General features: G+C 41.4%; 1 protein-coding gene across 1 annotated transcript; it reads left to right on the forward strand.

Annotated features, from left to right (window-relative positions):
- Positions 1 to 38,945: 38,945 nt before the first annotated feature.
- Positions 38,946 to 60,340, forward strand: cdk18 (cyclin dependent kinase 18). Its single transcript, XM_083971645.1, has 15 exons — positions 38,946 to 39,067; positions 48,251 to 48,387; positions 49,862 to 49,993; positions 50,325 to 50,381; positions 51,490 to 51,604; positions 52,995 to 53,089; positions 53,194 to 53,256; positions 54,897 to 55,020; positions 55,432 to 55,552; positions 58,185 to 58,282; positions 58,386 to 58,491; positions 58,674 to 58,716; positions 58,815 to 58,905; positions 59,020 to 59,097; positions 59,848 to 60,340. The coding sequence occupies exons 1-15, from the start codon at positions 38,950 to 38,952 to the stop codon at positions 59,880 to 59,882; spliced, it is 1,413 nt and encodes a 470-aa protein (XP_083827771.1). The 5' UTR covers positions 38,946 to 38,949; the 3' UTR covers positions 59,883 to 60,340.
- The last annotated feature ends 608 nt before the right edge of the window (positions 60,341 to 60,948 follow it).

Raw genomic sequence — 60,948 nt, forward strand, 5'->3', positions numbered from 1 at the left:
TGGGAGAAATGTTGTCGGTAGTTGATAGAATAAAACAAAACAAAAATTTATTTAATTTTACTCAAACACATGCCTAGAACCAGAGAAACTGATCATTTTGGGAGTGGTCTCTTATTTTTTTTCCAGATCTATATATATAAATCTATGTTGTATCATAAATATATGTCTGACATTTATAATAAACCAAACGGCTTGAAAATCGGTTGAATTTTCAGTGAGTTATGGCGATTTTAATCGTTGATAGACCTCTGCCTCTGTTGACGAATGTGTAACACTTGGTTAAAAGGAAGAACCAGTTATTAATGTGAAGTAAATAAAATGAAAACTTAGATGTGGGCCAGTGCTCAGAAGATTAGATTCACTCTGTGGAGAAATGGGTGTGAGTAGAAAAGAAAACAAACAAGAGGTCACTGTTATATGTTTAAAAAAAGTAAATAATCAAATTTATTTAAATGTGAATCGATTCTCTTCTTCTTTTCTTTCTTTTTCTTTTTCTTTCTCTTATCTCTTTCTTTCAGAATCATATAACAACAACAATAACACATAAGACAAAATCGAAATACACAAACAATTTCCTCTTTTCCCTTACAAATCCACCTGGCAGGTAAGTATAATTTGATGTCTAATTCTTAGTTTAGTGCTAATTTAGTTATTATTTTAATTATCTAATTTATTTCTAATTCTGTATTTTGAATCCTATTTTATTGCGTATCTTACTGACAGGTGGTTTCCTTAACTTATCCCTCTCTCAATCAAAACAATAAACAAAGATAAATAAAAATAGTTACAACAGTAACAGTAGGCTATTCATTAGCCTAAAAAAAATAATAATATCACAAATAAAATAAAAAAAATCAACTTCTCTGACAGTCCAGGTTCAGTGGGGTTTGGCTCGCCACTTCAGTTCAGACTGTTGTCCGACCATCTGAACTGAAGAATCAGGAAGTGGAAGTTGTTGATAAAGAAGGGGGTGATGAGGAGGATGAGGGTAACGATAAGGGGGTTGATGATGAGGGGGATGAAGATGAGGGGGGATGATGATGAGGAGGAGGATGATGATGATGATAGGGATGGTGATCAGGGGGGGTGATGATCAGGCTCACACACACACACAAGCTCCTGGCCTTGAAAGCACAAGCCAGGAAAATAATCAAAATAAATCAAAAACATTCGCTCAATTATGTTCATATTATTATCATACACTATCTTTTCTTTCACCATCTTATTTATTAAACACCAAAATACACCAAAAACCACCATACAAAAAGGCCAGTAACTGCCACCCATCCTAACTGTTGCTTTAGAATGTTCAACCTCTGTTTCTATGGCGGCAGGTACTGCTGCTACTGGGTTTTTTCCAAGAGTACCTGCATGCAGGGACAAGAGCGCCGCCATTAGCTCAGCTGATCCATACCGGAAGTCACGACCGGAAGTTGCTCTTCTTCGTGTGTATCATTTCTCAGATTAAAAAAAACAACTCAAATGGTCCATGATAAAATATTTTTTTTCCAGCGGATATCTTAGTTACAACATGATTGAGCTAACTAAATATTTTTTTGCATGGATCGTTTATTAAGTTATTGAGTTATTAAAAAACGCTCCTAACGGCTAGCGCCGCTCCTGCTGACAGCAGACCAGGAGAGAGAGAGAAAAAAGAAATTAAATGTCTTTGGTGGGTGCTTTGGTTGGGTAGAGGCTAGACAGGCCAGAGAGAGAGGGGGGGTTCTTAGAATAACATAGAAATAAATTAATATACACGAAGAAAAGCAACTTCCGGTCGTGACTTCCGGTATGGATGAGCTGAGCTATGGCGGCGCCCTTGTCCCTGCACACGGGTCCCTCTCGTTTTTTCAGTTAGCTAAAAAGTTTTAACAGTTGGTCTACTTTCTGACGAATTAACATTTCCACTCACCAAGTACTTCTTTGAATTTTAGCAGCAGGATGAATACTGCTCCAGGATTGGTGTTGTTCTTCTCTTTTTTTTCTTTCCCTGTATCGATTATTATTTCCTTGATCTTGTCTCTGTCTCTGTGTCTCTAGTTGTCCAGTTGTCAAGTGCAGCTAGAGTGAGAATTCCGGGTCTCACACAGGCTTTTTATAGAGGGACAGTTGTTATGGTTACCATGCTTAAATGAATTATTATTTATTCATTATTAAATTATTTATTAATTTAAATCATGTAGCTTAAATATCAATCCAGTAGTAGCCTAAATAAAATTATTATTTATTTATTTAATCGGTCTAGTAACCGGGGGTTACAAATGCACTAAGTACGGGTCCCCCCTACCCAAGATAGTGGCCACGTTGATGCATCGTTCAAATGGACAGCAGCTTCAGAGGCAGCATACGTGTATCTATGCTATCTGACCATCTGTCTTTGAAGAGAGAATTGGAATTTGCTCACTGTGATGACATCACAATATGACATCACATCATCATAATCTGAGGAAGCTGTTCAGAACTCAGAACTATACACTGTACACACTGAGACAAACATATTTTTCAGTCAGAAAGTTTTTCAAACAGGGTTGAAAATGGATTCCCAACGTTTAATTCCATATGGACTGAAGAGTCTGACAGAATGTCTAGAAAGAGCATCAGTCTTGTCACAACCAGATGATACACCACAGTTTTTGTCTGAGTATATGACAGAAATGGTACATTTCAGAGACCCTAACCCTGAAGATGATGTCAAAGAGCTCTGCTTTCAAAATGAGGAGCAGTGGGGTAAGTTTGTGTTATTATTATTTACTCAACCAAATATATAAAAAGATGGATGGATGGATGGATGGATGGATGGATGGATGGATGGATAGATGGATAGATGGATAGATGGATAGATGGATAGATGGATAGATGGATAGATAGATAAGATAGATAGATAAATAGATACCGTAGATGACCAAATAGTCGCCCGTGTGCAAATACGCGCCTGTGCTCTAATAGCCGCCGGGGTCCGAGCCCATTTGGCATAATAAACGCCGGTTCAAGTAAACGCCCGGGCGATTAAGTGTTTACCATAGCCTTGCACAGGAAAAAAAGTTTTTTTTAACAGCGTATCACCGGCTCTCACCTCTGTCAGTCAGCCGCCCCTCCTCTCGCTCTCTCTCTCGCATGCAGGCGGACACACACACACACACACACACACAAACACAGGTCGCGCTGGACTGCTAATAGACAAAGACAAATAGTAAATGCGCTAATGTACAGTGTTGAAATTACCGCGATCGACCCCCCCTCCTGCTATCGTTCATAAATGGCTGCTCTGATCAGCTCCCTGTGTCGCCGTAACACAGACAAACTGTCTTTATATTTATTGTCTGATGTCAATAAAGATGTGTCTGGAGTAGTTTTGTTCCAGTGGTCCTACTTGTTCTTTGCATGATGGTCTGGTGCTGCTCATTGCAAAAATAAATTGTAGCCTGTTGCAAATACGCGCCTGGTTCTTATAAACGCTTGGGGTCAAAGTCGATTTAGCATATTAAACGCCCGGGCTAATAAATGGTCATCTACGGTAAATAGATAGATAGATAGACTTGTGTATGGATAGATGTACTTGTGTATGTGTGTATGGATAGATGTACTGTGTGTGTATGAAGGCATATAAGTCAGCTTGAGCATATTTGAGCTTGAGTACAATGTACTTATGTTTTTCTTTTCTTTTCCAGAGAAACGGTTCTTCAGATATATAAAAAGATCAAAGACTGCAGAAGAACAACAATCTTCAATCCCAGTTCAATCCTCAGTGAGAGTTCCTAGGCAGAAGGAGAGTAAAGGAACCACTGACATCTCCAAAAAACATCAGTCAACACCATCCACGTCCAAAGGCATTTCGACACTAAAATCCAAAACAGCCAGAAAATCACCAGCACCTCCTGTCCATCCTGCGCCAACAGTCGAACAGAAGCCCATAGTCCCATCTGTTCCACAGAAGACCACTCTCACTGTACCCAAGCCAAATAGCAGTACTGAACTGGAACAACCCACCCCTCAGCTTACAAAAGCTAAGCTAGAGGGGCAGAGGAGTACCAGGATAATTACTACAGCAGCAACCACAGAACCGGTTAGATCATCTAGGGCCACAGAGCCAACAACAACCAAGGAGCAACCTAAATCATCTAAGACCACAGACCCAGAAATTACTACAAAACAGTCTGAATCAATCAAAGCCATGGTAACAATGGCAGCTAGGGAGCAGCCTAAATCATCTATGGCCACAGACCCAGCAGCAACCACAAAACCGGTTAGATCATCTCGGGCCACAGAGCCAGCTACAACCAAGGAGCAGCCTAAATCATCTAAGACCACAGACCTAGAAATGACTACAAAACAGTCTGAATCACCCAAGGCTGTGGTAACAATGGCAGCTAGGGAGCAGTCTAAATCATCTACAGCCACAGACCCAGCAGCAACCACAAAACCAGTTAGATCATCTCGGGCCACAGAGCCAGCAACAACCAAGGAGCAGCCTAAATCATCTAAGGCCACAGACCCAGAAATTACTACAAAACAGTCAGAATCACCCAAGGCAGTGGTAACAATGGCAGCTAAGGAGCAGTCTAAATCATCTACAGCCACAGACCCAGCAGCAACCACAAAACCAGTTAGATCATCTAGGGCCACAGAGTCAGCAACAACCAAGGAGCAGCCTAAATCATCTAAGACCACAGAACCAGAAATGACTACAAAACAGTCTGAATCACCCAAGGCCGTGGTAACAGTGGCAGCTAGGGAGCAGTCTAAATCATCTACAGCCACAGACCCAGCAGCAACCACAAAACCAGTTAGATCATCTAGGGCCACAGAGTCAGCAACAACCAAGGAACAGCCTAAATCATCTAAGACCACAGAACCAGAAATAACTACAAAACTGTCTGAATCACCCAAGGCCGTGGTAACAGTGGCAGCTAGGGAGCAGCCTGAATCATCTACAGCCACTAACCCAGCAGCAACCACAAAACCGATTAGATCATCTAGGGCCACACAGCCAGCAACAACTAAGGAGCAGCCTAAATCATCTAAGACCACAGACCCAGAAATTACTACAAAACAGTCAGAATCACCCATGGCTGTGGTAACAATGGCAGCTCGGGAGCAGTCTAAATCATCTACAGCCACAGACCCAGCATCAACCACAAAACCGTTTCAATCCTCTAGGGCCACAGAGCCAGCAACAACCAAGGAGCAGCCTAAATCATCTAAGACCACAGACCCAGAAATTACTACAAAACAGTCAGAATCACCCATGGCTGTGGTAACAATGGCAGCTCGGGAGCAGTCTAAATCATCTACAGCCACAGACCCAGCAGCAACCACAAAACCGGTTCAATCCTCTAGGGCCACAGAGCCAGCAACAACCAAGGAGCAGCCTAAATCATCTAAGGCCACAGACCAAGAAACAACCACAAAACAGCCTTCACCAGATAAGGCCACAGGGCGAGCAACAACCAAGGAACAGCCAAAATCACTGAAGACCACAGACCCAGAAATGACTACAAAACAGTCTGAATCACCCAAGGCTGTGGTAACAATGGCAGCTAGAGAGCAGCCTAAATCATCTAAGGCCACAGACCCAGCGGCAACCACAAAACCGGACAGATCATCTAGGGCCACAGAGCTACCAACAACCAAGGAGCAGCCTAAATCGTCTAGGGCCACAGACCCAGAGAAGACCACAAAACGGCCTTCAACAGATAAGGCCACAGGACCAGCAACAACCAAGGAACAGCCAAAATCACTGAAGACTACAGACCCAGAAATGACTACGAAACAGTCTAAAACACCCAAGGCTATGGTAACAGTGGCAGCTAGGGAGCAGCCTAAATCATCAGTGACTACAGACCCAGCAGCAACCACAAAACCGGTTCAATCCTCTAGGGCCACAGAGCCAGCAACAACCAAGGAGCAGCCTAAATCATCAAAGGCCACAGACCAAGAAACAACCACAAAACAGCCTTCACCAGATAAGGCCACAGGGCGAGCAACAACCAAGGAACAGCCAAAATCACTGAAGACCACAGACCCAGAAATTACTACAAAACAGTCTGAATCACCCAAGGCCGTGGTTACAATGGCAGCTAGAGAGCAGCCTAAATCATCTAAGGCCACAGACCCAGCAGCAACCACAAAACCAGACAGATCATCTAGGGCCACAGAGCTACCAACAACCAAGGAGCAGCCTAAATCGTCTAGGGCCACAGACCCAGAGAAGACCACAAAACGGCCTTCAACAGATAAGGCCACAGGACCAGCAACAACCAAGGAACAGCCAAAATCACTGAAGACTACAGACCCAGAAATGACTACGAAACAGTCTAAATCACCCAAGGCTATGGTAACAGTGGCAGCTAGGGAGCAGCCTAAATCATCAGTGACTACAGACCCAGCAGCAACCACAAAACCAGTTAAATCATCTACGGCCACAGTGCCAGCAACAACCAAGGAGCAGCCTAAATCATCTAAGGCCACAGATCCAGAGAAGACCACAAAACGACCTTCAACAGACAAGGCCACAGGACCAGCAACAACCAATGAACAGCCAAAATCACTGAAGACCACAGACCCAGAAATGACTACAAAACAGTCTGAATCACCCAGGGCTGTGGTAACAATGGCAGGTAGGGAACAGCCTAAATCATCTACAGCTACAGCCCCAGCAGCAACCACAAAACCAGTTAAATCATTTACGGCCACAGAGCCAGCAACAACCAAGGGGCAGCCTAAATCATCTAAGGCCAAAGACCCAGAGAAGACCACAAAATGGCCTTCAACAGACAAGGCCACAGGACCAGCAACAACCAAGGAACATCCAAAATCACTGAAGACCACAGACCCAGAAATTACTACAAAACAGTCTGAATCACCCAAAGCTGTGGTAACAATGGCAGGTAGGGAACAGTCTAAATCATCTACGGCTACAGCCCCAGCAGTAACCACAAAACCAGTTAAATCATTTACGGCCACAGAGCCAGCAACAACCAAGGAGCAGCCTAAATCATCTAAGGCCACAGATCCAGAGAAGACCACAAAACGACCTTCAACAGACAAGGCCACAGGACCAGCAACAACCAAGGAACAGCCAAAATCACTGAAGACCATGGACCCAGAAATTACTACAAAACAGTCTAAATCACTTAAGGCTGTGGTAACAGTGGCAGCTAGGGAGCAGCCTAAATCATCTATGGCCACAGACCCAGCAGCAACCACAAAACCGGTTGGATTATCTAGGGCCACAGAGCCAGCAACAACCAAGGAGCAGCCTAAATCACCTAAGACCACAGAACCAGGAATGACCAAAAGTCGGCCTTCACCAGATAGGGCCACAGGACCAGCAACAACCAAGGAACAGCCAAAATCACTTAAGACCACAGACCCAGAAATAACTACAAAACAGTCTAAATCATCCAAGGCCGTGGTAACAGTGACAACCAGGGAGTTGCCTAAATCATCTACGGCCACAGACCCAGCAGCAACCACAAAACCGGTTAGATCATCTAGGGCCATAGAGCCAGCAACAACCAAGGAGCAGCCTAAATCATCTACGGCCACAGACCCAGCAGCAACCACAAAACCGGTTAGATCATCTAGGGCCACAGAGCCAACAACAACCAAGGAGCAGCCTAAATCACCTAAGACCACAGACCCAGGAATGACCAAAAAACGGCCTTCAACAGCTAAGGCCACTGTGTCCGAAACGGTCAGGGAGCAGCTTAAAACACCTAAGGCTACAGGACTGGTGACTACCAGGGAGCTGCCTAAATCGTGTAAGGCCACAGACCCAGCAGCACCCACAAAACAGGTTAGATCATCCAGGGCCACAGAGCCAGCAACAACTGAGGAGCAGCCAAAATCACCTAAGACCACAGATGCAGGAATGACCAAAAAACGGCCTTCAACAGCTAAGGCCACTGTGTCCGAAACGGTCAGGGAGCAGCCTAAATCACTTAAGGCCACAGGACTGGTGACAACCAGGGAGTTGCCCAAATCATCTACGGCCACAGAGCCAGCAGCACCCACAAAACTGGTTAGATCATCTAGGGCCACAGAGCCAGCAACAACTGAGGAGCAGCCAAAATCACCTAAGACCACAGATGCAGGAATGACCAAAAAACGGCCTTCAACAGCTAAGGCCACTGTGTCCGAAACGGTCAGGGAGCAGCCTAAATCACTTAAGGCCACAGGACTAGTGACAACCAGGGAGTTGCCCAAATCATCTACGGCCACAGAGCCAGCAGCACCCACAAAACCAGTTAGATCATCTAGGGCCACAGAGCCAGCAACAACCAAGGAGCAACCAAAATCACCTAAGACCACAGATGCAGGAATGACCAAAAAACGGCCTTCAACAGCTAAGGCCACTGTGTCCGAAACGGTCAGGGAGCAGCCTAAATCACTTAAGGCCACAGGACTGGTGACAACCAGGGAGTTGCCTAAATCATCTACAGCCACAGAGCCAGCAGCAACCAAGGAGCAGCCAAAATCACTTAAGACCACAGATGCAGGAATGACCAAAAAACGGTCTTCAACAGCAAAAGCCACTGTTCCAGAAACAGTCAGGGAGCAGCCAAAATCACCTATGGCCAAGGGACTGGTGACAACCAGGGAGTTGCCTAAATCATCTACGGCCACAGACCCAGCAGCAACCACAAAACAGGTTAGATCACCCAGGGCCCCAGGACCAGTAACAACCAAGGAGCAGCCTAAATCACCCAAGACCACAGACCCAGGAATGACCAAAGAACGGCCTTCAACACCTAAGGCCACTGTGTCCGAAATGGTCAGGGAGCAGCCTAAATCAAATATGGCCACGGGACTGCTGACAACCAGGGAGCTGCCTAAATCCTCTACGGCCACAGACCCAGTGACAACCACTAAACAGGTTAGATCACCTAGGGCCACAGGACCAGCAACAACCAGGGAGCAGCCTAAATCACCCAAAGCCACACACCCAGAAATGACCACAAAACGGCCTTCACTGGATAAGGTCACAGGACCAGCAGCAACCAAGGAACAGCCAAAATCACTTAAGACCACAGACCCAGGAATGACCACAAAACAGCCTATATCACCTATGGCCACAGGACCAGCAACAACCAGGGAGCTGCCTAAATCATGTAAGGCCACAGACCCAGCAGCAACCACAAAACAGGTTAGATCCCCTAGGGCCACAGGACCAGCAACAACCAGGGAGCCACCTAAATCACCTAAGGCAACAGACCCGGAAACGACCACAAAACGGCCTTCATTGGACAAGGCCACAGGGCCAGCAGCAACCAAGGAACAGTCAAAATCACTGAAGACCACAGACCCAGAAATGACCACAAAACGGCCTTCAACAGCTAAGGCCACTGTGCCAGAAACGGTTAGGGAGCAGCCTAAATCACCTAAGGGCACAGACCTAGCAACAACCACAAAACAGCCTAGACCACCTAAAGCGACAGGACCAGTGACAACCAGGGAGCAGCCTAAATCACCTGTGGCTGCAGACCCAGAAATGACCACAAAACAGCCTAGACCACCTAATGCCACAGGACCGGTGACAACCAGGGAGCAGCCTAAATCACCTAAAACCATAGACCCAGCAAAGTCCACAAAACAGCCTAGACCACCTAAGGCCACAGGACTGGTGACAACCAGGGAGCAGCCTAAATCACCTGTGGCTGCAGACCCAGCAATGACCACAAAACAGCCTAGGCCACCTAAGGCCACAGGACTGCTGACAACCAGGGAGTGGCCTAAATCATCTCAGGCCACAGACCCCACAACGACCACAAAACAGCCTAGTTCACTTAAGGCCACAGAACCAGCGACAATCAAGGAGAGGCCTAAATCACCTGTGGCTGCAGACCCAGCAATGACCACAAAACAGCCTAGAACACCTAAGGCTACAGGACTGGTGACAATCAGGGAGCAGCCTAAATCACCTGAGGCCACAGAACCAGCAACAACCACAAAACAGCCTACATTACCTATGGCCACCACAGGACCAGCGATGACCACAAAACTAGTGAAGACCAAACAATGGGTCTCTGTAAACAAGGTAGCAGAGAGGCCTAGGATTCTGTGGATTGACAGGGAACGGGTGAATCCTGTGGTAAAAAGGACAGAAGGGGGTGTTGTACGTTGTTGTGTAACAGGAGGTAAAAACAACTTGGGTTATGACGTTACACATACTAGATACATTTGCCCACATTTAGCACACACTGTTGACATCATTAAGTATAACCGTTTACAAAATCTCCCTGAGATGTAATCATAATGCATCACGCTGCCCCCCAGGCACCCATAAGGAGCCTGGTCTCTTTCTCTTTTCTCTCTCTCTATCCCTCTTTCTCTCTCTATCTCTCTCGAGAAGTAAAAATAAAATAAATAAATAAAAACATAAGTTGCTGAGTTGCATACATCAACCATGGAATTTTCACCTGCAAAAATGATCACATATTGAGATAGTGTCTGATCTTTTACTCAGGTTTGGTATTGTAATAGTATAGGTCACAGATCTGGAAATATTTATTGAAATTAGTTAATTTGTATCCATTTGTCAGTCTCCCTTGTGAATTGGCCAGCTTGATTTCATCATAAGTAGTTTATTATATTATTGCTACTGTATGTTACAGTGTTCAATTCCACAAAAATAAATAGAAAACATATATACCCTGACCCAACACAAATCTACAAGAAAAAAAAAAGTATATGTGGGGACAGACAGAACTACTGTAAAACAGGAGCAATTAAAAAAAATAAAACTTAAAATTCATTATTTTAGACCTAATATATTTGGAAACTATAGCCCCAGATTGAATTTAACAGTCAGTCTGAGTAGTTTGCATTATGTATGGAACTGTTAGTGGTTATTGCACATGATTGTAATTGTACATGGTGGAAGACAACTGCCCAGGGATCAATTAATTGACAGATTGATTGTTTCTTAGAGGGATGAGTTAAACAGGTGGATGGACAATGGCAGGAATGACCTCCTGTAGCACGATGTGGTGTAACTTGGGAAAACCCTAACCCTAACCCTGAAAATGAATGATGTCATCAAGCTTTTCTTATTCTGCAAACATATAGTGAAATGATGGCCGGAGAGTTGGGATTTCTCATCTCGAGCGACAGAGCGAAAAATTGCTCCGACGCCCGGCTGCTGGCGCTCGGAGCCCCAGCGTTTTTTCGCCTGGGCGATTAAACGCTCAATCGCTCGTTTGCATTGACTTAACATGTAAACTCGCCGCCCGCAAGAAAAACAAAAGGTCCGGTGTGAATGCAGCTTTATGTCCAAAAGTTTCATTCCATTACTGTGGCTCATCCCTCCCTCAGAAGCTGTGGCAACATACTTCTGAACTTCCTATCTTGCCTGACACAACCCTGCACAAGTAATGGAAGGATAGCCAGCTCAATCGTTTCATCTTATTTACCGTATATAATGCCTGACAATGCAAACTACAATTACAAAATGGCTTTGCCTCTTTCCCACATGAATCTGCAGGGAATAATCACTACATGCAGAATAGAGTGGCAATATGTTTATTACACAGTAAATTTGAGTCATGCAATTTCCCCAATATTGGGATCTCAGTTACCTGCTGTATCTCTACAAAATGGCCTCGGGTCATGTCTCATTTTGAAAGAACCACTAATTAGTTGGATCTGCTGAGGAAACTGATTCCGCTGAGACTCAGTAGTTTCAACACTCTGTAGACATCATTTCCCCTGTTTTCACAGTTTCCATGTTACACTGATGGTTTTATTTCATCAGTATAGCCTTTCACAGGTACCGTAGTTTTAAAATCGAGGTATTCAAATTTTTTTGTTTTTGATATAGGCTACTATATGCTTGACTTGCCGTTGTAGGCTACCACATTGTGACTGCTTACAGTGAACATGAGATATCTTACTAAGAAGAATATCCATGCAGTGTATACTGGTAACTATCAGGAGCCATCATGCATACTACAACTCGTATAAACCAAAAAATAGATCTGTGTTTATAACCACAATGAATTGAGGAATGTGTTCCTATCTGTTTCGATTTTTCTGGACAACCACACATCTGATTGAATACGAACTTTGTGGGTTCAGTGCCAATGACTTAAAAAAGTGTCAATTGAAGCATCAGTGAATGGTTCGCTCTGCTATCAATGCTTTTTTCAATACTTTTTTTTTATGTATGGCTTGTTGAGAAGAAAACTGCCAAATTATACTACCAAGACACAACAGCTAGAAATATAGCATTTGTGTGAAGAGATGTTGTATTGTTCCATGCTGCACTAGCCACTGCTGCTGTGGGGTTCTAATGGGAGAGGCTGTTTTGATGTGCACATGCCAAATAATTTGGCCTGTGTATTGTGCTCTTAAAGTTAATACAAGTGCAGGCTAAGTGCAGTGTATTTGATCAAAATCATGACTGATATTAGTCAGGGAAGGGTGGCTGCTGATTACAACTCTTTGCTGATACAAACCAAACAGACTTTAATGTGCAGTGATGTTTGATTTTAATATACTGAGAAAGACACCACAAATAACACCAATCTATTTTAAACACCGACTGATAAAAAGTTACTTCACACCACAAACTAAAAATGTTCTGTATTGTAATAAGACCAAAACGGCAAGCTAGTATGCCATGCTCATCGCTATAGAATAACTTGCATGCAAGTAGACACAGATGTGCTTCTAGGTATGGGTGAATTGATAAATCCCCCCAGAAGCAGTACAGGGCTTTGTTGGACCAGAAGGTTTTTTTTATTGTGTGAATGTATTTGGAAGAACTGCCTCTTTCAATGTTTCACAGAGTATCAATGAACCAAACACTGAATCCCTCGGCTAATCACAGACAAGAGTTTCCTCGTTCCCTTTTTGTGTGTGTGTGTGTGTGTGTACAGTATAGAACCACAAGAGGGCCTGAATCACTTATCCTGCAGTGTTGTATCAGTGTTCAGTTTAGTGAACACACACTCAGTGGCCTGCCACTACTGCTCTTTGTTGAACCCAGTCTGTGTTGGACTGATTCACCACTGACAGACTGAGTTTTCACTGTAACCTGGAGGAGGGGTTGGAGTAAGTTCTGTATATCTTGTGTGTGTATGTGTTTCAGACAGAGAGAGGTTTTCAAATGATAGCTGGCAGTTAGAGTCCGACTGAGCCCAGTACGGCAGGTGAGGTAAGACAGACTTTATTCAAACCAAATACATTTCAATTTTATTCAAATCTATTCAAATAAATGTGTTATTTAAATGATTAAAATCATCCTTTAAGGGATGTCATGTGGCGCAGTGGGTTGAGCAGGAACCCCATATGTCCTACTGTCCTCGCTAAAGTTGGCCCTGGTTCGAATCCCGCATCGGGCGGCCCTTCACTGCATGTCATTCTCCCTCTCTCTGCCTCCCCATTTCCTGTCTCTCAACTATACTACCAAATAAACATACAAAATCGTTCGTAAAAAAAAAACTAAATAATCATTCTTTAAAATCCTCAATAGGACATGGTACTAGGCTGTGAAAAGAGTAAATTACCAGCAATGATATATAACAATTATAATGTACAAGATCTGTGGGGCACAGAGCCATGCTTACAGCTCTGGGGCTGTGCATGTGCTAAATGCTCATATTAGCATGTTTGTTCATGATGATTATGGTACCAATTTGAGCTATGTTAATTTAGCATGTTGATGTGCCAACAGTTGCTAAATAGCACTTTGCACTTGATAGCACAACACAAGTAGAGCTGAGGCTGATGGAAAAGTCATTAGTTCACAGTCGTAGTATAGAAGTACTGTACAAAATCAAATTGTGTATGTTGGAACCTAATGAAGGCTCAGGGGATCACTTTAAACTTATAAAAGATCAGTAAGAAAATCAACCATTGGGATTAGATGTAGCACAGCCAGATAACAACATGGACATTCATGTTTGGAAATCAATTAATACCCTATCAATGTTAATTATTATGACAACTTTGGCCATTTATTTTTTTATCAGCTCTTTTGCATGACATGTTTCAATGATCAGATATTAAAGGTTTGCATGAATTTCAACTGGGTCATGCAAACTTGTAGAAAAAAGTCAAACCATGTAATACCATGCAAGAAAACATTCCAAGTTCCCAATTGCACAGTGAATTAAAGCACTAATTACTAAAGATGATGCTAAAGACAGAAAATATTGCTTTCGCTCATCATTAAACTGATCTTTATTTGTGAGTTACACATAAACAGAAAAGACAGCCTGTCACACTTGGTCACAATGTGAGCTGCTTCATTCATTCATTCATTCATTCATTCATTAACCTTTATTTAACCAGGCAAAAATTGCTAAGAATAAATTCTTATTTGGGCACAGTAAAAACACATATGACAACAGTGACACATAAAACATAAAGACAATTAGTTTGACATATAGTGACATACAACATAGTGACAGTTAATTTGACGTACAGCAGTGACATTGACATAGTGACAGTTGATTTGACAAAACAACAGTGACATATAGTGATACTAGACGACCATACATGGTACCACACAACGATGACAGACGGTAATGAAAGAGCTGGTGAAGGTGACAAGATCATGGAGAGCTTGGGCTGAGACAGCTACAGGTGTACTTTATGAATTTTGTTATGACATGTTTGAAGCAGCTGACAGAGGTAAGAGTTTGCAACTGTAGGTATTTTTGAAGTTGATTCCAGCTGTCAGCGGCCGTAAACTGGAAGGAGGAACGGCCCAGGGAAGAGTATGCCCTAGGGGCATTTAACGGAATGAGTAGTGTAATAGTGAAAGATGGCCTTGCTACATTTTCATAGCCTAGCTGGTTAGCTTAACTCGACCTCTGCCTACACTGCAGCTTCTTTGAATGGATAATATTCTAATATTCTCAACATGGTGGAAATGTGAAACATGAACATTTGTTGTTAATGTTTGATCATGTGACTGATTTATAAACTTAACATAGGAACATCTATCAGGTTATCTGGTTACATTCCCTTCGAAATGAACAAGTAGCAACTGAACTGTGCATTCAAACTTCAGAGACTCCTCTTTCACAACAATAAGGCAAAGGGAAACATGTTTAAATTGCCACACCACTGGGTGGGAATTACATCCCCAGGTCAGTGCTAAAATCCTTGCTGCACACAGCTGCTAACAGAGGTGGAGATCACAAATTCTCTGGTCTAGAACTGCAAGGTTGACCTTGAAAGTGTCTCACACCATAGGTGAGAGTCATAAAGACACCTCAATTCACGCCTGAGCTCCAGGCGGTCATGTGCAGCATGCTGTTTTCGCAGAACAGGCATTGGCAGCACATTTAACACTATTGCTCCTACTTATCTGCAGGTATTTCATGCTATCAGTAGCCAACCTGTTTGTTTTTTTTAACTGTCACACTGTTGCACTTAATTTGTGCTAATGGAATAACCAACAGAAGGACTCATGCCACACTAGGTGAACAGCAAACACACAGCTGATGGAGAAATGCTGTGCTGCTGATTAAGGAAACACGAAAGACACGCATAACCAAGCACACTTGCACTGATAACACATGTGCATTCTTACACATACACATGCAAGCACAGACATACACAGATACATTTATCCACCCACATCAGCACGTGCAGGCTTCACACATCCATGCACATACGTGGTATAGAGACATACAGTACACTCACATTTGCAGACATCGTTGCAAACACACATACATTTGCTTGAATGCACACACAGACACGATGCTCATAAACATTTTTTTCTGTACATTCTTACATACACACAAGCATACGCACATGCCTTCATGGTTCTTGCTGGTGTGTGACTACCCTGTCAACACCAGAGGCTGACTGAAGAGGAGGAGGTGGAGGAGGATAGAGAGGAGGGGGCTCGTGTTATGCTGAGCAGCGATTGGGCGTTGCCATGTCAACAAGGGAGGGCCAAAGTTAGAGATTGGTGGGGGAGGAGCTGCGGGCTGATTATAAAACCCTTCTGAGCAGCAGTTTTTCTTCTCCAGTGCTGTCTCCACTGTGTCTCTGTGTCTTTATTTAGTTTTTCCTTGTAACTGGCCAGTGAGGCAGCTCGCGGAGCTCTGTGTGGAGGACGGAGGGAGGGTGGAAGACGGGTGAGCTGTCGAAAGGACTTGTGGACAATTTCCCCAGTCTCCTTGCAGAGCTGAGCTGCCCATCACTGTGATAGAGCTGCCTGCATCTTGTGGATTTATCTCTCAGTGACTGACACCTGGGAAGGCGTGGGAAACCTGAGGCCGGAGTTTGCGCCCTCCCCCCACCCCCACCCACCCACCCCTGTGTGTGTGTGTGGATGACCTCTACTCCTCTGTAAGTAGCTCTGCTGCAACTGCATCCATTCACATTTTGTCATGAACGCATACCAACCTTACAGTAAGGGTCAGGGGAGGCTCACACAGGCAGGTACATGTAGCTGCTCTGTGGAGGGAATTAGTTCATTATTTCTCTCTGCGGCTTCCTCATTAGCTCATCTCAAGTCCCTGTGCTCACCTGGAGTCGGCTAATTGGCCACACTAGGTATACTTCACACTCTTTTGGTGCTGAACCTTTATTGCAAGGCTGATCTTTAATGGTTGATCTTTATATAATAACTTTCAGCAGTTCAAATATCAAATTGACATAAATTGCATAGCAACATTGGACATTAGACTATTTCCACTTTCAGATATAACAGGTAATACTGATACAGCATGAGGAGAGATGAGATGTCCTTATTTGAAAAGTTTCAAATGTACTGCTTCTGTTTTGTGTCTAGCGGTTCAGTAAGAACATAAGGACATGCGAAACCCCCGCACCAACCCACTCACTCATCTACCTCTCTGCTCGGTGATGAGCCTCATGCATTAGTACTCACATGTAAACTGATGCTGGGATACTAGTAATGTGGGAAGGGCCACTCAAACACACAGAAGTCGATCCATAACCACTGTACACACTGCACTGTTTACCTATAAGCGCCTGCATGTGTAATTTGGTGTGTGTGTTGTACATACATACACAAAACTGGTTCCTTTTTTTGGATCACTGTCATGCATTGTTGAATCATGCAAATTCCACACTGCTGTATTGTTAATGTTACAAAAATAAAATTTTAGTCTTTGTTAGAAGTTACACTTAGGTTGAAAGGTTGGATGTTTAAGTTGCTTGTACTCAATAGTTGGACCTCATCCTACAGCCTTTTTCTTTGTAATAGTGAAAACTTGTTCTAAAATGATCAAAAAGCTCTCGGCAAACTTATGTTTTCTTTATACGTGTACATTTTCTAGGTTTTTTTTAAGTTTTTTTTGTTGGCGTTTTTGCCTTTATTTGATAGCACATAGTGAGATAGACAGGACAGGGGGAGGCAGAGAGAGGGGGAATGACATGCAGGAAAGGTCTGCCCGACGCGGGATTCGAACCAGGGACGCCTGCATTGAGGACTGTAGCCTCTACATGGGGCGGCCGCTTTAACCACTGTGCCACGCACCACCCCTACGTTTTCTAGATTTATCATCAAAACAAGTGGCTGATTTAGTTCTACACTACGATACAAAAATGTTGCTCTTTTGTGTCCATGTCTTGTCGAGTACATCCTGGGACATCTAACTATAGCCTCAGTCTTTAATGACAAAATCATGTATATAGCCATTATATGTTTATTTAAGGTCCTTTTGTAGGATTGTTGTTTTAAATCAAGTCAGTTGGAGAGCGTCTTTTCAAGCACTGAGTTGATGTTATTTAGCTAGCTAGCTGAATAACCTGCTAACGACAGTTTCAGCTAGAAAATACAAACGTTTTTTTTTCTTTACCTCTGTCCTAAATCAATGATCAACCATGTCAAGCAAAACCATCTAAATATTTAATGTGAGATGCAGGACATCTTAAACAATACCAGCCACTCATCTCATTGGTGAAAATTGGGTTAGGTTAGATATAATTAAGTATGTTATATCAAGAAACTAGCACAAAACTATGCTATGAAATAAAGCTATTATTGACACTAGCAAGTTAAAGACTGTTTAATAACTTTGGACTGCATCTGTGATACAAAACAGGACAAATGGAAAATACCAAACATGGACGTCAGATCACTAAATGTTTCATCCCAGCCGTGGCTTTTGTTGCATTCTGTCAGTTTTTGCCAGCGTTGTGTCTTTTCGTCTTTTCAAGTCACATTAGGACACCAGCAGAGCCCTTGTTTGTTGCTTCACGTGATGATTGTACAGTTACAGCTTTTGAGCAGTTAAGTCTTTGCTTCAGATATTACTGTAATTGTGAGTCTATGGGAGCATTTTTTTCTTTTGCCTTGGCATTCTGCAGCTGAGGCACAATAGTAATGTTTACATAAGCGGCTTATTATTGAGTCCCTGATTCATCACACAGCCCCAAGCCCACTCAGCCATGACAATGTGAAGATAGACCCGAGCATATTCAACAATAGCCCTGGCACCAGCACTAAACACCACTCACAGTTGAGCAAACACATGCAAACATTTGGTTAAACACACCAAATGGAGGGCAGTTTGCATTTCAGCAGCCGATCTTCTGGCTACTGTGATGAAACACAGAAAGGTTAAATGCTTCAGCAGGTAAATGTCTTGTAAAAATAAACCCATCATCTCCATAACCTCAGACTCGGGGTCTATGCCTATTTATTCTATGATTGCTGTTTTGTGGTTCTAGATCCTGTTTCCAAAACAACACAGAGACCACCAGCATCAGATTGTTTGGCTCTGTCTTTGTGTTAGTGTTTTTGTGTGAAAAGATTACAAAACAACTGTGTGGGCAAAATGTAAGAGTGCCATTTACTGTACAAGATACTGACATTATAGAATTTCTAGGTAAAGCACTTTTCCTCTTCTTGTGCCATGTCGAGATCACATAGAAGATTGTCAATTTTTACCACAGAGCAGTGTGCTCCCATGTGTTGCTGTTACTGTTTTTTACTTTTAACAGCAAAAAAACTAAGCACAAGATACATTATATCATCACATTATTGCTGTGTTCTCGTTGGTCAGTACACAGTAGAATAAACTGGAACAAAACAAACGCACAGTAAAGTGAGAGTTGGTACAGTACACGTAGATAAAGTAATAACCAGTGCAGCTGCCAATGAACATGCACACAACAACTATGTCAAAACAGCACTGATGCACTCTGTAGTGTTAAAGGTTTTCTTACAGTCAGTATACCAAACCTTAAAATTGTGAACATTCCCCATGATTAGCTAAACTGACTTTTAATGGTGTGTTATTACCATGCATGTTGATATGCTGCACCACTTTTTTGCAATTGCTGTAGTACTGTAGCAGCAAACCTGCAGCAAGAATCACTTTGAAAATATGAGCATGCTTGTTGTAATTTTGCTTCACTATATAGCACAACTGAAGTCAAAAGCTCTACAGGGAGTTTTGAAGTACGGCGAACAAAGAATGTCATACAGTAATTACATAGTCATAGTGTGTAAATATCTGGGATATTTTAAGATCACATGTTCTGCCCTTGGAGGCTGTTACACTTTTGATTCTGATTATTCATTAATTAAAGTTTTATCAAGGACAAAGCACATGTGGGTTCCGTAGGAAGAAAACAATGACAAACAAACACATAACACACATTAGCTACTAGTTCATTACCAAATTTGAATATTCAATTCAAGGTTTGCCCCTATATGACTTTAATTTGATGCCTTAAGTGGTATCTTAATATTTATTTTAAAAAGTATAATTTTAACATGGAACAACCTTAGATTAAAGGTACACTTAATCATTTTGACAGCTTTCAACCCCATTGCCTTGTCTTTGGAGAGATTGCTCAAATCATACACATAGAATATCAGAAGAAATCACCACAGTAACATCCAGTATGACATGGTCACGTTGTTATACCAGAAAATGGTCAAACTTTGTCTTTGTCTGGACAAGCAGCAGCCACATGCTCCCTCCTGCTCTGCTGCTGCTGCCAGGGTCGCATTAAATCACTGAAAAAACCCCTGAAGGGCCTTAAGTGTTGCTGGGCATGCTTTCCTCACTGTCACACAATACACTTTGAAAGCTGCTCACAGGTGGGCGGATGGTGCATTCACAGCTGAGCTATCCAGCTAATTTAAAATTATCCATTCTATCTCTGGCAGCAATTGTTATAAAGAATTGTGTTTTTTTCAGGGAACACTGGACAAACACAGGCACTATGTGCCAGGCACAGTCTGACTGAGAGAAGCTATTTGATGACTGGCTGGGTACCCTGAAGTCCAGGAATTGTCTATCTGTGCACGAGGGTGGCCAGTGTGTTCCCTTGTAACGGCCATGCTCAGCAGTGTTTTGGCGCTCCGCATAATTGCAGGCCTCATTCTCCCAAGTTGTTGGTCTAGTCCTGCAGCTGTGATGGCTTATTATCTGCCGGCTTGAACACGGACACTGGCAGAAGGCACCTAGGGAAATATATCATGCATTATGTGTGAGTGGTGTGAGGTAAACTGTGAGTCAGAGCTGCTCCTGTCAGTAGCACGGCCGTGAGGGAAAAGTCAAACAACCAACACATCAGAATAATCACACACATAATGTGACATGAAACAATCTGACAGATGTAAAGGTCTAAAGCACAGGTACACTCCTTTAATGTTAAACCAAAAAAGATCTTATGTATGTAACTCATTTAATCGTCATGTATTTTTACACTTTTCTTGTGGTTTTGCTAGAATTGTGATGTTTCTTTGTAATTTGATGTTTCATGTAATAATTGTTGCGAAAAAAGCAACAATCCAACCAAAAAAAAACAGCTTCCAATAGAAACATGCACTTCATGTTTACATCAAAATACAGATAAAGCAATTTTTAGATTAAACAGATACGGATCATGACGTCTCTGCACACCCCCCTGTGGACTAAGTACTTAGCTGAAAGTGATCTGCCATCAAAGAAGACATGGAAACCTTTATAGTATTTTATATAGGACATAGCCTACATTTGCATTTCAAACTAACCAGTTAGTATGCATCCCTTGGGTCTTTTTTTTTTTTAAAGTAAATTCAAACACAAACCACACAAAGGTGAGATTTACACTTCAGTGGTGGTGCTTTCAATCAATAAATTTTTCAGTTTTGACAATCGATGGTTGTTTTGGCAAATGTAGAACTAGTTAATCTTCTTATCCCGACTACAGAGCAGTGGACAGCCGCTGGCCTGTTTTTCTATAGGAACCATCCTTGACTGGGGCTAATACACTACATGGATATCACTAAAGTACTAACATGGCTGATGTAACACATATCAGGGGAAGCATGTGTCAGCAGGTAGTGATATCATCAAAGAGTAGTGCACACGCAGTTTGACTGCTAAGCCTAAAGCATGCCCTAGTTAAGTCCACAAACGTGGACAACATTTAGTGTTGCAAGTGAAAATGACACATAGTAATAATAATAATTAATTCAACTTGTATAGCGCTTTTCAAGAGCCCAAAGACGCTTACAGAGAAACAAGAAGGGTAGTGAAAGACAGGGGGGACAAGCAAAAGACAACACATACAGGTACAGATAAGGGTGTTTAGCGGGTTTTTGTTCAGCTGAAGTTGAAAAAGTAAAGCTCTGGCTGAACTTCATATTTCTCCCTTTCAGCAGGAAGTCTCCCAATCTAATTTTACACTGTGCCCTTTTGGCCTCGCTGCAGTAATTTCATGCTTTCAGTCACAACAAACAGGCGTCCATTAGGCTGAGCTTGTCTGAGGATCATAACCATCTGTGTCACTGCTACCTCCTCCACTGACTCTTCCTCTGCGGCTGTTTCACTTTCTTCCCTCTCTTTACTCAGAAACGGGTTTACTCTTCTTCCCTTGGTTTCTTTGTTCACCAGAGCTAATCATCACTAGAGACATTTTTAATTTGTGTCGTTCACCCACAGCTTCCTAATTCTTATCTAATATCACAAAGAATTTAGTTTTTTTGTATACAGCAATTTTCCCTAAGTTTGGCTCAGGTCATACATTTTCAATGTCGAACACTGGATTTTCGTCATTTCTAAAACATAACAGACCACTTTTCCAGTTAGTGTGTCACTACCGGAACATAACCTGGTGCTCCTCTGCAATCTTTAAGACTTATCACATGTCACCAGAAAACCCAAAGCAAATGGGGTTTTCAGACTCTAGAAGAATCTAGAACAACGAGGCCACTGCACCCACAACAGTTTGTCGCTGCGCCAGGCAAAGCTTGTAGGCAGTGCTGTTTGACGATCACAAAGTTCAACACCTGGCCAAAGCACGGAGAGTAAACAGGAAATGGATTCAGAACCACTCGCTCTGTCCTCCGTGACTACCCTGAAGAGTGCGCTAACTCAAGTGGTGAGCACCACATAAATTGCGTTCTGTCTGGAAGCTCCATAAGGCAACAGGAATTTTCACTCATATCTCTCTTGCCTTTAAAGGTGTACAGAAAAGAAAATTTAATTTGAGCCCACTTTGGGTCATAAAATTAATGTGATAACTCATCTTTCAGACGTTGTAGGCCAAACTTTGGGCAAAATTCTATTTTTGAGTAAATCCGGGATGAAAGTGTGTATTTTTTTTTTCGCATTGGATAATGCAGGCGCACGGATTATACGTCAGCCTGTACACGATTCACCAGCCACTGATATTGGATCCGTCATCCGTCATTCAAACGTCTGAGACACGCACACACACACGGAGCTCGGGCTCGCCCCAAGCTTTGAATATCCCGCCCGCTCGATAACGACCAATCAAATTCGTTTTCCTCACTCGGGTAAACTCGTGTTGCAGCTCGTGACAACTCGGCGCGACAAACAGGACAAACGGCCATTTCTGTACACCTTTAAATATGTATGAAGTACAAAGATGCACATATGTGCACCCACTCTCTTGAAACGCTGTGTACATTGCCATTCCTCTCCATCTTTGCTGTGAAGTCCTTGTGGATGCCAATCACACACTGCAGACGTTAATGCAACATCCTTCCAAACAACCACCACCATTAATATTTTGCCGCTGTAGCTCTGTGGTTAAATGCTGGTGTACATGTGCTTAAGTGGACATTTTCTAAAGTTGATTGAGCTGTGGTGTCTATTTCAGGAAATACAGGAAGTAATTTAAAGCACACCTTCAGAATGAGTGTTTGGCTACATTTGTGCTGTGTCTCAATTTGCACACTTAATTACTTACACTGACTTTTTTGAGTGTGTAAGTGTGTTCACACTGACAAGTATGGCAAAATGCAGTGCACCAGTATGCAGTGTACATACTGGTGTACTCATAATGGTCAAAAAGTTGAGAGTGCTGGACACTTCAATGGGCAAATGTTGCAATCGTCATTTCTGGTAGGTGCACAACGACCGTATTTAATTTGAGACAGCGCTACCCTGTTGAAATCTGCTCACTACGGAAATAAGTATACTGTAGTATACTACATGTAAATGTACTTATGGAAGTATCCAAATTGAAACACTGAAAAAACTGAAATGGCAGCACTCACAAAATAAACTTGAAATATTTATTTAACGCACAGCAGTGCCTGACGGACGCGTTTCAGCCCTTGGCTTTCTTCAGCGTAACAGTATCCAAATTGAGACACAGGGTTGGCCCTGTTGCCATTTCTGCACCAGTTTCAAGGACAGAATCTGTAGGTGCAGCCAAAGTTTGAAGTCCATTGTGGTCGTCGCAGACAGTGGCAGTGGGATGTTTTGGTTACCTTATGTGCTCAGAAATCAAGTTAAACTGCAGTTACCTACTTCTCTTCTTACCCACACACTTCAGTGACACACTTTGCACTTGTTGATCCCTTCATCATGAACCGCCACTAGCGGCAGGCATCTCTTCTTTTTGCAGATTATGACCTCCAGTTTGCATGACAACAGTTCAGTGTGCTACAACGTGTGAATCTGTGGGTGGGTTAGTGACCTAGGTAAAGGAGTTCAGTCATCGTTTGGCCTTTTTCATAACAGGGTTAGATGGAGCTTGAATTGGACAGGTGCAACATTGTAAAGGCCTGTAATGTTGAACAAGCAGCCAAGCACAAGGGTAAGGCTTTGAGTATTAACCCAATTAATGTGATTACCATTACATTTTTTCTTTGCTTGATGTCTGGACCTACGCTGTAATTTGGAAAGACTTTTTCAAACCAGTTGAGGTTGTTTGGGTATCTGACTAGAATGCATCCAGTGTATTTCAGGGATGTCCAAGGAGATCATACCTAAAATGCAATGCAGGGAATGCATAGGTTAAGTTATAACTGAGGACAAGGTTGTCTGACAAAACACAGTTCTATCATGCATTTAAAACTACTGCTTTGATGCAGTGGAGTGCCAATGCAGTGGGATTCGGCATAAAGTGCCATGGCTTTACTCTCAGAATTCATAAATGTGATCAATCTCCATAGTAGTATGAGTCTTTATCATAGTAAGATAGGGAAATCTTAAGTGATTTCCCCTCATATTTAGCTTTATACATCAAGGACATGACAAAAAAATATTACAATAAATATGTAATACATATGCATCTAATTTGTTGCTTTGATGGTTCTGGCAGCTCGTTTTGGATGGGCAGCTTTGACTTTGTTTTGAGTGATTGGATTAAAATTCTCATAACCTTAGTTTTTGTTGTTCTGTTATTTGGCGACAGAAATGAGTGAAACACATATGAAGCTGTCGCCACTGGGACTGTCAGTACTGTATGTACTGTATGAATGTCCAAGCAAAACAACCACAATGACGTGAGTGGCCTGTTGCACAAACCGTGGTGACCTGTGTTACAATAGGCCAGTCTGATGCTGACCCCAGTGCTGTTGTTATTCACTCGCGGCCCCTGGGTACAGTAGCTCCACTGTTCACATGGGGGCAGAGGGTGACATATAGACAGAAGCAGAGAGAAGGACAGAGGTATTTATTGTTGCTGTCGACTCATCTCTGCTGTTATTGACGCCTCAGTTATTATTGCTTTTCTTAAAATGGTTGGAGAAAAAGTGCGAGAAGCTGTGAGCTGGATGATTGCTCAACTAGACTATTAGAGAGAAAAAAAGAAAAATAACATCAAGTAGAGAAATGGGGAGTGTGATGCACTGCCATATAACAGAGCAAATAAAGCAGTGATTGTTGTCTAGTGAGGCCTGACTCCAAAGAAAGACGGGATGGGAGGAAACAAAAAGTCATCTTTATCACAGCTTCAGCTCAGAGACAGAGAGGAGACGAGAAAGTGACATTGTTCCTAACTGCACGACTTGTGTAACATTGGGTTTTTCCGACTGAAAGCGCAATCTCAAGGTTGGTTCACTGTCTGTCGAGGCTTAGCTTCTCTCACTACAACCCTGTGGATAGAGATGTCTGCTAGAGTTGATTGCCTCCATGGGGCAAAGGGGGAAAAAAAACACCTCTGGGTTACTTCTATCTCTCAAACTAATCACGCTTGTCGCAGGCAGGCCTTAAACCAGTGCTGTGTTTTGTTTTTTTTAGCAGTGTTCAGGGTGACATTGGTTTTCACTGCAGCATGTAGGAAGTAAACAGGAGAAGCTGAGAACTGGCTCTAGTCTATCCCAACTTCCTAATAAGTCACACAATGCTGTTTAAAGTAGCAATCAGATTATGGAATATCTCGTCAAGCTTTGTTTGGAGTTTGTGTGACTATTATATGACTGTGATACAAGCCAGCTACATAAAACCCGGGATATGGACTAAACACAGATGTGATTCTGACGTTTAGATGAATAGCCCTGCAAGAATATTTGGTTTGATTGTAAAAATGACTGATGTCAGATCCCAGGTAACAATTTCTTCAAGTGCACCCTATGAAATGACCACAATTTAATATGTGAAAGTACTGAAGTAACAGTTTTAACTCTGTTATTGTCTTTTAGCTTAGTGTTTTGGTTTCCTGTCCCTGGCAGCTCTGTTCACCTCATTACCTGTGTTTCTAACAACACATTACCGGCCCAGCAACAAACAGCTGCATTGCTAACATTTGAGCAAAACTATGAGTTAATGCTGTCGCAGCAACACATACAGTATAGTGCCGTTTTGGTTCCCTTTGCCCCAATTAAATTAGGTCTTGGTGTGTAAGCCCAGCTAGCATATTCAACATTCACACATTAGTGGTGTAAATCTTCTTATGTAACTCTCAGAAAGAAAGCAAATCTGTCTATCTCTCAACATGTTGAGCTATAAATATGAACCCTGCCCCGGATGTTAAATATGTTGTGTGAAAACAGGCGGATATTATTTTTACTAGTCTATGACTCAATTTATATATTTATATAATATTGTTAGTCAGACTAGTTTTACCACAGATACTTTTGACTGAATCATATGTAGTCAGAGAAAATGCATGAATGGAAGCCTGACAAACAAACAACTCAGACTTAATCTCAGGTTACCTATATAAGATCTAGCTAACCTGTTCAGCTTCTAACACTGTATGAATCCAGACCTGTTTATATGAGTTTGCATTTGGCAGAGGGTTTCAGCCATCAATTCAGTGCCAACATCTATATTAAATGTGTGTTATTGTTGTTAGACCGTGTTTGGAGGATAGTAGCTAAAACTGGATTAGCTGCATTGCAGACTGAACGCACCAGCTGTTTAACTGTGATTCTCTCTTTGCCACTCTGTGTCTCTGTGAAGTAGCGCTGCCACCACCATTCATCTCCTTTAGGGAAAATGTGTGTGTGTGTGTGTGTGTTTTATCTGTACACGCACACGCGCAGTTGTAAGAGCAAAGCTGTTGTTTTTCCATCCATATGAACTACTGGAGCACACAGTAATGTAACCCCAGGCCCAAGGTCAGTTTTAGAGCATATGACCAATCACACACAAACACAGATGACACAGACAGATGTGTGCATGTGCTCTCTCTCTCTCTCTCTCTCTCTCTCTCTCTCTCTCTCTCTCTCTCTCTCTCTCTCTCTCTCTCTCTCCCTCTCTCTCATTCTCACACACAAGGGCTTCTCTTGCTTTATTTATGATGTTGTGACCAATTCATGTTTTTGGCTCTTGCTTCAGTACTCTGTCTCTGCTCTGGAGAAAAGCTGGGACATGACCTCTTCTTAAGCTATAGCCTACCCATCTCTGATATATCACACACTGTATGTTAATGTTGTGCCCTGCTGGAAAGCTGATCAATCACCGATAGAAGTAGCGTAAGAGGATATTATTAATGGAGCTTAAAATAAGTCGTCAGCAGTGAACTGAGAAGATAAGAAACCGATTCAGAATTATACAAACAAACCCTTAGTTTCTTTTTTTTTTTTTTTTTTTTTTGTCCTCACCATCTCCCAAATGTTATATCACCAAATGGCGGTTCAACCTTTCTTTCATTTAGTTTCTTTCTGCATCCCTGCTGTTGCCCCCCTTCCTCCTGACCTGACCCGGAGATCACAGCTTGTGCTGGCAGCCCTTCTGGGTGTTAGGAACAGGAAGCTGCCATGCCAGCTTTCATAGGACAAGCACAGAAGTCGTACGAAGCTGTGGTCTCTCTTAGCTGGCTAATGGTCCGTGCTGACACTGTGCCAGTGCTGCTTTTGATTGGCCTCTCAGGGTCATTCATTCATTCCATCTCAGCAAACTGGGCAGGGGGGGGGGAGTGAAAGGGAGAGTCTGAAAATACTTGCCCGAGGTTTTGAATCTGAACATGTGCACGTGTGAACCCATCCCCTGCCGTGAGTCACAGTGGTGCATGTCCATGGCGCTGCTGCACGCCTTATAGATTGTTCAATGTGTATCATATTTTCTGATGACTATGCCCACTGACCTGTAGAAAATCACAAAGCCCCAATTCTTTCCCATCTGGCCCCATTTTAAATGAGAACACACGAGGGGAGTGGAGTATATTCATAAAGGGTCACTCGACCACTGACAGGTCACCCCAAGGCAACAATCACTGAACTGCTCCAGTGGATTTGGTCACTGGCCAAAAGGACAATATTTTGTTTGCACTGGACTGGTTGTGATGTCACAAGTGATGACCTCGGAGGAAACAGAGAGCCAGAAAGTCCAAAAAGGAAAATGCTAGCTCAATAGATGGTGTTGCACCATTCATTTTTCTTTAACTTCCTCTGCAAGAAAACAGCCAGCAGTATTACTTCTTTCAGAAAGACAGATGAGAGAAATCCTAAATGAGTGGCTGTAGTGACGGACGATGAAGGAACAGAAGCTGGCGCAGATGTGAAGCTGCAATTATGGCTCTCTGTGAGCTTGTTAACACACTCCTAGTGTGCCACCTCTTGAACTATAGTACTTCACCAGCTAGGCCTAAGTACTCTCTCAGCTCTCAGGTCACGACAGCACTTATAAACACATCATCAGATTTCCTTCATTTCCTGTTTTCTTGTGTGCATGTAAACATGCGTAATGAATTTGGGACCATGAGCACTGGTGTTGTTTGAACCTTGGGGAGTGTATTAAATCTGGAGTAAGGGATTCCATAAGGAACTGCATCAAACACTTTTCAATTCACCAAGTTTTGCCTTGACAAGTAACTAGTCCTCACTACAGTGCTGATTGTTTTCATTATTCAATGTTTAATACCAGTAAACATCAAATAATCGTGCTCCCATCTGAAATATTACAAACCAGGGCCAGTTAGCCTGCTATATTAGGGTGGGCTGGTTGAGATAACAGGTGGGCAACGTATGCACAGTACATCATGTACAAGCCGAATATGTACAAGCCAAATCTGGGTTTATTTACTCTTTAAAATGCAATAAAAATAGTTTTAAAAATCCTTCACGCATGGGCTTGCAGGTAATATGATGCGGGACACCGCTACACCGTTTTTTTAGGCACCAACGTGAGAAACCTTGTATATTTTTCTGCTGGTGAATACATCAAAAAGCCACAGCTGCAGTAAAATACTGATGGAAAGAGTGGTGCTGAGTAGCGACGCCGACAGGACAGGTGCAGCAGAGACCGAGGAGGGTCGTATATTTACCCACAGTTCAGAGACGGTCAACAATTAACAGACAGAGGTGCTGTGTGAACTAACTGTTTGCCCATCTTATCGTCAATAAGAAACAATACTGGTGTAGTCTGTTCTATTTTTCCATTGGACAAACGTTTTTCCATTAAGTTTGGATTGGGGGGGTCAAGAAGGATGTTTTGGTGGACTTGGCACGGAGGTCTGCCGGTGTTTAGAGTGCTGTCATTTGAAATTTATTAGAAAAGAAATTAATGTTAACATCCGAACAACATGGAGAGGATATAAACCCTCATGAAGATGCATGAGATGGGGGGAGCAGCAGAGGAAGACAAATAGAGATCAAAGAGGAGTGGGAATGAAAAAAAAAGATGAGAGTGGGCGCCGTAGCAACGTATAGTGTGTGAGGATCACAGCCACGGGCGAGCTGAGATTTGTTGGCACATCACTTGGACCAGATGTGTTTGTGAAAGTGAGTCTATGTGTGTATGGGTCTGGGTGCGTGTGTGTAGTCAATCTGCCACACAACTTCCTCTCTTTGACTGTGGAGCTCCGAGAGTGATGCCAGATACACCTAATTGACTGCAAACATCCAGGCCCTTAAACTGTACCACTCTCTCCAAACAGAGAAGTCTGTTGTCTAGAAGATAAAAGAAACACACAGCCACTCACATGCACACAAACACACACGCACAGAATGTCCAATGCAATCAGGAACTTTCTCATAGATGACCCATGCAATTAGTTTGTTCAAGAGGGCAAATGAGGGAGTGGAGTGAATAAAAACACGATCCCAGGAGGGAGCTGTGTGTCCTGCAAACAAGATGTCAGGTTTTATTTCACTTGAGGGGAGGTGAGAAGAGAACACAAGTGAGGGCAACAGGAGGAGAACAGCATACTGGAGAAGCTGAAAGAGATATTTTGGTGTGGAGCTGTCCAGTGTCCTTGGCAAGAGCCTGTACACACCAAACGTGCCATACCCAAACCTGTGGCTGCCTGAGCACAAGCCCTCTGGTTGGGCCAAAGAGATGATTTCTATTGAAGTTCACTTACAACAGAAGATATCACAAAGAACAAAATAAATTGCTAGTCTGTAAATTAACATTTAAGATTGCAGAGGCACAGATTCTCAATAGCAGAATAAGATTTGATTTGTTACTTATTAAACCAACACTAAGTAACTTTTCAACCTTCATATAATATTTTCAGAACTTTTGTGATGGTACATCGACTTAAAACAGATTGAATGACACCTCTGTCTTGGCCTGAGGGGGTCTGTGTCACCTTCACTGGCACTAAGCAGCTTCAAGGTGGATGGTAGGAACCCCTCCATACAAAAAACTACAAATGTGCTGACTGCTTTGCGGTATACGTCACTTCCCCCTTTCCCCATTCGTGAAAAAGGCGGAAGTCGATGCAAACGCCTATGTGGGATTACCGCTATCATGGCAAAAGCAGCAAGAAAACCAATGAAATGAAAAGTTTTGTCTGAGGGGACTAAAAACAGAAAGAGGGAGAGTTATGCGGAACGGCTGCGGCTGCCGGTGGCATCCGCCAGCCCTCTGCAACACGCAGAGCTTCTATTTTTGCCGGACACCAGAGCATGGTGCATAAACTCAGCACAGAGCAGCTTATGCGGACAGGAAATCGTGTACATAATACAAAACATAATACAAAACAAAACTCCCGGTTAATTTTCAAAATAAAATACGTGTTTACGGCGGATCATATGTCCCACACTACACTTTGAAAATGACTTTACTTTTGGAAAGCGAAGTGTTTTCACACTACATTTCCCATGAGCCTCCGCACGCACAGTGAAATTCTTGGACCGGCGCAAGACAGATGAAAGCGAAACCATTTGCCAAGAATGTTTTCATTAATCAAGAACGGAAGTCGGAGGTTCGAAGACGATCAGATAGTGTCATAGTTCCGACCATAAACAATGCCAACTAGCAATCCAACAGCGTTATTCCCATGACCCGCCGGGCAGCATCCAGGAAACCAAAACTAGGAAATGCTGGGAGAGTTGACCACTAAATAATATCAAAATAACAATAAAAGACAAAACACTATTTTTATCGAAAATTGACCCATTAACAGGTGTGGATAATGTAGATTCATCCACATTAATATGATACTCTTTTATAACCAAAAGCAAACTCATCGGGGTCTCTTTAACTAAGACTAGTAAGTATGGGGCTTTGCCTATCTTCCTTATTTCGATATGCTAGATTGTTGCATCCGACGAACACAACCAAGTAAGGTAATCTTTGATACATTTTGACTTTGACATGTTGCTTGTGATGATTGTTGTACGTTTGTCGGGGTTGAAACCAAAGACCTCTCACACCGTAAGTGACAATCATACCTGTAAATCATCAAAGCACTGAAAAATAAAACCAACCAGTTAAACCAACCAACACAGCCATAATAATACAAAACTAGTACATATTTTGAAATTCATTTTGATTCCAAGTTGATGTATATATTATATATATGTAATATTAAATGTGAGGTCATGCTCTGTCCTCCCACTCACACAGATCTAACTCTCACTCGTCTGTGCCTGTGTGCTTTAAAATGTTGACCTTCACACTAAGTGCTCAAATTAGTTTTTTGATGGCTCTGGAATTGTGTTATCATTGTACTTCCATTATTTCCAACCATGATATATGGATTTCGCAGAAACAAGGTAGGAAACCAACAGTGTTTATAACCAAAACAAATGAATATGCTTCCATATCACTGCAGACTAGACCCGCAGTTATAGCACTGAACTGTAAACAGGAAGGAAGGTCTGTATACTGTACACTGAAAGTCGCTGCATTTTTAGCATTTTTCAGTGATGCTTATAACAAATATTTTGAAAGTCAAAGCTGAAGTTATTTTAGGTATGCATTGTGTCCCTTGCAAAACCTCTCACTTGTTAATATTTGTATACCAAACATTTCACAGTGAAGTGCAATTAAGGTTAGAAATGACCATGAGCCCTTGTTTTTTTCTTCTTTTGTCATATTCTCTGCTGCTTTTTATGGTCCTTATGACCTTGTAACTTCAATATGCAGGGTGAAGGAGCTGGGGATTGACAGCCCGTCGGTTCCTGTATTGGCAAGGCAAGGCAATTTTATTTGTATTATAAACAGTTTGTCTCAAAGGGCTTTACATGGCATCATAACAACATCCTCTGCCCCTAGACCCTCACATCAACTGAGGAAAAACTCCACTGTTTTACGGAACGTGAAGGTAGAGACTCCAGCGAGCATTAAGTGCATTCCAGGGGCGCATGACGTCTGTCTGACTACCCATTTCTCCGACCATACATTTCTTTATTTTTGTGTCCATTAGTACGACCTCCCATTTCTCCAACTTAAGTAGCCCTAACCCTTAACCTTACCCTAAACCTAACCTTAACACTGTAGAATGGGTAGTCGGAGAAATGAGCCGACTTTTGGGCAGTCGGACTGATGTATGCCCCCCATTCCAGGGGCCAGAGCGGGCAACGTTGAGGCTAATCTAAAGCTGCTGGCAAAACGTAAACGTAAATACAGTAAGATTGTAATACATGTTGGTGCTAATGACACCCGACTTCACCAGTCAGAGTTAACTAAAGTTAACATGGCATCGGTGTGTAACTATGCAAAAACAATGTCGGATTCCGTAGTTTTCTCTGGCCCGCTGCCCAATTTGGCGAGTGACGACATGTTTAGCCGTATGCGTTCACTTCATTCCATCGCTGGATGTCTCGGTGGTGCTTCGCAAACAATGTGGCTTATATAGACAACTAGACCTCCTCCTGGGGAAAGCCTGATTTGGAGAGATGGTGTCCATCCTACTTTGGATGGTGCAACTCTTTTATCTAGTAACATAGCACATGCTAATCCCTGACAAGCACCTAGAGTTCAGACCAGCAGGCAGAGCCGCAGTTAAACACGCCACTCTGCAGGTTCCTCCGTGTTGTCACCCACCCAGCCATCCTGTCCCATAGAAACTATGTCTGCCTCAAGGCTGTAATAAGCCTAAACCCAAATCTGGAGGAGTTACTTATAGCAACTTAGTTAAAATTAAAACCACTGCTCCAGCAAACCAACTCAATAAAACTATTATATGTGGTTTGCTAAATATTTGATCTCTCCCATCCAACACTCTCCAAGTGAATGATCTGTACAAATCACCAAATTGATATATTAACACTCACTGAAACCTGGTTGCAGCAAGAATAATATGTTAGTTTAAATGAATCTACCCCTCCTAGTTACACTAACTACCATGTGCCTCGTAACACTAGCAGAGGAAGAGTAGTGACTGCAATTTATCAGTCAAATCTGCTTATCAACCCTCAACTTAATAGTTCATATAATACATTTGAAAGCCTTACTGTCAGCAATTCTCAGCCAGACTGGAAAGCAGAGAAACCACTCTTACTTGCTGTGGTGTATCGTCCTCCTGCACCTTATTCTGAGTTCTTAGAAGAATTCCCTGGCTTTCTGTCAAACTTAGCATTGAATTCAGACAAAGTCATTATAGTGGGTGTCTTTAACATTCATGTGGATGTTGATGATGATTGTCTGGCCACTGCGTTCAAGTTGCTTCTGGATTCAGTTGGCTTCTCTCAGAGGGTAAACAAACCCACTCACTCTTTTAACCATATCCTGGATTTAGTACTAACTTATGGAATAGAAGCTGACCACATCACAGTTCTTCCTCAAAATGATCATCATCATTATCATCTTTAATAACATTTGAATTTACTTTATCAAATTGTATCCTACCTGGGAAAAAATCCCATTACAGTAGATGTTTATCCGACACTGCTGTTTCTAGTTTTAAAGATCTCATTCCAGCAGAGCTGGATGACTGGTTTGCCATTAAATCAGGCACAGATGTACAATGGACTTCCATTAGAAGAAAACATACCCTTGTTTTCTTGTAGGAACTATCTTGTTCTTAACTTTTGTGACCATCTGGCCTTTCCTCTTGTGCCACAACAGAGTCAAGATTTCAATTTGTCCAATATTTTGGTTTGTGACCACCAGGCCAGACTTCTGATCAGTTTTGATTGATTAGATTCCAGGTTTAATAACTCCTGACTCCAGTTAGTTTTTGATAATGTCATTAGCCAATGGGTTCTCATAGTTTCCCCAATGGATGTTTGATTGGTTTATTCAATATAGTCAAGAACATTACAGTCCTCTGTGTGTTATTAATTAAAACAGAAGATTGTGTTTGTTCATAAATGTAAGTTTAGATGAAGATCTGACTATATTCTATTTAAAAACAAATTGTTTTGTGTTCAAAACAAACTGTTATTTAAATCAGACCTTTTCACAGCATGATGTGTTCCATGTTCCATTTCCATTGTGTCTGAAAAAGTTTCAAGGTTTTTTTTTTTGTTTTTTTGCGTTCTAAAGCAACAGCTACAACAGCCTCTACAAAATCAACTGACTGTTAGATCAGTTATTTGATGTCTTTATTCCCATCATAAACACATGTCACTATTTATAAAGATACTAACAGACCAAGCTAGGAAAAGGACCCAGTGCTGTTGCTCAGTTTGTGAAACAAAGAGGTCTTTGTTCCAACGATAATTCAGTTGAGTGGATTACACCTCTCTCTCTAGACCACATTGAAAACTACAGTGTTCAATTGAACTCCAGTATGACGTGTTCTGGTGGTTCTCACATTCTACAGTGTACAGTATAGCACTACCCTGCTGAGACACAGCGGATGTCTGCCTTCACAAAGATTGCCTCACAGATTCTCACAAGGAATTAACCACAAACACATCAGCACTTTAGCCAGCATTGATTTCTGTCTACAAAGACAGCTTACCTACTCCTCCACTCGTAACCCCTTAAACTGCTTTTTTATCTGACAGCATTTTATTTCACCATCTTCCTTAATGCATAGACCTCTTTGCTAGTGTATTGTCATAATGATAGACACCTGACACTGCTGCCTCTCAACACGATTAAAAGACCAATGCACAACTACAGCTCCCACATGTGTCTTCACATGTGTAGAATAATGCATGCAACATTGTAATCAAAATGCAATATGGAAATGAGCATATTTGCTTGTAGCTAGCTATAGATAGCAATCAAAGATCCCAGGATTACACAACAGGGAAGTAAATTACACGGTGAAAACAAACAGACAATATCAGATCCTGATGCTATTCTGAGACGTTAGAAGAGATATCACCTCCTCCTCAGTATGACTCTAATTGATGTCTGTTTTTAGCTTTGGCTGGTCCAGGGTTGCTAGCCTTGCTTTGTCCTCATAACACGACTGCAGGTTCATAAAACATTTCTTTGGCCATAACTTAACAGTTCATGTGGTAGTTCTGACAAAATTTCATGCAGATGTCTGATAAAATCATAAACCAATGACCCAAAGGTCAAAGGCTTCACTCTGACATCATAATGTTCTGCATAAATTCTGTATAAGGAGACAAATGCAGATAGTGAAATGGGGGCAGTAACCGTGGTAGCCACTGTGGAAACTGAAAATCAGTTCTTGTATACAGATGATAGTTTGTTTATTTAATTAATTTGTTCATTAAATAGCTTTTGCATCAAAACAGCTATACCAGATGAAATCAACATTCAGATTAGATATTGTCAGTACGTTTACATGCAGAGCTTAATCGAGCTATGCTCAAAATTCGATTTTGGTGTCAAGTCGGACTTCTGTCCTTGTCCCTGTTTACATGCAACTGAGAAAATCGAATAACTGACGGGGTCCGCCCCCTTATGCGGCGTCACCTGTTGTTTCAGCGGGTTAATACTGATTTCAGTCGGACTAAGGTGTTTACATGCACTTCACTTGTCCAGTTATAGTCGGATTAAGGCAATAATTCGGTTTTTTCAAGTGTCATGTAAACGTACTGACTGTTTGCAAGTAAGAGTCCCTATTAGCATTAGACAGAGGTGACAGCTCCATCTCTGACCATAACTAACACAGGAAGCACATGCTTTCAACGATGATGTCTCAATGACCCTGTTTACCACTTTCTTTTGACTTAAGACTTCATTGTTCTTCTTTCATCCCAGTGCGTCATGACATGTCAGAGGTCCTCCTTAATGATCCAAATGATTCGTAATGGTATAGGTTTACTCTGTCATGTTGAAGGAGTGGGTGAAGCATCCACATTTTTGAATCCGTAGCCTCTTTGTGCTAGCGTCCATCTTTAAAGTGTTGTCTTATATCATGACTTCATGTTTTATAATTAGCACACGGACGTACAGCAGCAACAACACTTAACAATGTCAGTCAGTTTTGTTCAATGAGCTGGAGGAAAACTCCCCCAATGCAGTAAATTATTGCTGCTAAGATATCTGTGTGTTTGAAGTAGATGGTAACTGCACTTTTACTGCTGTGGTGATGAAGATGATAACGTTGAGACTGAGCCAGAGGCATTTTTCAGCTCCGCAAAGATAAATTGGAGGTCTCTGTTGATGCGTTAACTGCTCACTGAACATGGTTGTGTTATTAACAGCGTATACAGAGGTTGGCATTTCTCTTTTTAGCAGAGCTGTGGCTGTGACTTTGCACTTTTGTGCTGCCGAGAGCATGTTTCCCTCCCCATCCGAGAGTCACATGCTGAATTTGATTGATTCCTAAAGGCTTCCCTTGTTTAGAATTAGGAGTCCTCCCTTTCTTTGCTGATCTGGGGATTACTTAGGCCTACCTCTACCGTCACTTTTTTAGCTGCCTCCTCTGCTTTTCTTGCTGCTCATTTAATGGCTGCCACCCACACTTATCTTGTTCTGAGAAATCCCTTATTATTTTCCCCTCACTCTCGGGCGTTTGTGAATAATTTTAAGACTGAAGGATTTTGGACGAGGATTTTTGAGTCTCTCTTATGTAGTCTATTCAAGAATATTAACAATTAATTCATTTTATTAATTCTTTGCATGGTACAAAGGAAACTGTTGACTTTGACAAACCAACTCCCACCAATGGCTGTAAGATATTTTTTGCTTTTTTGCACAACTTTTATTGACAACTCCAACTCAGTCAACCCTTCTATTCAATCAGGAGCACAGTGTCTTCTACACAGTTTTTACATAGATATAAACCTACTTAAAGTTAAACTTCAGTGTTTGTTTTTTCCCAATTAAATGTCCTGAAGTTCAGGCTGAAGAACAAAACAAATATTTAGCTGTCCAAATATAGTCTGGACTGTATGATTCACATTTAAAAATGAGAGTGCAAAATTGGTTTTATGGCTCCTCTTGTGTTTGTGATATGACTGTGGGATAAAATTGAATCTTTCACTGATTAAAGTCTTGTCATAAAATGAATGTCACATTCCTTAAGTGTACGAATGAGACAGTGTCCTTAACTTAACCACAGCTTGACTGGCTAAAATTTGTTTTCTTGCTTCTTTTTTTGTCCAGTCTTAATTTGATGAGGGTTTCCTTTCAATTAACATTGTGGAAGGTCACTCAGCAGGGTGGTAGAAAATGTTTTGCCTAAGTATGTGGGTCTTAATCAATTTTCCATATAACCTGCCATGAAAACAGACATCACCGATAAACAATGAGATGCATGAAGCATGTAATTTATCTGTTCACTGAAGCTTCCTTTTAACCGAGAAGAGGAAAAGGATGGCAGACAAAAACATGAGATATTTTTGATTAACACGTGACAGGAATGTGATCTTTATGCACTCTACATATTTAAAGTTTGACTAGAGCTACTTAAGTGTCATCAGGTTCTACTCTCCTCTTCTGCAGTGGCCTATCACAAAAACACATACTACACAAATTTGTGTGTGTGCTTGTGTGTTATTACTGTTTTTACTATATTTATTTACTGTTTGCCGTACAATGAATTGCCCTCTGTGGATAAAGCTAACCTTGACTCGTGAAACTTGAAAGCAGTGACAAATTAACTGTGAATCACAGAGCATTAATGAGCAGCAAAACTTAAGCCAGGTAACACAGGGAATATTATTATATAAATGTTTGCAGACACAATGAAATAGCTGCTTTTCTCTGAGCAAACAGCAAAGTTATCTCATTGAGGGCAATGACCATTATGTGACAGCTAAGGTTATAATAGAAGTTTGTTGTATCCCTGCTCATGGTTGGGTCCATTTTCCTTCACTTGATTAGACATAAAGGCAAAACCCTGACCCACCATTTATAAAGAGATGTGACTGATTGTAAAATGAGCCAGGGCGCTTGGGATTTGCTCATGCAGCTGTAAAACTATCAGTTTTACAATTGTAATATTCCGGTCAAGTGTCTATAGCTGCTTTATATTGGTATTGTTTTATTGCCCTGGTATGTGTGCACATGGCCTTCTCCTGATTGCGCTTAGGCAGCCATCCGATCTACACTGTGCAGTTACTATAGCAGGCTTTTAATCTGACAATACCCTGAGATTTCTCTGAGACAGTAATATCCTGATGGGCTATAGAGACCTAAAAATAACAACTGGGAATACGGAGTCTTGTTGTAATTGAACCCACCACAGTCATCTCCTAACCTTTCACAATAATGAGCAGAATCTCGCATTATGCACAAACCCATGGTACTAAAGGAATCGCAGAGACACGATGACACCAATCTCCGCAGCACAGAGAGCATGGGACAGGGAAGAGAAGACAAAAGATGAGTGAAAAAAAAGCAGGAGACTGAAAACTAACTAGCAAGGATGGCTGCGGTTGTGTAACCTACAGTACTCAGAGATAGTGTGTATTGATCAGCTGCTATCCTGCTGTTTTCCACCTCATTATCAGGTGACACGGAAGACTGTCTATGGTCAGGCTGTGCCTGAAGATCCATTACAGCTACACAACATGCTCTGCAGCTTATGTCCTGTAGGTAGTGTACCAAGAAATGTTGACTTTTTGTCTTTGATTTCTTTGGCGATATATGTTCTGCACATGGTCTACATTTGAAATGCTTTGTGCTGAAAAAAAATAATGTCTGCAGTTTGTATATCATTGCCTTAAACATTTCTTCATTAAAAACATCAATGATAGGCTGATGCATGTTTGCTGAGCTGTTCTCTCGCTCTCCTCCAGGGTCGGCTCCTCTCAGCACCATGAACAAGATGAAGAACTTTAAGAGGCGTTTCTCTTTATCTGTTCCACGCACTGAGACCATTGAGGAGAACGAGTTCACCGAGCAGATCAACCAGCTCAACATTCGGCATACTCAGGGTAGGAACATCTGTTTTCTTTGCTTTAAGCCACATGTGGCACTTGTTTATGACTTTAAAGATGGGGTCCCTAATCTAATTTCGTTTAAAACTTTTTCTTTCTTTTTTACACATGCAATGCCAATGTTTTAAAAATGCTGATTTTTAAAATTATGTTTTTGAAATGTGATTGAATCATTACATGGTGATGAACCCACAGAGAATTATCACTCAACCATTAGGTTTAATGATCCACAACTCGACTGTTCTGCATCACACATAAGCTTTATCCCAATTCAGGGGGTCTCATCCTTCAGAGGTTGCGTTGTTGACATCATTACGCGTGAAAGCTGAACAGAATTGAGATGGGCCGCAGAGGGTTTTTGCTTTGTGTCACCAGCTGAGCTCTAAACGCTTACTGCAAACAACCTGCTCAGCAACAAACAGCAGACAGACACAGTTATGTAGAAACTGGGTCATTTAGCTGCTAAAGAGGCAGAAATGTATCTCAAAAGTTGTTGGAGACAAATACAAAGACAAAAAAAAAGTAAATATTTGACTTGCATTAGGAATGTGACAAGAAAAACAACTCCAATGAATTCTACTGTTGCTCCATAACTGCTGGATATGTTCATGAGAAACAAGACTATGCAGAAAGTTCATCATATCATGTTCATAACATTTACATTTACTCATTTGACAGACAATATAACTGTGCATCTTAGTGCCAGAAGATCAGGTGAAGAGGTGCGTTGACAGTGCATAATAAGTGCTAGTTAGGGTGTTAAAGGTGTTAGAAGCAAAAGTGCTTTCGGAAGAGATGAGACTTCAGAAGATTATTGTTCTGATAACATTCAGGGAACCATAACCAAAATACTCAGGGGTTTAAGTTTCTGACAGACACGCCACAGTAGCTGAAAAAAACATTTTATAACCAATAAGGCAATGGGTAATTAAGCTCATTCAAAGTGCTGAGCCTGTAGCTCTTCTACTTCCTTGTGTCTTTTTGGCCTGTGTGTGCAAATGAATAGCTCATGTCTAATAATAGAGCACAAACTGCAATCTCATTCTGGGTTTTAATACCGAATACAAAAGCCTCCCTTTCTGTAAGGAACCCTGGCAGATTAACCAGGGCTTTTCCAGCTACGGCTGGTACCACCACCGGCGCCGAGCCACAGAGGATCAGCAGGCTTCAAAGGGAAATGAGGGTCATGGTGGGAAAAAATGATCTAGATAAAGAACTGAGAACATTGAGAATTAGTATTTCAAGTGTTCCTGATGATACTGCGTTTTCATCCTATACCTTGACATTAAGTTGTCAGGGTATTCATCACTTTGGGTGGAAAACTGTGTGGATTCGTAGCTTTTCATCACCACTGTGCAATGTGAATAGAAGGAGGGAGAAAACGATATGGGATGCAAGGTCACTTGAGGTGAGCAGAAATTGCTGTCGAGCGCTCAAGTCTTACAATGCAAGCATGATGGACTGTAATCAAGTGGTTCTGCCATCACTAGAGTGGAGTAATCAAAATCAGGCAGCTACAGCCTCCTGTGTGGACAGAGGGTGCAGTAAAGTGAGGCTGTTACGCAGCTGCTCGACAGAGAGAGGCAGCTGGATGTGTAGTTTAACCCCATGAGTGTATCTGCCTGCATCACTGTCTGTCTGCTCCTGAAGGTCAGGACAGAGGTAACCAGACAGACAGACAGACAGACAGAGGAAGAGGACAAACAAATAGAGACTATGAAGTGAGTAAAGACAAGCGAAGACACAAAAAAGTTTGACTTTCCTCTCAGGGTGTTTTGCCTTTCCTCTCTCTCCTCTCCTCCTGTTCCTCTTGTGTGCGACTGAGGCAGTCGTTCTCTCACACAACACTGTTAGTTGTAAAACACCATCTGACATTTTTGTTAAGATTTAATCATCACATAACCCGGAATACATAATTTTCCCAAATGGTGTGTGCGTGTTTTATTACAAACTGTACATACAGTTTGGGGAATATACTCAATTGGTCAAAGGCAAAGAGTTACATAAGAAGACTGACAGCACTATCATGTGTCAAAGCAGCTCTATCTCTTTGAAATCATGTTCATGTAGCAACAACAAATGTCAAAATGTTATCACAGGCTGGATTTCATTCAGTCATTCTTTGTCTTTTCGGAGCTGGGCTCGGCAAGATATTCAGAAAAAATATATTTGAAATGAAGCCATTGTCCTGCAACTCTTCCTTATGGGCATCTGCACATGCTTCACACATAGTAGCAACACAGCTGCAGCCTTTGGCGCAACATCTTTAAAAAAAAAAAAATGAATGCGTACTCTGGCTTTAATGAATGAATCGCTACATTTAACAGCAGCAGAGTCAGCTGGGGTGAATGGGGAAGTAGTCCAGGGATTCCTGCTTGTGTCAATAAACAGACTATGGTTAAGGTTATGGAGAGAGTGTGGTTGCAGTTAGATGTGAATAAACGCAATGTCTAAAAAGAAACCGTGGACAAACTATTGTTGTTTGTTAGGAAATAGCTGCATTATCTAAGTGTAGCCTACATAAAAGATACAAGATGTTAGTTAGAGAGCTTTAGAGGTAGGTAGGTAGGTAGGTAGGTAGGTAGGTAGGTAGGTATAGGAAGAGCTAGGCTAGCTGTTTCCCACCGTTAGCAGTACCGTTACACCTGGTTCACACCGGACGCCGAAGCGCCGCGAAGCGGAGCGGCCGCACATCAGCATCCAGTTCACACCGGACGCTGATTTCTCTGCGGCGGTCGCAAGCGCCTCTGCTCCTCAGCTATTGTTTACTCACATTCAGAGCTGTTTTTTTTTTACATCATGGAGATAAGTAAATAAACAAATTTAATTATAATGCCGTGTGCTGTGGGTCAAACAACTCCCTCCACTTCCAAGATTAATTTCACGTCGTCCTTCACTTGACAACAACTCGTCTCTGCCTCCTCTCTCTCGCTCTTTCCCTGTTTGTTTGTGTGTTTTGACCGGAACACTTAAAGCAGAAGTGAGTGATCCGGTCATTTTCGCTAATGCTGCGTTCCAGGCAGGCTTTTGAAATCGTAAATTACAGCTTCAAGTCACAACTTACGACTTTGTAGCGTTCCAGGCAACCCACTCGTGTTTTTCCGACCTGTTTTACCGGTGAAAGTCACTATAACGGCCACTCGTAACTTCCGACCGGTGAACTCGTACCAGATCGAACTGGTACCACTTCACGGTCGGAAAAATACGAGTTTCCTTGAACGCACCATAACAGTCCTCGTCGCTACGTCACCACATTCACGGCGTTCCTTGGCTGCACACACAGCCCTGCATGCCGTTCTCTCTCCTCATTGGATAAAAACTGTAGGATACGATAAATGTTTTCTCTTCGGCTCAGAGCAGAGCAGAGGGACTGAGAGACCCGTGTTTCAGTCCAAACACTCTATGTAAGTGATTGCTGTCGGAAGATATAACTATTTAAGACTTATATTAAAGCAGATATCAGCTTCGCGGCCGTTTCGGCTAATGCTGCGTTCAAGGCAGGCTTTTGAAACCGTAAGTTACAGCTTCAAGTCACAACTACGACTTGGTAGCGTTCCAGGTAACCCGTAGCTCGTGTTTTTACCATCCTGTTGTCTGTGAAAGTTCCCTATAACGGCCACTCGTAACTTCCGACCCGTGAACTCGTACCAGATCGAACTGGTATGACTTCACAGGAAGGAAAAACACAAAGTATGAGTTTCTTTGAACGCACCATGAGTTAGCAGCCCCCGCCCTTGTCAGGCATCAATTGGTCCTCGTGCTACGTCACCACATTCACGCGCATCCCTTGGCTGCACACACAGCCCTTCATGCCGTTCTCTCTCCTCATTGGATAACACTTGTATCCCACAAGGAAAATTTTCTCCTCGGGTTACAGCAGAGCAGAGTGACGGAGAGACTCGTGTTTAGGCTGAAATACTTCATGTAAGTGATTGCTGACGGAAAATAGGACTATTTAGGACTTATATTAACAAAAACATTCCACTGATATCTGCTTTAACACAAATATATCACTCACTTCTGCTTTAAGTTTGTTGATGGGGGTAATTATTGATGAATGAAAAACGTACTTTTGAACGAAACAATCGATTTTCGTGAATAGATAACAGGAGAACTTACACAATGTACCTTTAAGGACTGTGTAAGTTCGATCAAATTTGATCACAAAATGACTTTTCTACTCATGTCAAACTGCCACTGTTCAAGATGCTTAAGAAGGTGGTCTAATGAATACATTAGCCTATGCATTTTCCAGTATAATTTTTACAATGCTGTCTCTCTATACGGTATATCCATAACTGTGCATATGAATCATATTAAACTGTACAACTCAAGCTCATAAGCAGAATTTCTTCAGCCTTAGCAGAAATTGGATTCTGTGAAAAAAATAAGTATGCATACTGTATGTCTACACCATGTGTGTTTGCATAAGTGACCTAACTGGTATCCATGACATAATGCCTGAAAAACCACTAATAGTTCTCATTGTGCAGAATCCCCCTGTTCACTTTCCATATATTAGTCCATTTAAATCTGTTTTGCTGAGCTCCCAGGCGAACGTGCTAATGTGATGTTGAGAGTAATCACATAAGCCACTGTGATACGTCAGTACTCTGATGAGAGCCCAGTGTGGATCAGAGTTGAAAACATACCGTCCCTGCAGAAGATGTGCCGCATGAAATTAATCCTGATCATAAGGTTAACAAATAACTTATCAGTCGCTTGATTCAAATCAGCTATGTGTGACAATGTGTTGGTTGCTCATCAGATTTCTTTAACTTATTAAACCCTCTGGCGCACACACAAAGTCACAAAGCCTTTATGACCAAGCTGGTGAGATTTACTTATCTTGGTTGTGTTGACTGGCTGTTGTCCATGACAAACTGCTGTTTGCTTTTACAGGAATAGCACTGCTAGCACCTGTTCCCATCAACCCACCTTCTCTAACCTGAGAGCTTTAGTTCTGTATCAATTAATGCTTGGAGTTATACCAACATTTATTAATTAATCCATTTAAAACCAATGTTATGATTTATGGATTAATGTTATCAGTTTTCTATGCACATCCAGCTTAAAGGTGTACAGAAATGGCCGTTTGTCCTGTTTGTCGCGCCGAGTTGTCACGAGCTGCAACATGAGTTTACCCGAGTAAGGAAAACGAATTTGATTGGTCGCTATCGAGTGGGTGGGATATTCAAAGCTTGGGGCGAGACCGAGCTCGGTGTGTGTGTGCGTGTCTCAGACGTTTGAATGACGGATTACGGATCCAATATCAGTGGCTGGTGAATCGTGTACAGGCTGACGTATAATCCGTGCGCCTGCATTATCCAATGCGGAAAAAAAAAAACACACTTTCATCCCGGATTTACTCAAAAATAGAATTTTGCACAAAGTTTGGCCTACATCGTCTGATAGATGAGTTATTACACTAATTTTATGACCCAGAGTGGGCTTAAATTCAATTTTCTTTTCTGTACACCTTTAAACTAATGCAGTTGGTGGTTATACCTTATAACTTCTAACCTACATTTGTTTTGTGTTGAAACTGCTATATGGACAAACTCTGATGTTTTACTACACAAATGATCAGTGATAATTCTCAGAGAGTTTCACCACTTAACACACATTACACACAGTAATTTGATCTGATGTGTGCAGTGTTACATTAACTAACCACTGACAACAATTATCACACTATTCTCACATTCTCTGCCTATAAATAATGGTGTAAACCCATTCACAGAAATATGTATTGCACCACTACACAGGTTTTATATTCAAAACTTGCACCACACCTACTGTATAGAGTGACTCAATACTGCATTAACCATTTGCCACACTGGACAAAAAGTTTGGTACAGGCAAAAATATTAGGAAAATATTGAATGGTATGCAACAAAATTACCATAGGTTCAGAATGATATTCATGTTACACAGAACATTAATCCTGCTAACTTTGACCTTAACCCATTGTTACCTGGCAACAGTTGTGGGTTTGAGTGAATTGTTTTAACAACTACTGATTATTGTGAAACTGGGCATTTAACTTGTATTACTACTAGTATCAGGTGAATATTCTGATACTTTGGTTTATGACTAAGGGCAGCATAGTAGTACTGTGGTTAGTACTGTTGCGTCTCAGCAAGAGGGTTCTGGGTTTGATTACCAGAGTGAAGTTTGTCGTCTGTCAAGTGTTTGTTGAGAAAGGCAACTTAACTTAAGATAATGACTATATTGACCAGCTTTAATTTTGAATTTCACACTGAATGTAAAAATGACCTTGCACGTAGCCTGGGTGTTCATTCTGCCTTTATTTGTGAAGCTCATTGCGCAACAGGTTTCCCGTGTTTTTTTTTTCTTTCTGCAACCCTGTCCTCCCTCTCTCTGTAATTACAATTTCACATGGAAACGCTACAAAAACATCATGTGGTGTAGCATATTGGATTGTCCTTTTCCTAACAAGATCTCTCGCAGGCAGCCATCCATATCTCACAGCAACAAGGCACGGTGTCATGGTGTGTGTGCATGTGCATGCGCTCGCTCTTATGCCTGTCGCCTTTGCTGACCCTAATTAGCATCAGGAGATCAAAGGAGTGCTGTAGCTGTGATATTCAAATGACCAGCAAACAGGTTGTCATTTCATCCCCCCTGGCTCATTTAGACTGTCAATCAGTCAGACACAAAGTGGCCTGTCAGACGTCACTCTCTGCCGCTGTTAAAGTGTCTTGTTAAACTCATCCAAGCATTTTTCTAATTTTCAGGCCCAGCCGCCTGGCCTCCATATATCTGCCTGCTTCATCTTTTTCCTGTAATTGATACCCCTGCAGTTTGTCATATGAGGGTAATATTATGTCTATATTTGTTCAATCAGTGCAGCCCAGCTGAATTTCCTGTGAGATGAGAGAGGACATAAGCCAAGCACTAAATATTAATTTTTGTGTACGTGTGTGTGGTGTTAGGAGGAGGCTTAAAGAGACATATGAGTTTTCTTCCTTAACACCTAGGCTTGCTTCCCTTGTTAGAAATGTGTCCCCATGGAAACAAGGAGTTAAAGTGCTCCATGCTTCAGCCCAGGAGGGACAGTTATAATACAGGCACACACACACACGCCTGGAGGCTGTCCATAAAATGGAGACACATGTCCACTTCACGCCCCACGCTCGCCGTACCGGTGCGGTGAGGCAGCCAACACTTGCTATTGAAAGTGGAGATCAAACTGCAGCTGAAATCTCACAGCCGCTCGCACTCAAAAGATGCCGACCGTATGATGAGGATCAAAGTCCATTCTTCTCGCTACATTGGCTAGAAGCTGTCACATTATGATGCTGGAGTGCTCACAGTGTAATTGTCTGACATGTTAGCTTCAGCAGCCTTAATTATGATCTCCTCTGTAGTCGTGTTGAGGTAAGAGTGTGTATGATGTCTCTCTTTGTTGTGTTGCGATATTGGTATGTTATCTGCTAACAGAGAGAAACAGTCAGGTCTTTATACCTACTTATAGGCTTTGTTAGATGGGTGTCGCTAAATTGGAGAAGACAGATGATTTTTTTTTCCTTTAAGCATCAGAAACTCAAAGAGTAAAATACGTGAAACAGGTGTAGCAGGTGAAGCCTTGTTGTGAAGTTAGATTTTAAGAAGGGTTTAGGGATACAGTTATACCGTTTGTCCACTAGAGACACCAACAGTTGATTTTTCAACTGTAAAATCTCAATATAAAATGATCTGTTTAGCTATATGCAAACTAATTGCAGTCCAGTTGGCATGGAGTAACATAATCATCTAGTTGTTGGTTAACATTTGCTTAATTTAATGTCTGTATTAGTCTTTACCAATTTCTAAATGACTCTCTTTGTCCATCAGCTTGTTACTAACATTGTGCTAAGTGGTATTACTGTAGGTTCATTAGACATTTTTGTTTCTAAAAACAGTTTCAGGAAGCAAATGGTGTAAGAGTGTTTTTTATTGTTGTGAAAGGGAGAGTGGTGTGAGATGATTATCATAGATATATAGGCTATATATATACTGTCAGTACATATGATGATTTATAAGCAACAGTCACATTAACAAACCATAGTTTTATTTGTTCAAAAAAAGAAGGTGAGCTTTAAGGTAAAGCCAGGCTAGCTGCTGCGCTATGCAAACTGGCTATTGTATTCATATAATATAATGATATAAACCGATTGATATGAGGGTTTTCTTGATCTTACGTAACTAATTCAAACACATTCAAATTTAGAACGGTTTGAAAGTTATTGTCAAACTGTTAGATACTGGTGATGTAATGTATTGTCTTCCAGTTTTTTTGTTTGTTTGTCTGAAACATTAGAAATCAATTGAACTCTAGAATATATAAATGTCTAGCCGATAAAACAGTTGGTTCCGTGTATGTGAGCTATGTCACATACTCTGTGTATCTAATGTGGATTTATTGTAGTACTTTTGTACCCAGACCTTTTATTCAGTGTTGATGTTCATCTGTGATGTTGGTTCTTCTCATATTAGAGAAGAACTCTCTGCAACAAAACCTAAATAAATTAATGGGGAAACGAAACACAAGCAGACACTGCTATGCAGAACTGAAGTCAAATAAATAAAGGAATATTAAAATGCTTTTATCTATTGCTTTTGCTTTTAGGTAGGTAAAAGCAAAGGCAGTGGGGGAATCATTTTTTATTCTTTTATTTATTTATTTTTATATTTCCACTTCTGTGTACACTTCTGTAAGCAGATTTTTAAAAAAGATTTCTGGCATTTCTGTGACAGACAGATACAGTAAGAAATCTCTGAGTTGTTTTATTTGTTTTATTTGTTAGGATCCCCATTAGCTGCGCTCTAGAACGCCGCTAGTCTTCCTGGGGTCCACAGTTAAAACCAATACATTTAAACATAAATCTGCAATCACAACATAAAGGCAAGTCAACAAAATCTTACATTAAATCTGTACCATCAGATTATCATCCACATCAAAGAACCTGTGTAAGACAACTCCGATGTACAGCAGTTATAAAATAAAATAAAATAAAATAAATGAGTAGTCCAGTGAGAATAATAATGACAGAAATAATCCCCACACCGGACATTAACACAGGTGAATCGTGCTAATCCCTCAGAGACCTTGACTCCACTGGTGCGTCCTTTGTCACCTTTCTATCCTGACTGAATGTGTCTTTTCCTCTGCAGACCTGACTCCAGACAGACTGGGTCCTCCGTCTCATGATGCCAGCCCGGTGAGCCCTGAACCAACCACACCAGGAGCTCAGTCTCCATCCCACCTCCAATACCACAACAAGGCCCAGCACAGACGTTTCTCCATGGAGGTAAGTAGCTGTGGGAGGAGGTTAACAGGCAAGCGCTTCACTTCACAAGCTTTTCTGCCACAGATCAGTTACTTGTTGCAGATGAAGCACTGTGGAGACCGTTCAGGTTCATGTACACGTTAAAAGGCTAAAAAGAAAAGTTTGTCTACCAGATATCAACAGTGGCACATGTATTGTATTCTTCTGTTTAAACTCTTCCCCAGGAGTCATTTCTTCTTTTCCGCCTCTGCCAGCTCAATGTGATGAGTCACCTTAGAGGCTTTTAACCCTGCCCGCAGCAACAGACTTTTCATTGGAAATGTGAGAGAGTTCACAGTTCCACCTTTTAGAAAAAGTCCCTGTGGAGCCTGGGTGATTCACCCGAAATATTTCTTATATTCCACACAATTTGTTCCAGACAGGCAAGTGAAGCTATGCCAGAGAGAAAAGAGCACTCGTGAAGGACTCTGGTACTGTGAAGACAAAAATAGTGGTGCGACAGTGAGAGGGCTTATATATGAGCTTATATCATCTTGAAAACCTCATTCAGTACCTGTCTGATAAAAGGATTACCAGTTGTAGCTAATTGTTGTCTGGCTGGTTAATTCTTTATTTATCATTAAGCTGTTAATAATATTTTTATGGTTGCTATGTTGTGAAAAATCCACTTAGTTGGTGCATGAAGATAGCTTTATAGCTAATTTATTAAGGTGACCTTTGCAAAGGACATACAGCCGTTTACCCTCTGGAAAAAGCTGCGGGGCATTCGGATGAAAATCAATTTATAATTGCTTATTAACATTAACAAGCCTGTTTCTGTATTATTGTGGCAGGGCTCCTCATTAATTAGAGTTCTTGCGCTCCAATGTGATACATCTACAAAAGAAAATATGAATGAGTCAAATTTTCAAAACAGCAGTGGGGGTGCGTAGGGCTACCCACCTGCTGGCTCATAAAGTGATAATTTCATAATAGTCTTTAGCAGTCAACTTTAAGCAAATTGTTCAGATGATGCAACCAGTTACTTTTCATTTACGAGCAAAGTCAATACACTTGATTAATTTTTAATTATCTGTTTTTTTCTTCCTTTGGCAGAACACAACCGTGTCTTTAGTGTACTATGTACTAAGCCAACATTATGCTAAACATATCCTTTCCTCTGAGTTATGCAATGGATGTACACTAAGGTGACCTTTGAAAACCTGGGCAAATTTAATGGTTTATAATTTATTTAAATAGCCTTAATGAATAATTAATCCATGCTATATGTGGAGGAGCACTTCTGTGTCTACACAGTGCGTGTTTAGTTTCACAGTCCTTTTCCCACATAACTGCTGTGTTTGGAAACAACAGATTTGTTTCATTACCGATCAATATTATTATAGCTTGTGAATATTTGTATTGACACAGTATGGTCTATAATCCAGAACAGACAGGTACACGGGCAGCAGTACAGTGTGTTGTTAAACTCCTCTGTCTGTTGGCTTGGCTGCAGGATGTCAGTAAGCGTATGTCCCTGCCCATGGACATCCGCCTGCCCCCGGAGTTCCTCAAGAAGCTGCAGCTGGAAAGTGAAAACTCACCGCTCTGCAAACCCCTCAGTCGCATGTCACGACGCGCCTCACTGGTTAGTACTCTCTGTCACTACACAATGTGCTGCATCTATCAATGACTTATTACAAACTCATGTTGACATGACATATTAACCAATTTATTTAACACTTTATAGGCCCTGTAAATCGTATGTAAATGTCTTGTGTCTTATTTTTCAATCCATTTCACAGATAATTACAGTTAATGTTCGTGTTACAGAGCATTTTTCCTCTATGCAAAATCTTGCCCTATTGTTGTTATTGTGTAATATTCTGAGTCCTTTATTGACTGCTAATGTGATCATTTCCAAGGTGAGGGGACCATAACAGATTAGTCTGTCTTTTTCTTTTTCTTTTTCCCTCTAGTCTGATATAGGCTTTGGGAAACTGGAGACATATGTGAAACTCGGCAAACTGGGTGAGGTACGTCTTGACCAATTAGTCACTCACTCACCTTTTTGACATTTTTCAGACGCATCATCCACTTAGGGATTTGTGCTCCACTATTACGCCCACACGGCTGCAGCCGCTGAGCAATTACTTAAGACAAACTCATCAAGTAATAAATTAATAAACAATCTGTCAGATATATTATGTCAACCACGCTGACCACAAGTGGTCTGTAACACTTCAGTTAAACTTATCAGGCTGGCTGTGAGTCAAACCTGTCAGGGGAGGCAAACGGCTGTCAGAATGGCTAAGATAACTTTGTTTATGTTCCTAAACAAGACAAACAGTGTACGTGTGTCCAGTTGCTTTCATTAGTTCTACATGGCTGATTCAGCTTAACAAAAACAAAAACATGTGCTCAGATGCGTTGCTCTCAGTACATCGGATGAGGAGGGTGTAAAGATTGTATGACACGGATGATGCACTTAAATCAGCGAACCATTTATCTGAGCACAGTTATTGCCTTAAGAAGTGGAGAATGATTAGCGACAGAAGCTGCCTGTATTAGTCTCAGTCACAAGGCTCAGCAGCAGATAGCAGTGGAGCAGATTTGCTCTCCTCACAGCCTGCAGTAGTTATCTTCAGTTATTACAACACCTACTACATAATGTGAAAAGCAGGTGTGTACATCCATATATATACAGTACATACACACAAATATATATATATTTAATATGTTGTTTGGAGGATGAGCTGTTATGACCAATAATTAAAACCAAAATAATCAGATCTAAATATATATGCATTGAATGAATAGTTTAAAACAAAATCTGTTTATGTTTCAATTACATAGTGATGTTTTGAGGCTGCTCATGGACGATCCAGGGTCAAGTTTCTGCCAATCAACTTTTCATTGCAAAAACACAGACTGACTGGCATACAAGTATATTAAATCAATAGATTCAAACCTACAGTATGTTTTTGTGTGTGTGTGTGTGTGTGTGTGTGTGTGTGTGTGTGTGTGTGTGTGTGTGTGTGTGTGTGTGTGTGTGTGTGTGTGTGTGTGTGTGTGTGTGTGTGTGTGTGTGTGTGTGTGTGTGTGTGTGTGTGTGTGTGTGTGTGTGTGTGTGTGTGTGTGTAGGGGACGTATGCGACAGTGTTCAAAGGGCGGAGCAAACTAACAGAGAACCTGGTTGCGTTGAAGGAGATTCGACTGGAGCATGAGGAGGGAGCACCGTGCACCGCTATCAGAGAGGGTACACAGATCAGCAAACACACACATGCACACACACACACACATCAGCAAACACACACATATACAGTACATGTACACACACACACAAACAGTTATATGTTCAGTCAAGGTTGTGGGCAACATGTGCTGCCTTCAGTAAATAAAGTATTCTATTTTAAGATCAAGCATCACAAAAAGTAATTGAGTACAGCACATTTTAATCTTCCTCATTTACACACACACACAGATGAATTTGCCCCATACAGGTCACTCATTGTGCATAACAATACATACTGTGGCTATATAATCTATACAGTATCATGGATCATTTCACCACTACTGTAACTTTGTGTCCTTATAATAATGTATTAATAACTGGACACACAGGAAATACATACATACATTAAACTCATTTCATAGCCTCAGGCGAGTGCATGTTATTGACAAACTGACCTTCCATTCTTGCATGTCTAACACACATCTAATAATGAAAAATCATCAGAAAAAAGAGAGACTGTGTGACACCTTCTAAAAATATAATGAACTTGTGATCACACACTGCTATTCTGTTGCCAAAGGAAAAACCTGTTATTTTCAACCTGACCTATTTCCCGTAGCTGTGGCTATTTTGTACATTGTCCCACAGTTTTCCGAATAAACAGGAGTTTTTACATGAGTCAGGAATCACCTGCAAGACAGACAACTTGAGCCGCCTGGAAACAGCAATTATATCTAAATGTGTAATGTAGATTCAGGGTAACTCATTGGCTTTTTTATCACACAGAGACCTACTACCGGTACTACTGAGACCGTTTCATTCCTGTCAAAGTAAAACAGAGTCTTCAGGGTTCTGATGTTGATTTGTGAGCTTTGCTTGCACACAGATCACAAATGATGCCCAATTTTGCAAATGTTTATCAATGATGCACCACTTCTGTATACCCTACCATGAGTCCCAAGGTGTTTCTTTAGAGGCCATGAATTGTAGAGGCCACAACAACTGTAAATTCTTTAATTACACAGCTGGGACATATGTCTAAGTTTTGCTATTGCTACATGGCTAACAGTAGCATTGACAGCAGTTTCCCTGTCGTGGTTTATCAGTAGCAAAACTAGGAAAAAAAGGAAAAGTCACACGCACATCCGTACCAAAAGCTTTGGGCAGGTGCTGAGCCAAAAACAAAGAATTAAAAAGAAAGTAAAAGGCTCACAGGTGTGTCTTGCTATGTCTTTTACATCAGATTTTCCATATTATTTGTGGTAATGTTATATGTATTGTCCATGATAAATAAAAAGTATAAATGAATAAATCATGTCAGAGCAGAAGCTGTGAGATTCTACTGCCATTGTTGCTCTGGAGCATCTTAAGCACCTGGAGAAAATTAGCATGTCTTCTTCCATCTTCCACACAGTGTCTCTACTGAAAAACCTGAAGCACGCCAACATCGTCACGCTGCACGACATCATCCACACCGAGCGCTGCCTCACGCTGGTGTTTGAATATCTTGTGAGTATATTCAGCGTACAGGCCTCGTGAAGGTGTCTGCCTCAAATAACAGAAGTGGAACATTAATAGATCTGAGTGTGAACGCTGCAGCTTTTCTCTTCCAGGATAGTGACCTTAAACAGTATTTGGACAACTGTGGGAATCTCATGAGCATGCACAACGTCAAGGTGAGCCACACACAAGGTAGTGATTCATCTTCTGCACTTGCATTAAATGTCAGTGACCCAACGTACCACAGCAAGGGAAAATGCATTTGTTTACATCGGGCTGACACACAGAAATAATAACTACCTCATATGTTTATTACTGAGACTAAACACATTTATGTTCATTGAGAGTTTTGATTTCATACTCCCCTCAGGTGGAAGCTTTACGTTGTCAAACCAATAAAACCAGTGATCAAACTATTGATAATTATTTTGCATGGTGATCTATGCTGCCCTACAACGCAATAATTTTTTTTGTCAAAAATGACATTTTGTGACATTTTGTCATTCAAAAATGATATTTTGTCATTTCTGCTACATCATGTGGATAAATATCTTGACTCAACGTTATCTTATTTGGGATATATTTGGGGGTGGTTTTCACAGTAACTCCCAAAAACTGTGGTGAAACAACAAGAGAACACCGTAACAGGAGTTACTTTATTCTGTTTGTGTATAGAATGCACAACACGCTCTACTGTACAACAGGCTACTACCATTTTACGAACCAATGGGAGTTACCCCTTTCTTGCGTTGTATGGCCAGCTTATATTTTGCCTCAATGCACAAACAGACAGAGGTAACTCTGAAATAAGGGTAAAATGTTAAGTTTGAGTTAAATATTTTTACACAGCTAGACTACTACTCACAAAAACAAAGATTTGACCAATTTTCAGAATCCTAAGTTCAATACAGTTGACTGGACAAAACTCATTTTTCTCAGAACTGCACTCTGAGGAGTTACTCCTTTCTTCCGTTGTAGGGCAGTATGACTCTAGTCTCATGTTTAACTATAATTAAAGTGGTAATTGCAGAGATTTCAGTCGTCACAGAACTCCAAGAGCGACAAAACAAACTGTTGCTGTTTTACCAAAGCTGTCAGGCAGTAATTGATCATTTTCCATCATTCTGTGAGGGACCATGATCCGACTGTACGCTGCTCACAGCACGAGTCTGCAAACAGCAGGGCACAGTGAAAGGAATTGGTCACCTCGCCAAGAAGCTGGAGATGTGCAGCTCTTCATCTTCCAGCTCCCTGTGGCTGTTCCTTCTTCCTTCATTTCCCCCTGCTGTCAGAAAATGCTGAAAGCAACAATCATCTTCTTTTGAAACTTTTTTTTTTTTGAGTAACGACAGCGGTAAATGTTAATCTCACTGAGAGATGCGTTTTCTTTGACAGCTACATAATAAAAGCCAACTTATGTTGCCAGTTAAATGCCTTTATGTGACGCTGCAGCGGTAGGAAGTGTTTCATTGCATCAGCAGAAACTTTGATCAGGCGGCTACAGGCTGAGCTGGCAACAGATGAATTAAATGCAGAGGAAAATCTTTGTAATTGCCAGTTTAAGTTACAAGGCTAAGTGTCTGAAAAATGAATAACTGCTGCTCTGAATGCGTTTCATAGTCTGCAAACCATCATGAATGAAAAATCTGTTGCAAAATAAAACATTTTAATCATCTTTTCGTCTTTTTGGCAACTATCTGGAAATGAAAAAAAACTATTTTGTAAAAAAACAACAACAACAGAATATTGTCAACAAACATCAACATATGCAAATATACCAGATTTATTTACTTTACTTTGGTTCTTTTTCCTACAGATCTTCATGTTCCAGCTGCAGCGTGGTCTGTCCTACTGCCACAAGAGGAAAATCCTCCACAGAGACCTAAAGCCTCAGAACCTGCTCATCAACGATAAGGGCGAGCTTAAACTAGCCGACTTTGGTAGGAAAACTCTCTCTCTTTCTCTGTCTATAGATATATATATGCACACAATGCATTCGTGGCTGTAAAAACTTGTTTCCTGCCACATTCGCATTCCAATTATATTTTACTGCCACTCTGAGATCTGCTCTCTTGATTACTTTAACACCCTCACTTCCTGTATCCTAGCAACTGTGCCCCTCTCTCTCTGAGTTTTTCTCAGTTTTGTGCTGAAAGATAAATCCTCCAAAAATTCCTTGACTGTTGAATTTCAACTAAACACAGACAATGAGCTGAAGCCACTGTAAGATTGTTGTTCAGGGAGCTTTGGGGAAACACAGTATGCTAATGCTAAGAGGTGTACGCGATATAACGCACAACAATGTTGTTGAATATCTTCTGTTACGCAACCTTGAACTCTTTGTCGTTCAGGTCTGGCCAGAGCCAAATCTGTCCCCACTAAAACCTACTCCAACGAGGTGGTAACTCTGTGGTACAGGCCTCCTGATGTGCTGCTGGGCTCCACTGAATACTCCACACCCATTGACATGTGGTGAGTTGTACAGTATATGGACATTTGATCCCCAGTGCCACAATAAACATCTGCTCACTTTGGCATATCACACACACTGCACCGCAACCACTCACTGGGAAAAAACACCAAGTGAGAGTGAGGCCGTGTAGAGGTTTTAAAACTAAACAGATATACAGTAAAATGCATTTTTCTATTATTTTATTTATAAAACTATTATACAACAACAGGCATCATGTTTCGGCTTAACTGTGACACAACTGTTAATGTGCTTTATGCATGGTGTATAATTGTGTATTTTTGTGCTTCATCCTCTAGAACTAATTCAAGCTTGACTGTGACTGAATGTAAAGATTTCAAAGAACTGTATACTGTATGTGCTTCCGTTGAAATATACAAAATGTAAACAACCACCATAAAGGTCAGGCTCCTGCATCAACGTGTTCATCATCTGAACATTTCAAACACTGTGCCTTTTACATTTTGCTTAGGAAAATGTTAGAATGCAATAGCAATACCCTTAGGAAATCTATGCAACATTCAGTGTGTGAAAAGTGATATAGAAAAGCAAGAAAGCAAGGAAGAAACCCTCCTTAGTTGAAGAAAATTGAGGAGTTTTTTTGCTGTTGTTGTTGCTGCCTGTGTCACGATCCTTCCGTAATATTTCCCAGCAATAGCCTTACTCCCTTAGGCGATGGCATTTATATCCAACTCTCCCTCTCTCCCTCCGGTCCCACTCACCTGCCCTTTCCACACCCACTCACACACCTGTTCTCAGTTTTCCCCAGATATCCAGTCACTATCTAAATCTGCCTGTTGTACCATCTCCCTTCCTCGTCATATTGTGTTCTCATTCCTGTGTCTGTCTGTCTCTCTGTCCGTCTGTGTGTTTCACTGTGAGTCTTCATCATCATGTCATTAAAACTCCCCTAACAGCAACTGCCTGCTGTGTTTGGGTCGCCCCTGCCTGTGGTCCCAACATCAAATTTTTAAAACCTGATAGTAGTTTTCTCCCATCTCATTAGTCTCACAGCCATCTGACAAGTTTGTGTTTTCAGAATTTTCCCAGAAACAAATTTTATGATCTGCAAAGTAACTTTTGCTTTTCATTATTTCAGTTTGATGTCTTAGCTTCACTGATCAGACTGATGTGCATTCTGGCATCAGAGAGCTGAAAGTTTCTCTCTGCTCAGTTTAACATGTGAGCCTCTTTGAGACACAGTTCTGAAGCCAATTATGTACAGTACAGTGGCCCTGAGCGCTCAACACAGTGTACACACATACAGTTTAAAACAACATATGCAAACAAAACACAAGGAAATGCAGCAAACATCTTCATCAACTTGAGAATACATGTGCTGTGAATACACACAACAAAGTCAGATACATAAACATGCTGCAAGTGAGTTAAAGTTTTTCTAGGAGACACAAAAAAGCGATGAACCCAGTTGTGACACTTTTATGGATCTTATAATATTGTTTGTTTTTTATGCACATTTGACTTAAGTTACAAAAAATATATTTAAAATGTTGATACTGTCAATTATTAATAATTGTTATTTATGTAATTTAAATATTTAAATTAGCATTATCAGTCATAGTGACCTCCAAAAAGCAGTTTTCCTTCTTGCCTCTGACTGATTAGTTTAGTGACATGATGTGACTTTGTGTTGTGCGCAAACAGAAGTGTTATGCCCAAACTGTGGAATGACCTCCCTTTGCACATAAGACAAGCTCCCTCACTGTCCATTTTTAAAAGTCGTCTTAAAACCCATTTTTATTCCTTGGCTTTCAACCCAGCATGAGACTCTGTGTGTTGTTTTAGTGTTTTATTGTTTTAACATTATTATTGTTTTTAGTGTCTATATTGTTTTTATGTCTTATGTTTTTACTGTTTCTACATTGTTTTTATTATGATTCTATTTTTACTTGTGTACAGCACTTTGTTCCAGCTGAGGCTGCTCTTAAAGTGCTTTATAAATAAAGTTGAGTTGAGAGTTAATGTGCACAGAACCTGATCTGGATCCATCTGCTTTGGCATTGTTCCTAATTAAACTAGTGCCAATATAAAATGTACGTACTAAAAATGTAGGTATTTGATCTACCAACTTCTAATACACACATGTACAGTAGTGGCATGGAGCTGGACTGAGCTGACATGCTGCACTGCTTCAGGGCAACCCAAAGAACACAGGGTCCTCAGAGCAGCCTGGTACAGAGAGATGTTGTTACTTGGTTAATTAGATAAATATCGTCCATTTCTAGAAATTGTGCATATCTAAAATCACCCAGTTTATTAGCAGAGAGGTGAGTCATTTGTCACATACTGTAATGGCGGGTAATTTATTTGCATTTATATCCTTATGTGTTTCTGCTAATTAGTAGTTCGCCATGGTGAGAGAATTGTGGCTCAGTAGCAACACAGCGGTCTTTTATGAGCTCAGCTAGCTACGCATCCTCTCATCAGACCACACAGCGCCTCCTCAACACGCCATCCTGGATGAAACAAAAGGCTGCACTGTGCCCACTCACTCCTTGCGTATTTGCACTTGTGATCGGCACACTTTGAAGCGTGGAGTGTTTGTTGTAAAAGGGCCTCACCCAGAGTTTCAATATGTTAGACTTCATATCCTCGTCGTTCTTCCTCCTCCAGGGGCGTGGGCTGTATCCTGTATGAGATGGCAACGGGTCGTCCCATGTTTCCCGGTGCCACAGTGAAGGAGGAGCTGCATCTCATTTTTAGGCTCATTGGTAGGCTAACATCATAATATCTTACAAACCAGACAAAAAGGTAGTATATTATAATCAATGTAATGTCACTTACAGCATCCTTTATTCCTCCTTCCTTCGTCAGGCACTCCAACAGAGGAGACTTGGTCAGGCATCAGCAGTAATGAAGAGTTTAGGTCCTACCTGTTCCCTCAGTACAGACCTCAGGCTCTTATCAACCATGTGCCCAGGTACCAGTGACAAACCTTGCTGAGTGGTGACTGCTATCTGCTCTGTTGTGTAATTAAGAAACTCCAAACCATGGGCATTGTTTGGTTAAACAAGAATGAAAGGAAGATGTTCACTCTATATCATTTTTTTTTGTCATCAGTATGGGAATAAATCTCTCCTTTTTTTCCTTTGTGTCCATCAGGTTGGACACGGAGGGGATTGACCTGCTGTCTGCTCTGCTTCTGGTATGAGACAAAAGCTCAGTCACCGTCACATGGATTAGAGACACTTGTCATCGTTTGCACAGACAAACTCATCAGCTGTTTCTTTATTATAACTGCAGTATGACACCAGGGGCAGAATGTCATCTGAAGCCTCTCTACGACACCCTTACTTCCAGAGCCTGGGGGATAACATACACAATTTGGCAGACAGTAAGATATGCACACACTACACAATAAAAGTATGTTACATGTGCATGCTTCATTTTAAATTAGAGGCAATACTCTTGCTCTTATTTCCTTTCCTCTCTTTGCTCTTTGTTCCAGCTGCCTCAGTGTTTTCCCTCAGAGAGGTGCAGCTCCAGAAGGACCCGGGCCACCGCAGCTCCGTCTTCCAACCTCTGGGTAAAGCACCTGCCACACATCATATGATACAACTTCACTACAGTACAAACTTTGGTCAAAGTCACAGTTACTGGTATACACTCATGTCTTCACACTTAACAATACTCCTGCGCACTGACCTTGTTCCACACGTTATGTATGTTTACAGCATTCAACTTGCTAATGAGAAGAGATTCATTTTTCCTTAGCTTCTTCTCGAGTTTCGTTTTGTCTACACGTGAGAAAGACAAAAGTCAGACGCGAGCGCAAGGCTCTAATGATAGCTATTGAAACAAGAATGTCTGACTTGCTTCTGACCACAACATCTGAAATTGTAAAGTGTCAGCAGACATACTTTGCTAATTGGAAAAACTCTTCACGAAGCTGCCACACTGAGTTTGTTTACTCAGACACAAATAAAGCGGCACAGAGAGGAGCCGTGCAGGAACTGGAAAAGCAGTGAAAATAAATAAGGAGTTATTTACATATTCACTGTCAACAATATACACTTTAATAAGCTTGTCATACATGTAATAAGTCTCCCTGTGGCTTTCTTTTTTCACCTGAGTAGATTCATTTAAACCAGTAGGTGACCGTTTCTAGGAAGCGCCATCGAAATGTTATAGGTAACATGAGGGAAAATCTTTTAAAGCAAAAGCATAAGTCATACCATCTCTTCGACAAGACCGCATCTTGTGTTTAAATTGGTGCTCGTTAACGATGAATCACCGTTTTACAGGAAATGATATCTTGATTTGTGTCTCGCCTCAGGTCGAGGGAAGAACCGGAGACAGAGCATCTTCTAGAGGTTGCACAGGGCAGAGACACAGACGAGACACAGTAAAAGAGGAGCTGCCTTTCTGGACCACAGCACAGAGGCCAACAGAGCTCAGCATATTCACAAGCATGCCGCACCTATGTACACACACACACACACACACACATACACTTGCATGTAAACACACGCAAACACTCATGTGCACTCACTCATTTCCATGGCAGCCGACCATGGAGATGCACAGGGTTTGTGGAAATAAAGGTGTAATGCACCTTTAGCTGAGACACACTTTCCCTCCTGACACACACACATACACAACACACATACATACACATTTTACTTGCACACATTTGCACAATCAGTGACAATGAACATGCTGCCATCACTCAGCTGCACCAGAGATTTAAGCATCCCCCGGGCACACACATACATTTCAACCCAAGGAAGAAAAAAAAAACAGGCCGCTAAATAAAACAGCCTGACACAGAATCACTATGTATCATTTCTAGTCTGAACACAGCCATTAACTTTGGTTAATGACCACATCTGGAAGTATTGTGTGAACACAAAGACAAACAAGCAGGAGGGTTGTAGTGTTAATGGTTGTTGCGTCAGTTTTACATAGAATCTGATGAGGTGAAATTTCTTTTCTTTTTTTCTTGATAATATGGAGGATCTGATTTTGCTTTAAAGTAGCACTATCGCAAATTCCAATTCTTTGTTCGGCCACTAGATGGGGCCAGTGGTGCAGCGTATCAGATATAAACATCCTCGTCCTCTTTACATAGCCTGCCGTTCAAGGAGGTGGGGCTAAGGCTGCATGCTCATTCTGCATTTGCTCCACAGGCACTACACAGGTGGCTATATTTTGTGTACAGATAGTTATGGCTCCCCTGGACCTATTTATTGCATATTTCAATTTTCTTTTATTTCTATAACTGCTGAATTTGCGATAGTGCTACTTTAACATGACTCCAAATTTTGTTCCCAGCTCCACAGCGGAATTATGTGATATTAATTCTGGTGTTTTTTAAATTCCCTTTTAACTCTGTCCACCCTTTTTATTTATTCAGTTAACTGTTCACTTTATTTCA

Source organism: Trachurus trachurus (genome assembly GCF_905171665.1).
Source record: "Trachurus trachurus genome assembly, chromosome: 5".
NCBI classification, from domain to species: domain Eukaryota; kingdom Metazoa; phylum Chordata; class Actinopteri; order Carangiformes; family Carangidae; genus Trachurus; species Trachurus trachurus.

Bases quoted from the DNA above. Each gene is read 5' to 3' on its own strand.
- cdk18 (XM_083971645.1), top strand. From the start codon at position 38,950: ATGAACAAGATGAAGAACTTTAAGAGGCGTTTCTCTTTATCTGTTCCA. The intron at 53,090-53,193 runs GTGAGTATATTC...TTTCTCTTCCAG, and splicing joins CGCTGGTGTTTGAATATCTT to GATAGTGACCTTAAACAGTA. The intron at 53,257-54,896 runs GTGAGCCACACA...TTTTTCCTACAG, and splicing joins TGAGCATGCACAACGTCAAG to ATCTTCATGTTCCAGCTGCA.